Below are 70,881 nucleotides of genomic sequence, written 5' to 3' on the forward strand. Positions count from 1 at the left end.
TTGTTGCGGGTCGTGGAATTGAAGAAAGGAAGAACGGGCATTCGTGACTAACGTCAAATGTTACCCGGTGTGTGAAAGACCACAAGTTTTGTTTTACCTCTTTCATATGTCGCTCGGACCTCCTCAGGGCTGCCAGAGGTCTTTGAACGTCTCGTGTAAACGGATACACCTTGGGGAATCGGTGGCGGTGGCGAGCAAAGGTAATAAAATTGTTTGTCTACTCTCGCCTCAAGGGAGCGTACAGGAGTTTGTGCGTTTGTGAATCTTAAGGCCAAACTGTTGCCCTGGAGCTGACGCGTTTCAGTTTACTGACGGAATGGGGTTTTTTTTTTTTTGGCCCACACACATTAAATCAAATGGGGAATAAAATTAATTATGATCAAACAAAACACGACAGCGTGGAAATTATTTTGATTCGCACGTTTTCTCACACTTCAAAATCTAATAATAGGGGGGTCTCTATTTTTAAATAAACGAATTTATAGGCCATTCGATGCGTGAAGGAAAAAAAAGATCAAACTGGCGCTAGCGAATAATTACACTCCTCACAATCTCGATCCAGGATATATGAGCTAGGAATATCTTAATCTCGCCGCTAATTAAAACAACGTTGTGACGTGAACTTTATTCAGTGATTAATACATTCCGGGTGGGTAAGCGAGAAACGAAAATAAAACATCTTTTTCACTGCCGACACCTTCCAGTAGCAAAAAAGAAAAAAATGGAGGACACCGCGCGTACCACACCATGTGGAAAACACGAACCGCGAGGTGATGAAAACCGTGGCATACGCGTCATGGTACCCCGTAGTTGATGAGCGTATGAATCTTTTTCTTTCCTATGCGATTCCCTACAACTGTAATACAAACAACAAGAAGGGCTCGAATGAAGCGTACGTTAATATTGGCCGACAGTACGGCCAGACAGACCGGCTGAAACCGCCATCGAATCGGCAGATGGTGGAACCGTTTTCGTCGATGCGTTCGGGTCGATCCGGTCACGGGTGTCGGGAAGATCCGTACGGTCGGAAGGTCATCCATTGACTCCAGCTGGGCAGCACAGTTTGTGGGTGAAGCTGCTAACCAAGGCAGGCACAGTGGGAGCCAACCCTGGACGATACGTTCCATGGCTCACCCTCATGGCGTAACGCGGTGTTAAGCTTCACGCCTGTGCGAACTTCAAAGCGGTACGATACAAAAATTTGATACTAAAGTAAACAAATTACCACCACACATGGGCTCTCCAATATTGCTCGGAAAAAACTGTATGGGACACAACAATCGCCAGCTGCCAGGTTCATTAAAGCGGCTCCTTTTCCGTTTTTCCTGAGAGTAATTGCGTAAACAATTGGACCCCTTTTTCGGCAAACCTTTCAACGCCACTAACCCAAAGATCAATCAGAGCAAAACCTGTACGCTTCTCAATTCCACCTTTTTTTATCCCACGGACATTACAAAAATCACATTGAAGAAATTTGCCAGCGGAATCCGAACAAAACCGCAAGTAGGAAGAACGCAAGCTCGCGCTAACGGTGGCGAGGGCTTGACATTTAGATGAAATTAGTTATTTGCTTGCACTTCACCTCGATAGATCATGTGCAGCTGTACTATAACTCAGCCGGCAATGGTCGGGAAACGGCGGCCAAACCAGTGCCCGAACACATGTTGCTACTCGCGGCTGTGAAAATAAACAGAACCAAGTGTGGCAAAGGTAGCACACACGCCCGGCTCCCGTGTGGTGAATGCCACTTCCTGCCGACACGCATCCCTCCCCGGAACGATGCCGATTTTACTAAACCGATGAGTAACTAACTGCAGTAACCGCCGCCAACGATCGCCTTCATGGATTTCACACTAAAGCCAACGGCCCGACCCAGGGATCGAGTTTGGGTTTTGTTTTCCCGCTTCCCACACTTATTGGAATCCAATGGAATGTTGGTTGTGCGTGGATCCCGCATGGAAAGGGGCTGTTTTTATTTTAAACCGATTTTACCGCCATGTTTGAACTAGAGCACGTGTGCAGGGGAGTGAAAAGGAATATTTCTTACTAATGCAAAAGGAATACTACCTTCTGTGTTGGAATTTTCTATTCAATGGAGGAATTAAAAAAAGGTTCAGATCACTTGAAACACCATGAAGCTCTCAGCAGCGTAGTTCCATAGTATTTTCTCTCTGGAAGTAAGTAAATAGAAAACAATACCGCCGCATGAGCAATACGCATGTAAACAAACAAACAATTGAGTAAAACCAATACCGACCGAATCACTCCCGCGCAAGCCGAAATGGAAATCATCCGAAGGTTAAACAATCGAATTGTTTCACCATCCCTTCATGAACATGCCTTCGCACGGAGCAAACGGTAGGAAATTTCGCCCAATTTATGGTAGCTGTTGGTGTTGATTCGATCGGTTATGCAAATTTTTGTTCCTCTCAAATGAACGTCTGGACTGGATAATCATCAATCTTTTCGCTGTGACATTGAAGAATACTAGCTGCAAAGGAAGTAGTTTCATTTCATTTATTTGTTTTGAAGTTTTTTAAGCACTAGTCTAAAGAAGGTTTTGAACTTTAATATGTTAGAGGATGTAGAATACACCGAGTTCACTATAGAATTAGGAAAGTTGTTTCAAAGAGTTTATGTAATGATTAGTAAAACAGTATTTAAGCCTTCTCCTAAGATTGAATTGATTGAATTTCCACTTAATTCTACTTATAGATTGCAATTTTTTACCCAATTCATAAAAATCTATGTTGTTGTTACTCCCATTAAGTTCTTTTACCTCTGTTTCGAATCTTTTGTTTCTAGGATTTAATTTAAACAATTCTCAAATGTTTACATTATTCGTAATATAGATTTTCGGTTTCAACATTTAAAAACCAACGTGTTATTTGAAAATATCCTATCGACTTAACGAATAACTTATCGAGTTGAATCGGTAATTTAAACCCGTCATAACGGGAAATTTAATGAGGCCATATTCTCAGGAGCATATGATTACAGAGAAGTCTAACTTACCAAAAGATATTTGTCTTGAAAAGACCATTCATTTGAGGGGTTAATTATCCAAATCGATTCAGGCAATAAAAAGTTATTAACAAATTGGCCTTTTCGGTCATTATTTGGTATTTTGATCAAGATTGTTGAAGCTTTGTTTCAAATACCTTGGTCATAACGTAAATATTTTGATCTTCAATTCCATCGTCCACCTGTCAGTCTTCGTACGACCCTAAAAAAGGGAGGTTGTTGATAAAGATATTGTGCGTCGACGCGCTGCTCCTGTTGATTTATATCTCGGTCAGCGCGCTTTCGTCCGTCCGTTTTAGTCGTCCGTCTATTTTCTCTATTGAATACGCGACGATTTCGTGCGTGCGTTCGTGCGTCCAAGGGAACCCATTGAATTGTTTGCGCGTGCTACGGTAAGTGAAAGTGTAGAAACGCACGGACTCGTGAACCCTTTTTTCACCTGTGCGCCGTGGCAGGTTGTGGGGTGGTACGATAAAAGTTTTTCCTACCTCAACAAGTGTTCAAAACAAAACGTTCGCCGTCCACCAAACGGTGAGCAGGAGAATGGTTGTTCTTTATATTCTAAAATCGATCCTCTGGACGCCCCTTCCATTTTCGTTTCGCGTCTCGAGAATGTTGTAGTATGACATCATCGGCCTAAAACTTGTTCGCTGAAGTAATGTGTAATTTGAGTCATACTTTATTCCAGTCTGGTCTGTTGTGGCTGTGGAAATATCAGTTATTGCCACCCGTGTCCTTATCGAAAAAGATTGGTGTCTTCAAGACGAGGTACTATCATCGCATTTTTTTCTGCATTTAATTTAGCGCACATTTGGCGGGCGAATTTTCCTTTTATGGACCAGTGATCAAATGCGTGGTAACGCGAAACGAACACATTATCAACCGCCTGCTAAACGGTAGCAAACAAATGGGAGTTGCTTTTTCAAGGCTAAATTTGTGATGCCGTACCGTGCTAGAGGGTCATTGGTTGCGCTCCTTCAAAAGTGATGATTTTGCCATTGCGCGGTTAACGGCGGATGAATGGGCAACGGAGTAATGAGGATGCATTTTTTACTTTCACTTGGCTTATCGATTCGTTGGGGGTGGATTGCTTGGACATTTTTTTTGAGTTGTATTGATTTTTTTTCTTGTTCGAATGGTTTTATGTTTCCGTAGCAACGCCAACCGACGGGCCAACCACGTGCCGGAAGAAGCATCTTGAGCCTATGGGAAAAACCTAAAACAGCGCCAAAAAATGGGAGAATTCACACAAACCGCCACCGTAACGCAGCAAGAAACGGTCGTGCAGCCATACATACGCTATGATCCAGAGTACCTCCGCACCATCCCGGGAATAGTGAAAATTGTGTGCATCGTGCTGAGTCTTATCGGGTTCATCTGCATCGAGTTTTCGTACTTTAGCTACCGCCCGCAAGGGTCCTTCTTCAATACGGTCGCCATGCTTGGGTTCTGGTTCAGTGGCATCATGCTGGTGTTCTATCTGTTCCACGCTTGCGAAAAGTTTCACAAAATCCCCTGGCTAAAAATAGAACTGTATTTCTGTGTCGCGTGGACATTACTGTATATGATAGCGTCCTCCGTTGCGGCCGCCACCAGCATTGGAGCATTTCAAGCTGCTGCGGTAAGTCAAGCGTCATACTGTTTGGCCTCTATCAACCATTCTAATAAATTACTTTTTTTATGTTGCAGTTTTTTGGATACTGTGCCATGGTTGGTTACGGCGTGGACTCATTTCTAAAGTTCCAAGCCGTCCGGGCGGGTGAGATTGCTCAGGGATCCCGAACCGTCCACGTCCAACAGCAACAGACCGTTTCAACTTTAACGGCATAGAAGCACCCTTGTCCGCACCAACTAACTTTTAACGAAACGACTTTAAACGTGTGTACGCATATGTTTTACGTACTACCTGCGAATGTTTGCAATGTTCTTTATAGGGCTTATTTAAGTATTAATGTTTTTATTTTAGACGCCCCCGATCAACCGAATCTATTGATACTTGGAACCCGTTTTTCAATATGTGTGCATGCCTAACCGCGGTATAAAAATAACCCTTTTAATGTTATCAATGCGAGGAACAGTGTTTTTCTGTTTTCTGTTCCTGGCGCATAATTTATTAATGCCGTTTGTTCGTAATCTCTGCTATCGACAATACCATCCAAATTGAACTATCAAACCACAACCACCTATTGCACTCACGAGCCTTTAAAGTAGATTTCAAAGCGCTTGTATTAATCGAATCGATTTTTCAATCTCAAGGAATGGATCCTGTGAATCTCGTTCGAAGTACGATACAGCAATTTTATATACACGAACCATTTTGCAGTAATTTTGATGTGCTTTTGCTATATGTGACGAAGTGTCGTTAAACTTCGCAGTGTTGTTTGTCTGCAAAGGAACCAAACCGATGAATAAATTATACACCACGTATGAACAAATTGATCCCACCAATATGAACTGATGCTTTTGCTTTGCACTATTCCCTGCTGAAAGAAATTTATTGTCACTTGTCGAAGTAAATTTAGTGCAAATTTTTGAATAATATTTGAAAACATGCGTAGTGTGTAATCTTCTAAACTAAACCTATTTTCAAAAATTAATCAACATCTTAAATGGGCATATCCGGCAACATTTTTGTGTCCTGTTTTCCATGGTATGAAATGGTACGTTTCGGTTAAAAACGCAACAGGATATAATAAGGTTTTCCGTTGGCCACTTTTTACATGTATCTGTCCAACATTGTGAAAAACAATCGAGTATCGAAATAATCTGTTTCGCTTCTCTTTTGTTGCTAAAACTATAAAGCACTGCATATACTGGCCCTTGAGTATTGAAATTTTACTAGAAGTATTCCATTGTTTCGAACAATTTAAATTCAAATTCGATTAACTTTGGCCTAAATGCAAAACAGAGTATTAATTAATTACACGAGTGTACAATCCTTCGTTAAGCAACAAATCCTGGGCGCTTTTTAAATTGATTTTCAAATTTCATAGATTGTTTTGAAATTGACCAACGAATGACATACGGGTCGAAAACGGGGAAGTAGCGAACTAGGTGCTATATTCAGTTGTTTTTGTTTGGATACATTTGGATGCTGACGATTGTTGATAAACTTTGGCAGATACTTTCGTAACGTCGCAGAAAGTCGAATAGATTGGGACGGCAAAACGGCATAAGATGTACATTTTCTTCAGAAAGTGGTATATACCGAAACTGGCTGTACTATTTTGTCGAAATTAAATGTTTGTCTCTCCATTCAACCTTTAACCATTCTCCAGTACGAGCCGACATCCGGTCTCGGGGGCCCTCCAGTTTCATCGGATGATCAGTTCGTCGGAGGTGGCAACGGCCTTGCGCCCGTTCTATTTCGCCGTACATCCGGATCTCTTCGGACGCTATCCTCAGCAGCGTCAGGTGAACGAAGACTCTCTAAAGTTACTTAGTGCTCATCTGGAATCGCTACTAAACCAGCAAAGGATTCTTCCAACAACGCCCCGGTCACTGCCATTTTATATCCGAGCATCGAATGCCCCGGAGGACCGAGGCACGTTTAACCTTATCAAAGTTCCCTTGGAACGGACCGTAGACGCTAAGCTGCTGCTGCGGCGAATCCTGGAATCCTGCAATCTCTCGACCGAATATGTCGACAAAATGCCTTCTACTAAAAATAGCACGTCGACGGGAACGTATACCGGTGATTTTCAGCAACAGCAGCAACAAAACTCGTTCTATTATCGCAAACGATCGGAATATAATTTCGGAAAGGAACGAGCTGATGAAGAGGAGGCACCTTTCGAGAAGGAGTTTGATCTGTTTCAATTTAGAATGAAAAAGGTACGGGAAAATGAAACGCTCAAGTAAGTTCCTAAGACAAGGGCTTGTATTTTTAACCAACATTACATAATGACGGTAAAATCCGTTTCGTTTGCTCTCGGGATAGAAAGTGGCTTCGAAAGCATGTCATCACGGCAACGGTCCGCACGAAGGCCCTCCAGGAGCTACAGGAAGAGGTCGAGAAACTGCGCGAAGACGTAACAAAGCGGCTAGGGCTACGGGAAATCATATACGATTGCGGATGGAACGTGGAACACTTTCGTGGCTGCCTGAAGAGTTTGGAGAAGCTTGCCGAACTGCATCCGGGAGCATTGGATGGGCTGAAGGATCGAACGCTGGTATTTGCTGCTTATACGGGCGTTAGTCTCGAAGGTCATGTGATGCTGTTCACGGGAGACGTCCAACGGAACTGGCTGGAGGTGAGTGTATGCTCCTGAACAGAGTCCGAGAACGATTACTAACGTTTGTTGGAGTTGCAGCTTATCAAAACGATCGATAAACATGATAGCTATCTGAAGAAGCTGCCAGCTTACGAGTACGCACTGTCGCAGGTGCTCCGAAACATTCGAATTGGCCGGCGAAAGTTTATGCCCAAGGCACAAGCGATGGCCTATGCGTCGCATCTACGCAAGATAACGACCGCACTGCTGGACTACCTGGGCCGTTCGAAGTTTCCCAAAGCGTGGCCACAAGATTTGTCAAAGTTCGAGCTGGTTGTCGAATCGGAAGCAGGTCCGCTCATGGTAAGCCCGACGGGGCAGCTCATTGTGCCGGCCACCTGCCCGGGATCACTGCTGGTGGACTTCCTTACCAACCATCTCGCCGAAGCCTTGGACAAGCAGAACTCGTACGACAGCCAGAAGCACATCGAACGGGATCTGCACGCACGGTGCGTTGCACAATTTCGGCTGCTAACGCTAACGAAGGATGACTCCGTCACACCGGATCGGATGATTGAATGTCTCGAAAAGCTGCTCTCAGAAGGAGCGACGGGTTTGGAGCTTGCGGACTTGAATCTAACCATCACCACGTACTACTCAGTACTGGCCGATGGGACGGTTTGCATACCGTGGGACTGGAAGCACTAGTCTGCTAGTTTGCACCGCGTGGGTATTTTTCTGTCAATTATGGAAATGTCGGTGCCATGTTATTGCTGTTGAGATTTGTTAGCTTTTAACCAACTAAAAAGGCGGGTTATAGTTTTTAAACACGATAGATAGGGTCGATTATCAATGCAATGCGAGAGGTATAACAATCGTTGTAATCGATGATCAAATAAAAAGTAACAAATGTTAAATTTGTTTATCGAGTTTAATTAATTTTTGGCGTACATTATATTAGTCGCTCGAGTCGTAGTCTCGCTCATACGCCTCGACCAAGCCAGGATGTGGTTGCTCGTACACCGGAGACAGAGCTTTACCGCGATGGTTGAACGTATAGAACGATGGAATATTCGAAAACGTTTCCCAAGACTTAGCTTGCAAATCTACGGCGGCGCGAATCTCTTTAAAGTCTCCCACCACTTGCAGAATGTTGTAGATAATGTACAGCAAGCTTGCGATTGCTTGGAAGATAATCTGCAATAACGGACGGTAGGATGTTTTTTCAAAATAAGGCAATGTTAAAGGCAACATTTAACTTACATCTATCGGGAGCTGGGAAAATTCTTGCTCTGTGATTCGGAGATACGCACGATCTGCAAAAGAAAAAGATTATTTAAAGGCAAAACAGCCCAGACCGCACACTTTCGTGATTGACATACGCTGAGCTGCAGAATAGGCTGCATGCAGCAACGATAAAAACCCTAGAACAATCTGAATTTTATTGAAAACAGCCATGATGAAAATTAGGATCCGCTGAAAATGTTCAATGTTTACTTGCACATGCAGGGCTCGTAGAATTGACAGGTAGGATAGAGATGGCATGGGCATTTGTTGAAAATTATAGCAAAAGATAAATTTATTAATCTCTCGTAAAACTGTACACGCTGCTCAATCAAACACTCAAAAGTTAATCCATCGTTAAAAAGAATCAATTTAATTTTTAAAAGGCATCTTTTAAATCACTTCGCAAAAAGATCCATACACCATAATGTATAGGATACAACCTAGTGTTTATGGATCATTTTATAGTGCTGTCACCATGATTCTTTATGGAATGAACACCATCGGGATGGGTTCAAATTGTTTAACTCCGATCTGAAAGGAACAACCTGAATCATAAGCTCCAAGCTCACAGCAAAAAGGAATTTGACCTACCGTACCTTTTTTAATTAGAAGTGTCGATATCAAACTGAACTATTTAACCGACCCATAAGAACTAGGGCGGTGTCATTCCGTCAGCGAATAGGCGTTATATAGCCATAAGAAAGCCGAATATTTCCTCCAAGTTAAATCAACAATCATCTGTCACGGATTCATTGAATGACATTCGCTCCCCGTTGTACAATGTAACGATTTTTTCAGGATCGGAACTGTAGCTCCAGTTCCAACCTCCCAACACTACCACAAGGTGCTCGTCGAAAGACTCCGACATTTATACGATTGTTGGCATCAAATCGAGAAGCAAAGGAGACAAGATTGCAAGTATTTCAAGCGAAAACTAACCAAGCGAGAATAAGCAGAATCATTAAGGTATTTAAGAATATTATCTAAACGTTCGTAGTTTTGTGTACGGTGTTGGGTAATTGTGGTGCGTGTCGTAAATCCTACCAAAAAGCCGTCCGAAAAAATGCTTGCTAATTTGTGAACACGTTTCAACGAAATGGACGACCCCAAGCTTCCTTTTTGTAAATGGCAGTCGTCATGGCAGTCGAGTGTGCGTTGGATTTCGTGAACCCGTGTGGTTAGCTAAACCGGGAATGCAATTCAAATGACAATTTTCTGCTTTAACATGCCGTGCATGTCTGAAAGCGGCTTAATTGTTGAAAATGGTTTTTCAACATATTTTTACCCGGATCTTGAGAGAAAGTTCCGCTAGCCCTCTACGATCCATCATGGTGGACAATGCTTGAGCAGCAAAAGTTTTTTGCAACTTGTGAAGCGCATTACATGGGATTAATTTTCGAAATTTGTTTTCCCACCAGCACCCCGAGTAGTTCCAGCTACTGTGGAAAACTCAAATTCCTTATAATTTCTAAAAGGAACATTGTAAAATTGACTTATCATCATCATGCTAAAGTATGAGTAGGACGGCTGCTCGCTAGTATAGCAGCGTGCGGTGGGGTAACAGAGATGGCGCATTGAAGAATATATGCTCAGCCAGGCCTGATAAGCTAGCAGCTTTGGTCTGGTAGTTTTCCTTTGCCACAGCGAAGCTTGCGGTAAGAAAAAGGGGTTGTAATTTATGAACACCCGCGGACGTGTTGTTTATGCTTCGGGCATAGCGATTACGTATCAAGGACATGTTTGCTACGCCGTTAGAACATCCATTTTGTCCGATGATTTTGGTGCCAACATAACCTCACTTTTGCAGCGACTTGAAATAGTGATGACGATGTTTCTTTTATTTTGGCTGTATCAAAGCGATTTAATTAGCATTTCTCGTGCTGAAAAGGTTCTTCGCACAATCAAGAACGTCCATTTCATTGACAAAGTCTTGTTGGATCGCTACAGAAGGCGAGAAATCGCTTTGTCCAAATGTGAGGTTGTGTTTGCTGCTCACGGTCGACATGCATCGTCACACTTACCAACTCACCATGCTTGCTCATCGCATTCAGTTAGGGGGTCATCAACTTGTAACCTCCGAGGTGGTACAAAAAACGCCAGCATCTAAGCGAAGGCAAGGATCGTTATCAAATTTGGAGTTTTGATGTAAGCTACGACACGAAAGTTATGCCACCGAAATCGAAGCGTGCGGTGAACAGTTGTACTGAGCTCTTTTAATCGTTCGTGTTTCACCTCACATTTTTAAGGCAGGGAGGCAAAGTTTTTTACGACTTAGCATCGGAAGACGGGCTTTGGAATGCCAAAGAGAAAGCTTTCTATGGAAGAGTGGCAAAAATGGGCAAAATGGGTGCCACATACGTTTCATACCGACGTGTTTGTCGGGGATGTCGGCGTGCAAAAAGGCACTTCATATTTCCGGTTTCAAAATGTCTTCCGGAACGAGGATTTTCGATTTAAACCATAACCTATAGCAACGCGTTTTTTAAACATCTTAACAAAATCGAATTTTACGCTTCTTTCCACTTTTTGATGAATTCTACAAAATGCGTGTTCTCGTTTCTCGTCCATTGCAGCGAAATATATCCCACACGGAGGAAGCAAATTAGGCGTGAAAAATAAGTCCAAAAATTACACGTTCCCCAAGGATACGGAGAAGAGGGTCCAAAGAACTACCCCCGATCCGACCGCTTACAGCGACCGTGTTGTGGCGCGCACGTAAAAGAAGCCGCGAACTATTCGTTCCGTTTATTCGGTCGCTGAGGATTTTACAACAGGCTGCAGGCAGGAGGTGGAGTGATAGTGCATTTTCCCAGCTGGTTTGGATTTTCCGTTTGAAAACGGTTCTTGGAAAAGAAGATATCAAATAATCCCCCTCAATACACTATCCGAGTTGTGCGGTTTATTCACAAAAACATTTATAAAACGCGATCGTGGATGAAAGTGTGGAGCAGAACAAAAATTAGTGGAAACCACAAAACTGAATATAAGCAAAACGAAGGCGGTACGGAAGCAGAGTTGCAGTGTGCTTTGATAACGGCGAGAATACAAGACTTTTAATTTATTTCTTTACGTGAGGAGAAGAAAGCGTAAGCATTAGATGCATCTAAGTACTCCACTGGAGGCTGAACGTTAATCAAGCGGTGGTTTCAGCAGCAGAAGTGAACAGTGCAAGCGAACAATATACTAATAGCTAAAGAAAATACGTACGTAACCGATACGCGCCGCAGGCCGCAAGCAAAACACCCTTCCTCTTAAAGATAACAGTTTCATTATCGCAAAGCCTGCGTTACACGCTCCTGTACGCTGGAATCGGAGAGCATAAAACAAATGATACTTCTGCTCAGATAACGAAGCGCTAGAGTTTCAGTATATAAAAAATAGTACGTCCGTACAGATGCAAAAGTGCACACGGCAGGCGGTAAGCAGTTGATGAACAAAGTCAGCGAAGGGAAATACGTTGGCGAATGGGAAAAAAGAAATCCTACAGCACACAACAGTACACAGTGATTCGAAAATTGTGAATAATAGTTTAGTAGAGTTCTATCTAGAATACAAGCGAAAGTTGTGGTTGAAGTGAGTAATTTTAAGTGCAACCACTCTGATACTCATCACTTAGCGTCAACGTGTGTCTCGGTGTTGCAAAAACCAAGGAGCGCGACGAAGGAGAGGGGTTTGGTTTTGATTATATTTTTTAAATTAATCTAGTGACAGTACGTGTAGCCCCACCCCAAGTAAGGCCACGTGTAGCTACTGCCGTAACACACAGAGTCAGCAAAAAGCAACCACAGAAGTACTGTCCAGAGAAGTTACATTAATACGAAGCGACCTAGCACGCATCCTTTCATCATCATGATGACGGAAACGTTGAATTCGAATAATCATCTCAGCCAGAAAGGGTAATTATTGTAGCCTAGGCTACGAACTAAGCAATCAACGAATGAAAACTGATGTGATTTTGTTTATTTCATTGCAGCGAGAACAACAAAGTTGGTGACATGGGATGGAAGGCCAAACTTAAAATACCGCCCAAAGATACTAGAATTAAGACTAGTGTAAGTATATGGTCATTTCATTTTACAGCCTTTGTAGCAGCGATTAACGTTCATCTATTCCTCCTTGCGTGACAGGATGTTACTGATACCCGAGGAAACGAGTTCGAGGAGTTCTGTCTTAAACGGCCACTGCTGATGGGCATCTTCGAGAAGGGATGGGAGAAGCCATCCCCGATCCAAGAGGCGGCCATTCCGATCGCACTCGTCGGCAAGGACATACTGGCCCGCGCGAAGAACGGTACCGGCAAGACGGGCGCGTACAGCATCCCTGTACTGGAGCAGGTCGACCCGACGCGGGACTACATTCAGGCGCTCATCATTGTGCCGACACGAGAGCTGGCCTTGCAGACGTCACAGATCTGCATCGAGCTGGCGAAGCACATGCACATCCGCGTCATGGTGACGACTGGCGGAACCAACTTGAAGGATGACATTATGAGAATCTACCAGAAAGGTACGTGCGGGATTTAATTTTCCTCCCTTTTCTTTGTTATATTCCTGTGTTTCTCAACTAATAATATGCTACAGAATTTCAACCGCGTCGCAAAATTTGAAGAATTTATGCCAAATGAATTCTTATTAGCTGTTAGCGGTTTCTCGTATTGGAATGGTTGATGTTCGGATTTAGTATTCAACTTTTTGAATGTAGTATTCAACTTTTGATTGTTGCTTCATCTCGAAACGAGAACATATCTACCATTCTTTCTGATGTAGAATTTGAGAAAAGGAAACAACCTTCTTGCTACCTAATGTTATTCGTTGGGTGTTTTGTCTAAAATGATGGTAAATCTTTCGTTCAGCCCATTGGCATATGATGGTGGCATGATGTAATCTTGACAGACGCTCCCGTTTCTATTTAGTGTTTGTGAAACTATAATTTCCACCCTTGTAATGTACGTTTGTTTTGGATTTAATGGTCTTCTCTTCATGAACGATGTTACCTCGATCGACTCGCACAAACAGTTCAAGTGATCATCGCCACGCCCGGTCGCATCCTCGATCTCATGGACAAAGAGGTGGCCAACATGTCGCAGTGTCGCATGCTAGTATTAGACGAAGCGGATAAGCTGCTATCGCAGGACTTTAAGGGCATGCTGGATCATGTCATAATGAGATTGCCAAAGGAGCGCCAGATCCTCCTGTTCTCTGCGACATTCCCCCTGAGCGTGAAGAACTTCATGGAGAAGCATCTGCGCGATCCGTACGAGATCAACCTGATGGAGGAGCTGACGCTGAAGGGCGTCACGCAGTACTACGCGTTCGTGCAGGAGCGCCAGAAGGTGCACTGCCTCAACACGCTCTTCTCGAAGCTGCAGATCAACCAGTCGATCATCTTCTGCAACTCGACGCAGCGTGTTGAGCTGCTGGCGAAAAAGATTACTGAGCTGGGCTACTGCTGCTACTACATTCACGCCCGCATGCAGCAAGCCCACCGGAACCGCGTGTTCCACGACTTCCGATCGGGTCTGTGCCGGAACCTGGTCTGCTCCGATCTGTTCACTCGTGGTATCGACGTACAGGCTGTGAATGTTGTTATTAACTTTGATTTCCCCAAGATGGCGGAGACCTACCTGCACAGAATCGGTAGATCCGGACGTTTCGGACATTTGGGTGAGTGACAGCTTTTTTTCTCTTTCTTTCCTATTGTTAAATTATTGTTTATTTGAGTTTCGTTTCGCCCTTCTATTCGTTTGCACCCTTTTTTTAGTAGACTTTCGTTTTATTGTCGTTGCAAATCTAGCGTTGGTCTTAATGTTTTGCCCCTCTTTGCCCCCTCTACAGGTATCGCCATAAATCTAATCACCTACGAGGATCGTTTCGATCTTCATCGTATTGAGAAGGAGCTGGGTACGGAAATTAAGCCCATCCCGAAGGTGATCGATCCGGCGCTTTACGTTCCACGACCGGATGATCAGAATAGCACACAGGAAGAGCAAAACGTTAGTAAATAAGCCGCGGATGTTAGGGGTTCGAGGATAGAAGGAAGGAGCAAATAGAGGGATTGGGGTTTGTGGGAATAATGAAAGGGTGAGCAATATATTGCAAGTTGAATGAGGGGAAAGGCGAAAGGGGGGAGAGATTTGTGTACTAATGGCGCATCATTGGGGTGTGGAAAAAAAACACACGATATGGAAACGGAGTGCTCTAAACTCTCTTGAGCTTGAATTTTACTTATTAAAACAGCAGCGCAACGTCGATTAAAACACAAGGTTATAGCAAGAGTTTTGCAAGTGAAGTCGAGCAACGTCACGGACTTGAACATTCGACACAGACAACGGTAGGAACTTTGAAACTTCAAGAAATGCGCCGAAATGTTGTCTGCATTTCACGAATGACCTAATGTTTCTGTTCAAAATTGCGAGTTAGTCGCGACGGCGGCGTACGTGCAGGTTGTTGTGTATGCCAGCATGATATGGGAGAAGGAACCAAGCTCTTCTCGTCACCAGTTTGTCCCTATGCAGACAAGAAAAACCATACTTGGAAACCAACCTTTATGTGGTATATTTCTGCTCGACTTTTACCAAAATGTGTTTAGTCAGTTTCACCTAAAACCAAGTGATTTATTTTTACAAATCGACATTTCCCCTTGATCATCATCAAACAAAAAGAGAGCTTTATGTACTCCATAACATGTAAAAGTTAATCCGGAATAATTACCAGTCCCTCGGTGCAAACCTGCAAAGTCGTCTCCCCTTTTGTATATTCCACGATCATCATACAATATCATACTATCAGTTGAAAAGAAGAAGTGATGGAGAAATGGAGAGAGGCAGAGAGAGAGGAATGGTGGCCACATTTGAGAGATGAGTACGACAAAGGAAATTGAAGAAATGTTTGGCAGAGCGCAAAATTTGAATGATCGATTGAACGGATGATACTGAATTAGAAAGTTTATGAAGGAGGAAACAAGAACAAAGCGGAAATCAGATAGAGCTCAAAGAAATGCGGGCTCAGAGCGGGCTGAGTAGGAAGAGGATTTCAGCAAACAAACATACAATCGGTGAAGAGAAATCCAGGAGTCAGAAAATATTTGTTGAAATCAGATTTTTGACGCTTATGTTTTTATTGCAAAAGTAATACAATTAATTTTGTTTTTTCCACTACCGCTATTCCTGCACGGAAAAGTCGGTACACTGAACATATTGTGTATGTGTGTGAGCGTGCGAGTATGTTTGAGTGTGTATGAATGCACGTGTATGTGGTTTTCATTCCGGTTCCGGAAGTGCCCACGTGCGCTAGAAAGCAAGCGCGTAAAAGAAGGTAGGAGAAGTGGAGACTTCCGGTTGAAATGCGTACTACTACGTAGCACGTGCGAATCAAAAGGGGATTCCCGCATCTTCTACCACCCGGGCTTGTGGGTGTTAGTGAGTGTATGGTGTCGCTGGGGACAGTCGTGTTCCCGTCAGACAAGCGTGCATGAGAACACGAATGAAAGCGAACAAAAACAGCATAGGAAATCTGCAGATCCATGATTCAAAGTTCTTTTTCTAACTGGATACTGCTGTAAAAAATTGACCCTAATGGAACATAGCCGATAAAACATGCAGGCAGAGCAGAGACAGAAAGAGAGAGAGAGAGCTAGAGAGCAAAACAAAACACGTAGAAAAAATGGAATCGTTTACAAACAACTGCTAAACACGAGTGCGCTGGCAAGGGCGTAATTTATATATGATGGAAAGGGACACGGAGGAACCCCCCATATGATTGTACATATACCTTAGAGACTTATATAGCAATTACAGACAGCGGAAAAGCAAACTGAAGCGAACGTTCTGCGAACCCTTGCTAGAGCGAGCACGAGCAGAGTGCAACATAGGTAATCACACAGATGGGAAACTCACATACAATTGAATACAAACAATCCATCATTGAACTGATCGTAAACGCGAAGGATAATTAAAGTGGGAGGGAATTAAGCGCAATATAAAATATCTGCATATGGTAGAAAGATGGTGCTGTAAGACGGTTGTAACATTCACCTGACCAGCATACGCTACTTCAACTGCGGTCTCTTACCATTTCCCAGATGCAAAGCATTGTTTCGCTTCTTGGCCTGAAATTTGAGCGAATATAATCGAGCGGGAAGGATTGGGTTGATGTTATATGTGCTGCGTGGCATCTGGCACCAGAAACATCCAATCCAGCGAAAGCAAATCGATAACCTGGTGGAGGTTGCAACGGTCTTATAGCGCTGCTGTAACACAACACAAAACAATAACCATCAATCGTGTCCGGTGCATTTCTCTCAGTTTCTTCACTCCTTACAAAGCGCAGCATATCTAGATGATTCTAGCATAGTGGAAGACGAGAAGAGGCTACCGGGCATGCCGAGGAACTGTTGACACATCATATGCAGTAGAAGTAGGATGGGGAGGGAGGGGAGTATGGGGGATGGGATATATAGATTATTTTGATTTCTTGTTTTGTTGACCGAGGAAAATTCACGTACTCAGTTGTTGACGAACTCTTAAGATTTGACGGGGTTTGATTGAAGTGAATAGTTGGAAATTTTCAACGCACATCCAAGGGTGCAGGGGATGAAGGTCTGCCACATGACACATGTATTTAGGAAAAGGTATTAGAACTAAAAGCAAACATTACCAAAAGCACCCAGCAAAAGAGTCTATGTGTGCTGGTGGAGAAGAAACGCCAATGAGATGAATACGTGGCAGTATCCCATCGACAGAAGACAGACTGTTGGTATGCATGAATGCATTTTTCGAAGATGACGCCACAAGACGGAAAAAGGAAAACACAAAACACTAGAGACTGAAGATTCCAAGTGCAAATCAACGAATATGGACAGTAGTTAATAAACAGGCACATGTTCAACCAAGCGGTGTGCGAAGCATACCACCTTCATTCTTTTCTGACCCCGACGACGATGTGTGTTGGGATAAATATTATACACGATTTCTCGATCAAGCTTCTGCCAAATCTTTCCTTTACGTCAAGGCAGTAGGACTCTACCGAACGGTGGAGTTGAGGGGGAGACTAAACAAAAACAATGTGCCGAAGGGGCAAGATGAAACTGTATATCTCTCCGCAGACGATAAAGGTGGTAAATGATGTGCCGTGTATAATTCTTGTTTTTTTTTTTTGTTTTTGGGAGAGCTCATCATTCATAGGATTTAATACAAATCAAGGGAACACAATCGGCGGGACGTGTGTAAAGCGTGAATCAAGCTGTCATCAGCCACACAGGGAAGAATTCGAGGAGGTAGGAAGGGAGGAGAAAAAAAGGGATTGTTTAAGCGGAATCACAGCAAAAAATTCGCATACACAAATCAGTTTTCAGCGAATGTAAGGGAAATTATTTACGTCACCAATGAAGGGCAATCTTCCTTCCACCACTTCTTGGATACAACTGTTCCCCTCTTTGGATGAACAGATCATGCGATGGAAAGCATCGGAGAGGAAAGGGAGAAACTAGCTTAGGACAATGATGCGTACGATTGTAGCAAACGGGACCCCGGGAATGAATGGTATTTGAATGTGAGCGGGAAAGAGTGGGCGGCCAATTCTGGCTTTATGAACGAGGGGGGAACGGAAGCTTGGGGGGTTGGGTCACGTTTGGTGTGAATGTGGTTTACATATGTATGAATGTAGCCAGGATGAATGTATTGAATGATTTTGTTTTTTTACGAAATTAGAAAAATTTAACAATTAATATGCTGCGAAGAGGCAAGCTCCTTCCGGACGCTATCTTCGATGAAGCGGTACATTTGGTGGTAATTTACTACCGACAATGTATGCAAAAGGGTTAACTAAACTGTTTGGGATCGCAAAGTCTAAACCGAAGGTGTCATTTTCAGTAGGCCCTACAATAACAACGGTTCTTTGCGCCCCTCCAAACTCCTTGTGTTTTGCGATGTGAATTTTGAATGTCCGTCGCATTCTTCAATCCCTTTGCAATATTGGTGAAAATCTTCTGCGGTTTGCAGTACAAGCATATAAAGTAAAATGGTTGTCATTTCTGGTACAACTTTTCGAGCATCAGTTTGAGGCTCTTTATGTTTTGTCAATGTTTTCACCTGGTCGAATCGATCGAGATCGATAGTACGGTTCCCTTTAATAGTGATGGTCGGGAAGATATTATTTTCTTTTAAGCATGTACCAGTGGCGTAACAAACAATATTTGGAGATCTAAAACTTTATTCTAATCTTCAAAAGGGGCGAGAAAAGAATCTATACTTGTGTTATGGATAAACTGTCATAAGAAGAATTTATATTCAAATTTCCCTCCTGTTTGGGAAAGTGTTTGCCTTGTTGAAGCGCCCGCTGGTATGTTGCGAAAGGGAATCTTTGGTTGGGAAAATGTATCTTCCACCATATCACTGGAACAATCTTTTGCGTGTGATTTGCAGCGATCTCAGTGCGAGATTTTCTTGTAGGATTGATCTCGTTGCATCCTTTTGAAAATTCAATATCGAAAATTTATTGATTTACATCAACGGTGGATTTATTGGGTATTATTCTGGTTCAAACATTATGAAGGGGAAAATCGTTATGATTTTGTGAAACGGGATAGCAAAAAATATCTAAAGTAAAGGAAAAAAAAAAACAATTCAACGTACCTGCTATTTACACGAAGACAATTAAGAGGCGAAAGCAAATCGAATGCATAAGGAACAAACACAACCGATCCTGGCTGGAAAATTGCGTACTAGTGGAAAAAAAACCGAGTAAAGCGTGGTACACTTTTTGTCACGTATTTTGTATGATCATCATCACACGAAGCCGGCTAACATTGTTTCTTTTAAGCAAACTGTTCTACCAATTCGACACGGTAAAAGAGATCTTCTCAGTGAAATTGTGATCAATGCTTATTTTGTGCTTTTGTGTTTTGATGAGAATGCAGTCTTATTCCTGTCATGTTCTTCCAACCACTATGAACTAAGGTTATACATTTTCGTTTTGTCTTCGTCAATCGAAAAAATGTGATGTTCAAACTTTTTTTATATCCTTGGTTTATGAACATTAGCAAAAACTTCTTTATGCGTAAGCATACATTGGTCCTTAACTATTAACACGGGAAAGCCCATTCAGACCCTAAGGATAATAATAGGTTTGCTTTTAATCTAATTTTCGAAAAATAGTGCCAGGCAAAAGTACCTCGGGTGCGAGCTTTTTAATAAGCCCGAAGCTAAATCACACGAAGAAAAAAAAAGAATCAAATCATGGAGCAATGTTAGAATTTTTCTACATGCCTCCGGACAGGTTAGAATTTTGCTACAGATAATGCCTAAAAATCGCACCGATTTGAAACCGAAGATTCCTCACAAATCAAAGCTACTTTTTCCACACCAAAGGGAGATCTTCCTTCGGCGGGTATAAGCTCATGAGTGCCGATCATGCGATACTACAATAAAATACCCTGAACAACATTGAGCCCACAGCACCGTGCGTCTCGAGGCGTTCTTCAAACGAACGAATCCAAAAAGATTTCTAACACTTAACGTCTCTAGTCACATGACCACATGATATCCATCTTTTCTAGGCGAATAATTCTAGGTACAGCCTTTTGTCATTAAAATAAGGAAAAAGTATTACTAACACTCTCATGTGACTTCTCTAAAAACGTCTTTTTTAAAAGGTACGTTGTGGTAACGACCGTTTGTAATTTTCAAAACAATAACGTTGAATGATTTTCACTTTGTCATTTTCAACTTCCAACATGATGTTGTAAGATAAACAAAAACTTTCCAGTAATATTCCAGACAAAATCGCACTAGCGAGCAACGCACGGAGGAAGAAATCAACCTTTTAAGATAGCAGTTTTTATATGCTTTGATTTGTGAAAAAAAAAACAATTAGATTCGCAAGCTGACCAAACGCGCTAGACGAACAAATAACATCGAAAAATGATCTCACCAAATTTCCATCTTATTGGTGCTGAGTCGTGAACAATACACAACTAAAGTTGTATTGTGTATGGGATAAATAAATATGCTGGATGAAGGTTTTTTTTAAAACTCTAACACCTATTGAACTGAACGCTGGAAAAGAGGGAAAGGAAATCTTACCCTGAATCTGCTCCTATTGGCGATACAAACTGAAGCATCATTTCGTATACCATCCAAACAACCAATTTTGTCGTACAAACGTGAGTGAGGTGAGCAAAACTCGTTAGAAAACTCTTGTTTTGCACATAAGTGCTGTTGAGGGATGGATCAACGGGGAAAGATGGTGTATTAGCGACCGTAGAATCAATTTTAATGCTACGTTAACAAAAATAAACACAACATACATACTAAAACGAATCAACCATCAGGCAACAATCAACAAAAGAATATCTAATGAGTGAGTGATATATAACTAAGAGCAGGGAATGGATTGCGGGAAGTTGTGTGGTGTGGTATGGGTGTGGGGATGGTGGACACAATAAGCCAAACACCGGAACGCAAAGGTCGTTGCAGGTGAACAACAAACACACATATTAGACAAGCGCAAGACGAACCTTCCAATCAAAACCATTGTGCTAATTGAAGTTAAACCGACCGCACGATTGTGCAAACGGATAAAACAAAACAAAACATTAACAATGCTCCGGAAGGACGACAAACGTGAGACGAACGGTACCTGAAATTTGTAACGTATAGTAGGGCTAGATTTAGGAAACGATTTTAGCAAACAACAACACAAACAGGGGAGACAACCCCCAAACATCAGAAAAAACACTTTGGCGAATAATGACATCAGCCGAACGTTTGTTTTAAAATGCGAACAAAAGACCAGAATGAAAGGTTCAAATACCATCCAGCAAAACAAGCAAGAAGGAAAATAAAACTGCTATCGAATAACATCCAACGAAAAGCGGAAACACTTTTCTTATTCTGATTTCCGTTATCTAAAGTGTAATGTTTCGTTTTCGCCAGAGGGAATATCGATAGAGGAGACAGCTTCCGCAAAGCTTTCCAGGTAAGCGCAAGAAACCAATTTTATGGTGAATGTATCAAAAGCTTTTCCCTTTTGGCAAGCTTTGGTTGGTGGAGGACTTGCGATAAAAAGGATTTCAATTGGTTTGGACGCTTTCATAGACATTTCTGATGGTTTGGAAGATAACATTAAAAAAAACAAACACAGTTGTTGCATGTTACACCAAATTTAAGCTTTATGTTGTATTTGTAATTTTTGTAAGTTTTGCGTTTGATTTGGTTGACTGTAACGTATTTAACTTGAGCCATGGTTGTTGTGCTTTGCTTGGTCTGTATTTTGATTTCAATATTTTGTAGTCAATCTCATAGGAATGGGGTTTCTTTTCAGATGAATAAAATACCGTAGTTTTTAGCAATGCTGTCATCCTCGGTTTGTCGATCCTCTGTTGACTCTCGGTTTGCTGTGAGCTACTGTCTAATGGCACACGGATGGAGCTTTGCGTCGTTCTTCACAGCGGTGCATAATTCAATGATCGCGAGTGAAAGCCGGAGCAGTCGCAGTGCACCCTTCTTTTTTTTAGATGTCACTACACACAATCAAGGATCCGGAAACTCCAGATAAGTTGCTTTTCACCAGCAGCAAGGAAGGATCCGGTTCTGTGTCGCATTTCCATTCGGTCCGGAGTGCGGGTAAAAGGTTCATTATTCAAATCCTCAGTCTCTTCCGAGCGCTCCTAGGAAATGGTTCTGTCGATAAACGAGGGATGGGAGGGGAACACGCATTTCGCTCCAAAACATCATCCTTTCATCGGATACCCGGCAAAAAATAGATTGCACCAGAAGGAGGGACACAACACCGTTCGAGGGATTTATAAGTATTTCCAGCCTGCACTCTTACGCTTGCCACAGTTCAGCACCGACACGTTTGATGTTTTCGATGGAAAAGAACCGCTTCTGGTTCAATGCAAATACGAGATAATGTGGTGAAATCTCTTCGACCAAAAATCGGGTTAGAATTAGGCGTTTGATCCTGCATCCGCAAAGATGCGAGTGCTTTCTTCGGCTCAGGGTTGCGCACTTGAAAAGCTTTCTTCGTAGCTACACCGACGGAAGCTTTTTGAAGTCTGCCTGCTCCATTCAAGATTTCGGATTATTTTGAATAGAATTTGAGAGGAGAATTGAAGTGCGAAGAGCATTTTCATGGAAGCATGAACAATTTTGCCTTCGGGGTCTATTCCGAAGACCCCGTGTGAGTGCAGTGCTACGTTTGAGGCAAATAGTTTGGAATCAGTTTTGATTTATCAAATAATATTGTCCATCTTCTTCGTGCACCTCCAAATAGTGTACGTATTCGTGCCACGTTTTCCGTCTTCACCATCAGGATACAGCGAAAAGCTCTTTGCACGGCCATCCGGAAAGCCGGATCCATTTGAAGGTTCAATCAAGTGAAAAAGGTTGACCGTACCATGCACGACGCATCGGCTAATTGCAATTATCCTTCTTCCTACGGCTTCACGATCGGATCGGGGACAAAAAACTGCACTCTTCATAAATGTCCCGGACCAGCGAAGTGATTTTCACCAATCCCGTGTGCCAGCAACATAGCTTACAAGCACACCCACAAGCACACGTGCATCACTCGAGATAATCAATTTTTATTCGATCCGGTACGGGGCGGAAAAATGGAAGTAATTTGCCTCAATCTCCCACTTCCGGTCTTTACCGTTCGTGTCCCTTTTTTGTTATTATTTCAGCATTGGCCTATCGGTCGGGTGGGTTAGGAGTTTTAAGCGCAGCTTTTCCGAGGTGTTTTTTTCACAGTTGATGGAGTTTTGTGTCTCCTCAGCCACCATCCTCCGGCACGAATGCGGTGTTTATTAACGCCGACTTTTCCCCAACCCCCTCTCCCCCTTGGCGGGCGAACCGATTTCGTGCAAACTTTCCACCTGTCAACGGCAGTGCACTTTAGCTGTGTGCTCAGGAAGGCTTACGCTCGGAAAAGTGGAACTGTTCAATGGAAAGGAATTACAGTTTTGTTTTGCGTTTTTCTTTTACACACATTTGACCGGATCCGGAAAACGGTGGGAAGAAGCATTTTTTTGCAAACTTGTTTGTTACTATACGGAAAACGGCAATTTACCAGTTAATTTCCGGGGGTGGAAAAAAAAAGAGTAGAACACGAAAACATTTCATCCAGATAAAAGTTAAAGTAAATAATTCCAGTTTGACCAGCATATTTTTTTATTGTCTCGCACCCCTCAGGTTACAGGAGAATGAAAACAAAATGAGGTTTCTGATAAAAAGCAATTGGAGCAAAAATCAATCGTTAAATGAGATGACTTTTGCATTAAGAGAAAGCCCAGTCAATTAAGCGTATTCCCGGGCACATCATTATCGTTATCGCGTTCGGGAAAGCTTACGGCCTGTGACGGCCTACGCTTCCCTTCCCTCCAAAAAGCGACAAGCTTAATTGAGATAAACTTCACATTATTTATGAGCTCACGGATGTTTCGCGGTGTCGCAGAGGGCTCGCGGAATATCTTCATTTGCATGCGTTTGTTAGCAACGGAGAGATACAAAAAGGGAGTGATAGAGAGAGAATGAGAAGGACTCGCTTCGAGGGGGGCAACAAATCAAATAATGGCACACCGGAGCTGGAAGGATGACTTATGAGGATATTGGACATCGAATTTGGACACCGAATATCGAACGGAGTGTCTTTGTGTGCCGTGGACTCAAAGCGTCTAATTGATTCGCGGTGTTAATTTTCATTACACTGAGCCGCGGTCCTTGATGCTGATGGAGGTGATGGTGATGTTTAGCCGAGGGATGTTTCGGCTATTGTAGAAATACTAATGGTCGTTGCTTGCCCTCTCGCTAGCTGCAGAGTATCAGAGTGTTTGAATTCATATTGCAAATTAAATATAATTCGAATAGAAGAAAAGAATTGATGAAGCATAAAAGAGGACATGCTCGAATGTCCCCTGCTGAACCGCACTAGGAAATTAAATGCATTTATTCAAAATGGAAAGTGAACAACCATCATTTTAACGGTACGCAACGAACTCACGTCGAATGAAGTTCCAGAACATCGGTACAATATTAAACCGAATTGAAAACTGATATTTCATTACTTAAAACAAACGCGCCAGCAATGTGCGCACCCCAATTTGTTGGCAAAAGTTTGTGGATAGTTTTGCGTAATTATCTACAAAAATGTTGGCTATACCCCTCCATGATATTTTACGCTTTATGCTGTACAAACAGTAAAATTAAAAGCCTAAATATTGCTGATCATCTTTCCTGCTCCTTGGTTGATTTAAAACGGATTGCGCCTACGGCTGAAAAAGAAATAAAAAAAATGATGATGCTGAAATAGAAGCTGCCCGTATTTTTCCTTCCGGGAAAGCACTTGCACAACGCAGAAGGAAAAAAAAAACACCCACACAATAAGTGAACTTTTTGCCTTCTCCATCGAAAAACCTCAGTGGCTTAGTTTATGTGGCAGAAGCCTGATTCCGCAGGCTTGCGCCCGCCTGACGCTGCAGCTGTTCCGTTGAATTAACATTATCTCCCACCGAACGTGATGGTATGGTGGTGTCGGTGCCTTGCCCCGCCCCGCACGAAATGCCTGTCCGGGGTTTCAGGACAACAAATTTGAAAAATAATTAATTCCCTGTTTCACCAGCGAACACATAACTACTCTGTTACTCTCTTCGGGAAGAACAGGATATTCTCTCTAGGATGGTGTGGCGTTGGATTTTGCCGTTGTTTGCAAGCTTTCAAGCTGTACCCCATGTGTGTGCTAGTTTGATAAAGCTTTTCCTCATTTCTGCTCCCACTGGACACCGCCTGGGGGGCGGAGAGGGAAAATGAAAAATTTTCAACAACCTGTGCACCCGGGCGATCCCATCAAACGCTGCTGGCGGGAAGTAAAGGAAATGGTTGAACATGCAAAAGTAAAATAAAAAATATCGATCTCAAACACGATTCGCCACAAGGATTGGGGTGGGGACGCGTGGGGGGGGGGGGGGGGGGGGGATGTGAGGGGTACGGTAAAAATTAAACAAAACAAAACACCGAAGGCTGCCATTAAACTACAGCTGGCGGTTTCTTCCGGCATTGGCTGGCGCCCCGATGCGCTGTGGCCCAGCCAAGTGGGAACTCAGGTTTTCCGTTCCGCTGCGGCAGCTGTGCAGCTCTCCCTCGTTTGTTGCCGTTTGCTTGTGCCAGTGTTTTTGCATGCTCATATCGGAACAAATAACCGTAAATAAGACAAAGTTTGAAATGTTTTTCGTTCCCGTGTCGTGTTGGCCTTCGTTTCGGCTTCCCCGTTCCCGTTTGACGTCCATTTAACAGTTGCTCTGCGCTCGGATGAGCTCTCTCTTGGTGTGTTTTCGTTCCCTTTTTCGCTTACATGGACGGTTGTCCATGGTGGCGCAGGGTTTGTAGGAAAAGAAAAAGGACTACAGATACAAAAATAATCACCACAATCTGGTTTCGTTCATCGAGTAGATGAGTTGATTTTTTTTTTCTGGTAAGAGAGACCCCCTTCCTCTCCCCTGTTTGCCGCTCGAAAAGCACCAGTGTGTGCAGTAAGTTTCCCACTGATAGTCACGGCTGCCGGAACAGCATTGTAAACTGCACAACACTACACGTTATGAGCCCATCAACGGTCGATGAGCCGATTGGGAGCGGCCCGCTTGCCCAAAATGTCTGCTTTACGGGCACCCGGGCTAATGTGAGACGAACAATTTTTACCCACCAATTTGTAACCCTCTGGGAATTTGCCCGCTAAACGTTTCACCGAGCACCGCACACAGTGTTGCAAATCACCCGAAAAAGGCCGAAAGACGTTCCCATGGTATTAGGTTTGGGCAAACTGCACTCTCTTCTGTTGCGATAGAATGTGCAGTTCTGTTTGCAAAATCTACTCTAGCATTCCTTCGTGTGTAAGAATGCATTTTATGTCGGTACTGCATTGCACTACATTTACCCGATCGTCGCGGGAAGTAGAGGATTAATTTTGACATGTTTACTTGTTATTTTTAATTGAGTTCATTCTGTTTAGAAATTCGATTTAAAGTATTGCTTTATTTTGGTAAAACATTGCATTAACTTCGCTTTTTGTTTTAGTTGAGTTATTTGTGAACCTTTTTTTTTTATTAAACATTCGTTATCAGAACTAGTCAACTTTATGATAAGAATGGCAGAATACTTCCCAGTTTTGTTGGTGGTCTTTATTCGTAGAGAAGAGATTTTTAAAGCAAAGAAAATAACAAAATTTGGGCGTTGGTTTCTCTTGTTTAACTACAAATGATTCACTCTGTGTTATGCGAAATTTGGTTGTTGCACTATTTTTATTTCGAAAACACGTTAACGTTTTACCGTTTCGAGAATGAATTTCTCGGAATCAAAGAGATACCTCCTTCACACTCCCTTTTTCTTGTTCCGAATAGCCCAACGAAAGGGGACGGAGAAAAAAAAAACTTATAGCACTAATCCTGCCGGCGGAATCCGACGGCTCTTTGGCGCTGGTTAAACAGTTCCGACACTCACACACACACATTCACCCACACCTTCCGATCCGTTTTCGGGGGGCTAACCGAGGAAATTCAGCGAATGGCTCATTTCGTGCCATATCGTCTCGCCCGCTTCCGATGAGAGGGATATAATTAATTTATTCTCACTGTTCACTTCTGTCGGTTTCTTAACACCAGCTAATTAGTCAATCTCGTTCACTTTCCTGCTTCGGGCTTCCGGCCTGGCCACTTCCGGCCGTCGAAAAACGGTGGCCACTGCGTGGGGTAGGGGAGACGTCAGAAGAAAAAAAACACAGCGAAAGAAATGAAACGAAACGACACCGGACGGACGCGTCTGACTGTGTCGCTTTCCTTTTTTTCTATATCCAAACTTGTCAACATGCTGTTCGTTTGAGTTTGCTTTACTTTTAGCTTCTGCAGAAGAAGAAGAAGAAGTGCGTTTCTTCTCTTTCTTTCCCCTCTCGGGTTTCTGCGGGAAGCGGTGGGACAATCTATTTGGAGTACTATCATAATTTTCCGGAAGCTTCCGGACCTTTCCGGGACGTGAGGATTTTCTCGTGCCATTTCGTGGCGCAGCTGTGTCCCGATTTTGTGGCCTGGTGGATCATATTTTGTCGCTTTTTCTTTCCCACTCTAGCGGCCGCTTGTTTTTTTTCTTCTTCTCTCTTTTCCCGTCTGGCGTTCCGTAAGTTTTTCGGCTTGATGGTAGTGGTTTGGTCGTTTAGTGTGTTCGCCCGGTTACGGACAGAACGAGATCCCCTTTTTCTCCGGTGGGCGGGACGGGTTTCCGCTCCACCGTCCGAGTGTAAATTGTGAAGAAAAACACCTCGACCGAAATGGGCTCTTTTCCTTTTGCCCACCTTCGCCCTCCTCCCCGCCCGGCCCTCGATTGATGCAAGAAAGGATTCCGGAGCTGGGGGGCAGCGCGTGGACTCGCACAGTTTTGCGAAACGATCGGGGACCTCCTTCTGCAGCGAGCGTTGGATGAGATAAATTATGATACTAGGCTAATCCTTCCCCGTTCGGATCCACTCTCGTCGGTGGTCCGGGGGCTTTTTGTTGAAAAATTTGTTCCGACACTTTGGCGCTACTATGTCTGTAGGTTTTTTTTTTGCGCCCTTCCAACAACCGACCGGGCGTACCAGAAAGCTTAGTGTAATAATTATCACACATTAAAATAACACTAGCCACCAGCAGCAGGTGGAGCCATTAATCAAGTCAAGTCCGTTTGCTGGACGGGGGTCTCTAACCGAGCTAATCCAAGCGGATCCGTCGTTCCTGCCAGCTCCACGGAGCTCGGCTCGAATAATCACTCCCGGGCAGGGAATTATCGAATTTGGACATTTATCTGAAATTAATCGTGCATTCGCCTTCAACAATTAAGAAGCTTTATGCTTGCGGCTACGGGGTGATAAAGAATGGGAATAAAAATAGGGAAACAAAATCCTTATAGGTTCTGAAATCAATGAACATCTACCGTGGATGAAAGTAGAGATGGTTAGATTAATTTTTTTGAAGAGAATCTTATTTTAGATTCATCAACCATACTAAATTTTTTTTTAGACAAGTGTTTCATCGTTCTTAAAACAAGATTTCGTTTCTGTTAGGATATTTATCTTCAAATTGCACTTCGTTTTGAATGGTATTTTTATACACCAGTAATTTCCTTTCGCTTTCACCATTGATCTGAAATATTCTTAGATAACCAAAGGAATTGCATTTCGGCTCTCCCCCGCCTTCGCTGAAAACGACTGTTTGGCATGCTTGTTTGCCGATAGATTACCAGCAGTCTGTCAATTTGACGTGCTTAGGAGCTCACCACACACCAAAGGCATGTTTGCGGCCACTCGTCACGAGTGCTACGGCGGACAAGGAGCAGATTTCAGTACGTGCCGTCCGCTTTGTCTACCATATCCACCAGAAGAGATTGAGTCGGAATGATTGGACACCGAGTTGTTGGATTTTATTTGATCGTCAAATTTGTCACTTGTTGACGGAGGTCGGGCAAAATACTGCTCGAAGCCGAGGAGCGGTTGCCTATAATGTTTGTCTATAATGTCTTGATGCAATTGCATCCAATCTGCAAACCGGAATCGAATTAATATTTCACCCCAGATTATTGGGCATCGGAAAACAACCGATCCGTTCAATTATTAGTCCAATTGGAAAAGTTTGTACCATCAACGGTTTCACCTCGGCCCGGGATTGGAGCTGCTGGAGCGTCTGTTAATTCACCAGGATCGATACCGATCGTCCCGTGGTGTATCGTTGGTGAAGACGGAGCGTTCCAACATGGCAGATTTGGATGTTCCTTCTTCGGGACGCCACCGGAACACGTGTTCTGTCTTTACACAATATGGGTCCCCATTTCCGGCACCGCTCGACTGTTATCGAAGTGAAAAGTGCGGCACGACGCCCAGGACGACGCCGATATCGGTCCCTGTAGGCTTTGAGGCAGAATGACCACCATGGGGAGTGGTGTAAGTTAGTAAGCAAAGTTCCTTCCGGTCGTCCTGAAGGTATACAATCATTCCTTCCTTCGCCCCGGGGACGAGCATCAGTTCACTGGCCCGGGCTAACACAAACAGAAACATACCCTGGCTGCTGGTTTTACCCTCTCTCTTCACTCCTTGGGGATATACTTTTCACCCTCCCGCTGGGATCCCTTTCACTTCGCTCGTTTGGTGGAACTGGAACGAAAGCAACATTTTATCCTGTTCACTGCACTACCGGTCCCATCCACCCGGGGTGGGTACGAGAGGAGGGGAGAAAGGGTGGAGCTTTCAAGGAACTGCACCCACGGCAAGTGCACACAGCGCTGGGAAGTTGGACACTACTTCCGAACCCGACCAAGCGTTTCTCGGTTTGCTTGAGAAAAAGACAAGGCTAGAGTTTAGTTTAACATGTGAGTTTGTGTGTGGATGTTTGTGTGCCGGAGGTGGGGAGGGGGGGGGGGGGGGGAAGGGTTACAAAATTGAGTTAACCCATCAAGTTCCGGAGCCACTATCGTAAATTTTCAGCCACTCCGAATGCCACAAAACTTCCCACGTTCCCTCTTCGCTTGCGCGTGTGTGTTTGGATGTAGGAGCTCTTCTTCCAAACTCTGAAGAACAGAAGCTGTGTATCTTGCTTCCGGCGTCCACTTGCTTGTTATCGAAGCCACGAATTTTCCCTTTCTCCCCTTTCGGAAACTTGCCGAACCTTTCCCTCGTCGTCGTCGTCGTCGTCGTCCTTGGGGAAAGGTTTCTTTAACCGCTGCGCTTCAGTCTCTCGATAGCCACTCTTCATCGGTTTCGGTTCGTTTACTGCTTCGCTTCGCATGGTTGATAAAGGAAGGCGCAGGAGGGAACGGAGCGAAGGGAGGGAGGTCCGGGAACGGGGAGCGTGGGAAAAACAGACGCAAAAGCAGCAGGTTGTGAGGGCAGTTGTCACCGATTGGAGTAACATTTTTCCTTTGACAAGCCCCGCACACTCCGATAAATCCTTTCACACGTTACGCTACGGAACGGTCGCCTTCGATTGCGTGTTTGCACAGCTTCCGCTTGCCCCTTATGTTTCTTTTCCGCACCCTGTGGCGTGCATATTTCAGTCTCACACTTTACAAACACTGCAATGAATAGGTTTTCGGTCAAATGTCACCAATAATTACTGATCGAAACAACACTTTCTCCATCGGAGCGCACTCCCCCGGAACGAGGTCGGCCCCGGATGCTCCCCGGTTGGGCGGATGCCACACGCTTTGGGGTGTGTGGAAGCTAATATTTATTGAAGTTCGGGTCAGCAGGCAGCGGGGATCGCACCCGTGGGTAGGGAGAATTTTCCAATCCCCCAAGAGAAGCGAAGGAAAGGAGATGGGTCCATCTTCCCCAGAGGCTGCTTCGCAATATGCTCCCGACACGAACACGACCGGCAGTTTGTAGCAGTTTGTCCAGAGGCAGCCTGGTTGTTGGTGCTTTGGCCCCTCGTTCCCTCCTTTGTTTCCTTCGAGGAACGATCCCCATCATCGTCTCCGTTTTATCGCAAACTACGACCTCTAGGGGTGAACGCAAGTGCATCAAGCGCGCTTCGCTTCGAGGTGTCGCAGATTTATGCTTTTTAGCTTTCGGTTCGCTGGTAACTTGGGTGCTGGAAGCTTGGGTTGCTGCCAAGGTCTTTAAAATCTGGTCCTTCAACCCAGTCAAAAAATGAAACCACAAATTGCGTTCCAAATATAACTCCTCTTTCATATTATTCTCAGTATACCTTTCAATATGTAGTCTTAATTCTAGAACTGTTTCCTTGTATATTGTGAAACTTTTTTGCGCACCTTGTCGCAAGCTTTCCACATGCACGAAAGGGTCTTCAGTTAAGTGTGTCCGCTCGGGAAAGTGTATAAAAAAACAAGAAACTTGTTTTTTGTTCTTTTCCTTTATTTAACACACAATTGAGTATACAGTTCTTACACTTCTAATCAATCACTTATTCTTCTATGAAGATCGGGACCGTGCGACTGATCGGTGTCTTCGTCGATGCTGATGGTCTGCGATGACGGCTGGTGTCGGGGTTGAACTGCAACTGATTTGATTCGTTGCTGCGAAGACCTTTTATACTGTTGATTGCTGCTATCAGTTATGCTCATGAGGTAATCATGTATTCGGTGCACGCTGCGACTGCATGGACGTCATAAGCGATTAGCTCCTCGGGGCACGCTGCGACTGCATGGACGTCATAAGCGATTAGCTCCAAATTTGGGGTGCGCGTTTCTGTCATTAGTTTTGTTTACTTCATCGAGGGTTGCATGATCGTTTAATTGTTTTCGTGCTCAAAAAATATAATCGAGGGTCGCGGCCTGGATTTTAATTAAATTTATTCGTTATCACATCGTGGTGTGCTAACTCTTCCAATTGGACTTTTTCTCCAAATACGAGAACTAGGTTCTATTGTACCTGCTCTCATACCTCTGCTGCATTTTGGGCTGGTCTTGTTTGCACAATCAGCCATAATATGATGCTGCGAATAGGAGGCACATTTTTGCCTCATATGACAGTGACGAGCTCCGTGCCCACAGGCTTGGCATCTGAGACACTGGGTGAGACGACGCCGTCCCCGATTCTGGTACACCTCCCAGCGTAAGCGGACGTAGTTTATGAGGTGCAAGGTTTTTAGAGCCGCCATGGTACTCGATCCTTTTTTGAAGCGGACCAGGTACAGACACGATCCAGGTGTGTTGCGCCCGGTCCTTCGGGTTTCCTCTTTGATGCGGAAGATTTCCGTGGGAAACAGGCCGTATGTGTCACGTAGTTCGGTTAGAATTTCCCCATGATCCATAAGCGGTAGACCGCGGAGGGCAGCTTTGAACGGCCGGTCATGTGCGGGTTGTCGTGCGTATAGAATTCTACGTTTCGCGCTTGTAAGTGTCTTAGCAGCGAATCGAAGTTTTTGGGTGATTTGACCCAACGTTTTGTAGTGTCAAATCAGCCAGTATAAGCCACTTCTCTAAGCATCTCACCACATGAAAAAAAACTATCCCTGTTGGAGTCTCTTTTTTGGAGAGATGTTTTCACATATTTCAAAAGCCTTTAGTATCTATAGAATGATCCATGGCAATATGTTATCCGTAGTTGAGACCTGATGAAAACATGTTATTTCAACTGTTGGAGCATTTGCTGCGTTGATTGTTTTATAGTTAACATCAATAAGATGTATGTACCTCACGAATCGTGTTGAAAACTATTCTAAAGTATAATTTACTCTTGTGTTACCATCGTCATGATCGAGCGTGCTCTATCTCATGGAATTATACTGCTGTTCCCGAGTGTTTTGGCGCGTGTTCGCGCGACGGAAGCCCTTGTGTAGTAACGGATTGCAGAATTTATTATTAATTTATTATTATTAATTTTAGAAATCTCTGCCTGGACTAATTGCCAAAGTCTCTGGCTCGCTATTACCTTCAAGCTAGTTGCTTTATGCGTACGACGGTCCCACTTATGGTCCCACTCTACATGCGACGTGACTCCGTTGATACCTTCTTTAAATTGTACATCTCGGATTCGCTTCCAATTTCAAATTCGCTGTACTTAGCGTGAGTGCCTTAGGACTTCGTTAGTTTCCTTAAAAATCTTTAATTTCCACCATAAGCTCATTGTAGTCGATATTTAGTCATTTGATGGACATACTCCAGCCCTAGCCAGAATTCGTCATCAAAATTCCCGAGCCTCATTGCGGTATTCGGTCCAGTTACGATAAAAATCTACTGAACCGTCAAACCTACGCTGGATCACAGTCCAGCCACCATCGAACTCGGTATCCTACAACACGCCCCTTGGGCGTGGTCAATAGGTTTCTCTTTCGTATGTAATTAGTATCGACCGGATATTTTTCGAACGTGTCGACACGAACGGACAGGAAATATGAGATGTGACCTACAAGCATCTCGCAGGGTTACACGTTGAATAGCGTAACGTTAAACCTGTTGCGGTGTAACGTTCAACTTATGCGAACGTTACATTTCTTGTGGCATACTCATTTTTAAATCCTGCTCTTCCTATCTATTCCAGTTTGTTCTGCAAGTAATCCATTTTACTCATGAGTGTTTGCAACTCAAAACTATTGACAGCCAAAACCTCTTCAAATGCAGCACGAGATACTCACGAGATACTCGCGAATATTTGTGGCTTTCAAAATAGCTTTTTTGCTTTTAAACACACAATCGGATCGAATGATGAAAGACAAGTGAAAGTTAGTCAAGCGACACGTTTTTAATAGCTAGATTTTTAAAAAGCGAACAGTCGTTGGAGTTAAGTCCAAATCCAAAACCCGCTCCAAGTTGGAGGGCACCAGCAGACAGGATGATCTTGCTCCATGCTTCATAAGCCTTCATGAGTACCAGCAATCGGAGAGATCGTGCCTTTGCCAGAGACAAGATCTATGTCCGGTGATAGCATGTAACATCTTCGTCATGACACGCTGAAGTAGATTGGCGTAGTTGCGGTTCATGGCTGAGCTCTAGTTTGATCAGACCTGTTTCTCGTTTGCTATCGTACCTAACGGACCTGGCGCTTGGCTTTTAAATCCTCAAGCGGTTGTCCGGGTACAGGGAAGATTTGCTTAATTTGCTTTGTTTTCATGGATTTCATTATTTCTGGCCTAACAAGCCTCTTTCTTTATCTATTGTTTTTTGTGCGGTGAACAGGATACCAGTTACTTCTTAATTTTATTTACATTGCGTATGAATTGGGTTGTAACTTCGGAATCCTGGAAAGTGTTTAAAAATTTGAAATTCAATTCAACAAAACTTCAAAGACACGCTTATTGGGAACGCTACCACGAGAGACTTAAAATTTTATTCAACTCGTTTCGTTTCGAAAGAAACTCGTCATCATTTGCTAGAATGATGGAATCGAATGATCTATGTTTCGCATTTGATGATCGCTGTCATGCGTGTGAATTTTCCTCAGTTCTTTTCATAACCATCACACTGGAGATGATATTCGCCGAAGAAAAGCATTTTCGCTGCGCTTGATTGAAGCAGCAAGTTTATGAAATATCTTCCATTAAAATTCATTTCCCGGTAACGCTACATTATTAGGCTCCAAGTGAGACCACCGGCCTTCGATTTCCGCTAATGGAACGACTTTCTCCGCCAACCACAAGCTCCTCGGACATTCTTCCTCCCCCCCTGCCTGGGCGGATCCACTTCCGGCTCTCTGGAGCCGGTGTGCTTAGAAGGCGAGCGAGGGGCTAAAATAAATGGTATCTGTCAATGAAGCCAATCAGTAGATGGATCGCTTCTCGCATTGGCCAAAGCACCGCCCCGCTTTTCCTCCCGCCGACCCGGTCCCGGTGTCGACACCGGAATGAATCGGTGCGATTCGCTCCGCATCTCTCAGCTTTTGCGTCCGTAAAAATTGCAATCGAAACACACATTTTTCTTACCCTTCCCCCGCCTCACTGCTTTGCTGCACATCGCCACGTACCTTCCCCGTACCGTCCCCAGCAGCAGTGGCCAAGGGCGGGATCAATATTTTATTTTATTTATACCTCACCGAGCTCTGGCGAACAAAACAATTTTCCTTTCGAAAAAAGCCATTTTAGAGAACGGTTTCGCTTGGCCGGTTCGTGGTTTTGAGGCGAGGATCTTAACTATTCATCAAATCTTCTTCCCCTTCCGTCGCCGCCGGCCTAAGGGGGGGCGCCACCTTCCATCAATCAAGCAGCGACGTGCTGGTCACTTTCGCGTGAAGTGTTGCAAAGTTTGGATTAGAAAACTTTTTCCAACCACGACCACCAAGGTGTGCGGTTAGGAAAGGTGGCTAAGGAGGCTCTCTCTCTCTCTCCGGTCGGTGTGTTTACCCTGACAATACTGCTTCTGGTGGGCTTAACTTAAGTGTTCGGTTGAGGAAATTTCTTCTCGGGAACTTTTGGCTTTCGAAACTCCTAGGCAAACATAACAAACAATCGTTCTACTTTGGTGCAAAATCTCTCAATAACTCGGGGATTCCTTTTTTTCCCATCCGCCTCCTTTCCCATCTCTCTCTCTCTTTTGTCACTTTCTGTGGATATTGATTTCAATATCCATTCCATCACTTTGCTAACATTTCATTTCCCATCACCTGAGGTGAAAGCTTCCTTTCCTTCGGCAAACTCATCATCCCAGGTGTGCTTGGAGATGGTTGGAAAACTTTCGCTCCATTCCAACTCACCGGTACGCGATTCCGACGACGATTTTGCGTTTGATGTATTACTTCGCCCGCGCCCTTGGTTGGTTCTTTGAAGCGTTGGTATTTTGCTGAACCATATCGGCACGTCTAAACACTCCCCCTCGCCCGATCACCGTTCTTGGTCGGATTAGATTTCACTGTTTTCCCCACGCCGACCGGGAATCCGGCAAAACTATGTACCCGGTGACATCTAACCTCAAAGCGATCAGATAGCGATTTAAATCCGATAACAGTTCCCCGCGCATCCCTGTTGTCTGTCTGCTACCTTGACGCGTTCGAATGGCAAGGCGAATGTTTGTGTTAATGGAAACCGGCGGAGTCACTTTTCAATCAACCCGGGTGGCGGGGGGAGGGGGAGGTGGCTACCATCGCCGTTCTGAAGCACCGGAAGTTGCGCTCCTAAGTGCGCATTTGTGTTCGTAGTCAAGCGACGCGCCTGGCGTTCGGAGCTATAATTTAATGGTGTGCCAATCGATTTAATTCCTCGCTGTGTGTACATAAGATGCCGCCACCGCTTGGGAGGTGGGGTAAACTGTACGAAACAAATTGATTAAATCGATCGAAGCGAGGCGAAGTGGTTCGGTGTCGTGTTCGGACGCCATTTTGAAGGACAAATGGTTTGTTTGAGGGAAGTCGTCTGATGCTGTGATTGGAGGATGGTTAAAAATAGTACCTTTTCTTGTCTTTTCTGAAGGCAGTGGGTATAGATGGGCAAGTTTCGTTGGTTATTGGGAAGGTTATTGATTTCTTTCGAAGCGTAAAACGTCTGACGTGAATAGGAAAATGTTCTAAGGAAAAATGTAGATTTTGAATCAATGTAATTAATTATGTGAAATGCAGGATCAAAGATTGTATGAATGTACGAAAATAAATTGGCCTAAAATCTAGGCCATTGTGAATAATTAAACACCGAAACACCCCTTTTGTTAATCATTTACAAAGGAAAGCATTTCGACACTGCTCCTGCAGGTGAATGTTTCCCAATCAAACCATCCGAAAGTTCGCCGAACGGCAAAGGGTGTAGGGTGCCGGGAGGTATGGGGGGGGGGGGGGGCCTTTTACCATCGCTCGAAATTCAATCCGATCCAATCTTTCGAACGATTTACGATTTCGCCTATAGCACGTAAATGATGCGACACATTTACCGAACGCGCCAGCCAGCGCCGCATCGGATTTTTAGGTCTATTCGGTTTCCGGTTGATTCGGTTGAGCGCAAGGAAATGTGTGCTCAGACACGAAAGAAAAGTGGACAGTAGTTGCAATAAATAATCGTAAATCAACGGTTGGGAAAATTTACAGCTACCGTGGCGGGAATGGGGAAGAGAGAGAGAGAGAGAAGAAGAAATACTTCCTCCCACCCGTGCCTCGTTCCATAAGCGCTGAAAAGTTCGCTGATTTCCAAGAGTGTTCGAAAGGATTTCAGGGGTTCCACGCGATCGTCAGGGTTGGGAGAGGGAACCGGAATCGGAATCTTTACCCGTTTTGTACGATTCAAAGTTGTAAGTTTTCACTTCTGCCTCCGGGAGAGAGGATGGGCGTGGAGTTGTGGAAAGATTAATTGTACCGGAAACTGGGGTGGAATCGGGAGGACTCTGGTTTTTGTTTGCTGTTTTCTTTCGTAATTTTCCACCCCCCTCAACCCACCCCCCTCAATGTTGAAAAGATCCTTTTATCGAGAGCCAGCCAGAAGGTGGGATAAAAGGGACCCCGCAGGTTCAGGCTTCGCCAGGCAAGCTCGAGATAATGCCGAGAAGTCTGCTGAAGTGACCTTTTTTTTCGCTCTTCATTCTTTATTTCACTCCAGGCACCCGGGGATCCATCCATTCTGGCGTCGTTTTCGATGGGGTTTTTGGGGCCCTCTCGAAAACCGTTTTACGCCGTTTAGGCAAATTGCTGCGCCAGCTTGGGCACTGGGAGGTGGAAAATATGAATCGATTAGGCAAATCCATTATGTTGATATTCGCGTTTGAAGTGCCACTAGACGTTTCTCACTCGCACAAGGGAGGAGGGGGAAAAAAAAGAATCCATCTCCACTACGCACGGTCGTGTGGTGGTGGGTCGTGGAAAAGAAAAGTCTCTCGAATGTTTCCCTCGGGGAAAGCTTAAGGTACTGAGGTGAAGGAGCAAAGCGGCTAGGGGAAGGTTTCACCGGAGGCCGGAAAGTGGGAGGACGAATTATCAAACCGAGCCGATTTGTTGCCGATATGGATTCGATGGATCTAGGGATCAGCGTGATGGACGGTGGCTGCGTATCCGTGTAACCATCCTAGAGTATCATCGGTTTAGGCTGAAAACACCACTCACCATGCAAAAAGAAAAAGAAAAAATAGAAAATCCTTTTATCTAGCGCTCTCTCAAATTTCAACTCCAAATGGAGACGCCTGGTCGTTCATGGAAATTCGAATGGAGACGCCCGGTGGCGCACGGTTGTGTGGATGCTACCAAATCTCTGCCCCTCGCCGTTGTTGTTGCTAGGTAAAGGATGAAAGTTGGCGTGGCCGTGCGTCGTGGCGAAAGTAAAGTGAAAGTGGAAAGTGTAATTGATTTTGATAAGAGAAAATATTTGCTGATACATTTTCCCGCGCGGCCCCGTTGTTCCACTCGATCCCACCACGAGGCAGCCGAGGTGGTGGAGTTATTTTTCCGCGCCCCGCTTCGAGCGACTCTTCGAACGGAATGCCCTTCCGCACGCTTTTTTTTCCCAGGCTGTTCGATGGATTATTGGAATCGTGCAAACATCCGCTGAAAGTCTAACAGAGAGCCGAGCCTCTCACGCGGCTCCCAAGGAGGGCTTCCTCTTGTTCGGGGCAGTTCGGGTAAAAAGTGGTTTGATTTCCTCTCGAAAGCCGCCACCGCCTCCACCAAAGTACCGACCCTTCAGGTTCGTCCGTTCCACAGGGCTCGTTCCTTCGATCGTTCGTGGTGCAGACAAATTTTCTGTCCGCTTCACGAAACCACCCGGCCAGCAGGACAGGCGCCCCTTTTCGAGCGAAACCCATCAAGGGGTTTAACGGCATTAGCATTTATTTTATTGGAAATAAATTCCTCATCCCAGCGTCATCCAGTCCCGTCGTTGATCGACCTTCTCAGTTTCCGGAACGTTGGGAAGAGCCTTTGAACGGATTGAGCACCGGAAGAAAGTGGGAAAGCCCATCTCACTCTAGCCAATCGGTGTGTATGTGTGTTTGTGTGCTGCGGACGTGCCAAACGTCATTAGTCAAATGCTGTGCTTGATTTTCCTTCGTTTTTCTTTTGTGTGTGCCATCCTTCCGAAACGCCTTTTCGGGGGGAAGATTTTTCAGCAGCGTGAATACTGCTACTCCGCTGGGTGGGGTCTTTTCTCTCGAGATTTCCCGCTTTTACTTGGGTGCCTTCGGTTGTGAAAAGTTTATCGCCCCGGGGCGAACCTTTTGTTTTCCAATTTTCAGAGGGCCTTTTTTCCTCTTACGAGCGGCCTTAGGGAGACGCCTTTCCAGGTGTAGGGTAAACGAGGTGAAAGTGTATAAGCACTGCCCCCGTTATAGGTTAATCACACTTTAATGTTCCTACTATAAAATAAATCAACGACTGAGCGGGCATCATCCGATGTAAGCAGACACACATCCGGCAGCTGGCAATGGTATAGATTCGATGGTTGAAAAATGGCCCGTTTTCCGGACACTCCTCCCTTTCGGAGGTACTCCATGGTCGGAGCATCATCAAATTGGTTTCTTTTTGTAGGAAAACGGTGGTTAAGCAGGTAGTACCCAGGGGTGAATAAAAATATCATAAACTACATTAGCTGCGTTGTCTGATATTTTAAATGGGATGAATAGTGCATGGAACTGAACGTCTATAAACTGAAGTTTATTATTTCCCTGTCAAAGAGCCCTAATGTGCCGTTAAGTTTGATTTTATTCGTAACAGAAACAGGACTGAGATATACAGGATGAGGGGTATAAACCTTGAAGTGCTACGTATATACAAACGAGTTGCCCAGAAGAACGTTTTTTTAAAACCAATATTCGGTTATCAAAATTAAAGAATGGAATTATAAATAAAGAATGATTATACAGAAATATCGCAGAGTCGAAAGATAAATATGTTTTATTCACTAGCGGAGCACAAATTTTTGTGCAAACTGACAAAATCGACGATCTAACGGTGAGTAACTACCTATATTGACGTGAACAACTTGTATACCTTGTCTGTAATTTTCTATTGACATGTTTTGATAAACAATAAATTCAAATGCCAAAGTAAACTGGCAACTAACTGTGTTTCAGTGAATAGGATCGACATGGTGAAAAATAAATATAGTTGGGTATTCTCAATAAACCGAGTGAAGTTATAGAATTATTTGAATGCCAAAATGCCGATCAAACAATTTTCATGTTTACAATACGTTTCGTTCGTACTAAAAAAAACTGCTTCATTTTAGTATTCAAACAAGCGCCGCTATCAAAACAGTAGATTTATTTAAGTAAAGTTTATTGAAAATTCTCCATCACACATGACATACTTGCTTCACTTCAAATACAAAGGTATCCTTGTCATCGTAAAGCTGCATCGCTGTTCCTTCCATTACGGAACCGGATTGGGTTTTATTTCCTTCTTTAGATTATACGTCGTAAACAATCTCATCATGCATGCATGCATGGATGTAAAAGAAAGCGCACTGCAGTGCATCCATCATCGTACTCGCGGCGTACCGTAGAGCATCGAACACTAACGCGACTAACCATTTACAGTTCATTTCCCTCACGGGGATTCTGTCGGATTTTGCTTCCGTCGAGCGACGGCATGTTGGTGCACTTGCAACGAAACGCACCGTTAAACGGATGTATCTCCGTCGTGTAGGGTATTTATTTTTTAAGCATGCGCTTCGAAGATGGCAACATGATTATATCTCTGATGCCTGCAAACCCAACTCGAGTGTATCGCCTCGTTAAAACAAACGCAACAATGTTAAGCATTTCATCCCTTGGAAGAACGGTTCCCAGGCGGACGGCCTCGCAAGATTAAAAGCCGTTTGCATTGCAATGTGGCACAGTGTTTGTTAGATTTATAGTTTTCCAACTCTTGCCGAGAAGCACACGTGACGGTAACAACAACATCAAGCATCTTACGGATTTACCGTTTGAATGGTTCGACAGCTGGCATCTAGGGGCGGGCCTCGTGATGCTATTATTTTGCCCTAGTTCCAGCCTTGTTACCGAGCGCTGTACGCTTCGGGCCATGTGTTGTGTAATTGACTTGCGTAATCGGGAAAAGCTGGGTGAATGCTGGGGTTCGCTTCTTACCGGTTTCGAGAATGGTAAATCTTTGCTTAGATCTTGTTCTGTTCTGCGTGCCTTAGTCAAGCATCAAAGGATAGTTGATCAAAGCGGTGATTGGTGTAATCGGGGTTGAAAAGTGTGTGTGTGTGTGCGCGTTTGTGTGAACCATGGTGGTAGAAAAAGCCGACACGTCAGTGGCAGGAATCAATCAGCACGGAGCGAGAAGGGGCTGGAAAAATAGTTGCCAGCACAAGAACATCTCCCTGTTAGTAGATAGTTTTGCTGGAAATCGGTTGGTTATAATGTAATTGACTTGTGTAATGATAATTTTATGTTTAAGAGCCAACAACCAATGGTTTCAAATTATCGAATTTTTACACTGAAGATGATTTTTCAATTTTTGAAAAATAGAGCTCAACAGCACAATGTTTCGGTGAATTTTCACGGCGAAAAAGCAAAAAATCATATGTCGATCGAAATTCATATTGATTGAGATACGTTCGACTCAACTGTGTAATTTAACCCCCCCCACACCGAACATTCTTTATGCGGCCAGTCGTAATAATCATCCGATTGCTGGCATTGGAGTGAAAATATATGAATATGTAATATTTTTTGCGGGTTATCCATTCCCGGAGTTGGCCAACGAGATGGGGGGAGGAATGCCGGAGGGGGGGGGGAGGAATGGGGATGAAAAATGAGATGGCACATTAATGGAAAAATTGGGTAAAAATTCTCATTACCCTTGCGAAAAACCGGGCGCGCCGCGAACGTTATGCGTATCATGTTATCGTGTCATCATCCACATTATCATCATGCCTGGACGCCGTGTGTGACGGTTGGCTTTGCGTTTGCGAACGAACTTGCCACTTGTGCTCGTGCTGGTGCTGGTGTGCTACAAAAATGTACCGTCAACAAGAATAAGCACAGCTTTTCCGGAGAACGAGCAATATCTGTTGCGGCTTCGCGAGTTTCGCCGATAAAAATCATTCCTGCACGAGATTCGAGCAGTTCCGCTTGACGAAACGCACGGAAATTTAAATTCAATTTTCAATCTAATCTAAACGGTACCGACCGCATGGCACGGCTGTGTGTGTGTGTGTGTGGGTGCATGCCTGAACGCCAGCGGTGGAAACGTGGGAGGGGTGATTTTATTTCCATTCTTTTCATTTCCGACGGAACCTTTTGCCGTTTGGCGTTCCATTTCGCTCTGCTGGGGCAAGTTTTCGGTAAACCGCGCAAAAATTTAAATTCATTCGATTCGCATATTCGGATTTTAGATATTTCACGGTGGCTGAGCAACGAGTTCGCCATTGCCGGCGTCACACTCCAGCGGGGTTTGTTCTTTCCTCCTTCCTTCCTGCGTAACACTCGCCCCAAACGTTTCGATTGGGTTACATGTTGCGAAAACGTTAGAACGGTTTGCACTTGCGAGGCCGCGGGAACGAGGGCTTTCGCTGTGACTGTACGCACCAGCGTATCGGTTAAATATTTTACAACATCAAATATTATTTATGGATGGTGTTCCGCTTTATTCTGCTGCCGAAGAAAAGCTGGTATTTTGTGACTGCGGATGGTATGGGATTTGACTGCTTCTTTCCTCTTTCGCTGCGGTGCGTTATTATTTTTGCGACTAATCCAGGCATTCTCCGTACGATTTGCAGTGGACGCGTTTGGAGCGAATACATGTTTTGTTTCTTGTAGCAGTTGTTTTGATTTTTATAAAATTGCTTGCAAATGTTTTCAAAAACTGCACAACGTAGCACAAGTGAAAGTTAATGCAAATTCATTCATTGACCATTAATTCTTGATTTTTTATGAATGTATTTTGAAGTGTTGGCGGTAAGACAAAAACATAAAATAATGTAAAATTCACTACCAAATTGTGTGAATTATATGTTCTTTAGAAACATCTTTCCGTTGTTTTTATGAGCATATTTTTGTGAATATTAGTTTCCCAAAATAATTTTCCTGGAATAAAGTCATCAAGTCGAGCGTAAATAATAAAATTTGATCTGCGGGTAGAAGGTTGCTGGAACGTCCCCTTTCCCAATTCCTCAGAATCCCGTCCCCGAAAAAATGCAACAAAAAAAAAAACGTGATGTGCTACTTTTCTGTCACAAAACCGCTATCTGACATACTTGAAGCTGTATCCAATAAACAACGATATGAATTTTTTAATCTTCCTCCGTGGCGTACGATGGCTTGGTTGTGGAACCGCGTAACAAGGATTAAGGTGCTTCGCATAGCACTCGTGACGGCGTAGTAAATTTGGCGGTTGCTCAAGACAGGCCACATTTCGCGCAGGTGATGAAACCGTGATTACGCGGCAGAGGTGGAAAGTGAAAGTGGGCGAAAATCTCGTAATTTTTAAGATAAAACAAAATAACAACAACCATTCAACCAGTTCCACCCGTTTGGCACCGAATGGCGTGCCGAGAGTGTCTTGAATGCAAAGCGCAGACTAGCGAACGGCCAAATCGTGAGTACCGTTGGCGGTGGGAAAAATGAATGAATTATTTATGATTCACTTTTCGAAACGCTTCTTTTGAAGCGCTTCAGGTACGTTCGGGTGGAGTTTAAGCGATTTAAAAGGTGAGGTTCGGTAAATTCGACCCATGAAGGTGTTTGAAACTATGTTGTGGCATTCGAAAAGAGATTATTTTCTTCCACTTATCTATGAGCTTTGTTGCTTTCGAAAACGGAAAAGCTAGGGTAAAAATTTATTTTGTGTCACAGTAAAAAATACCGAGCGCCCCAGGAAGAGTGTTCAACCGAAATGTAAAACTGGAAAGCGCTCGAGTGGGAAGCAGCACCACAATCTAGGGCGTACCGTGCCGGCACCGAAGCATAATTCAATTTTAATGAAAAAGAGCCCGGAACTCCTCCGAGTCCGGCCGGATCCGTTCGGAGTTTCCAGTGCTTCCCGCGTAGGAGAAACCTTCGCTTAATGGCACGAACCGACAACGGACCCACGAAACGCACACGCGTTGGCAATAAATAAATTTTTCAACAACTCAGCTGATGAAAAATTAGCTACACATACCTTCCTGCAACAAAAAAAAATAAAAAACGGTTAGAAATTCCACCCACTTCATGCCACCGGGTACGGGACGAGTCTTCTCCGAGACTCGAGAAGTTGAAGTTCGTTCGAGGTTCGCTCGGTTTTAAATCGGATTTCGGACTTCGATGAAGGCGAACCAGCTGCTGCAAGTGATGAAGAGCAAGGGCGAGAGTTTCCACTCCACTCGGAGTACGTGAAAAACTCCCTAGCCCCAACGCGGGTCGATCCAAACGGTTTTCCGAACGGACCGTTTGGAAGTGCATTGGCTGGAAAAATGGACAGAAAACGGGTCCCGGTAGGGGAGGTAGCGGAAAAGTTTTGTTATTAACTTTCTTAACCCCTCGGCCGTGCTTCCGGAAGCACTAGGATCCCGAAGTTTCTTCGCTGTCGGTTCCAACCAATCATTCGTCTTGCGCTCGGTGGTCCAGCCTTTTCCACGATCGGGGTCCCCGGCCTGGGGATACTTGGTTTGGTTAGTGGCTAGTTGAAGTATGCTTTCGACCTATTCACACACATACACATGAGTGAACGGGACATTTACTTTGCTGAGCGTCGATCGCATTTGTAGTGCCGTCAGCTCATTTTCATTCCACTTTCATTGGATACTTATCCGACCACAAACGGATGGATGTCACGGACTCGGGCGGGACGAGATGTTGGACGATTCATTAAACATAAACAGAAAATTGTTTATAAGCCAAAACGCCCGATTCGCCATTACTCACCGAGTGACCAAGCGGGCCCGTAACCCACTCGGAACCGGACGCGGAACCGTTCGGGTCGAGCAGCTCGGGATTTGCTAAAATAAACAGCACCAAACTTTTGGAGATAATTTATTAGGGCAATTTGGAATTCCGGTGCGCCGCCGGGGAACTTTCCCAATATTCGGACCCTTCTCAAAAAGTGGTCTCAAGAAGGCGACCGATGCAGTTCCTCTTCCCGCACGGTGCGGCAAGGAGAACCACATCAAGGCACACTTTCGATACCTTCTAAAAGACCCAGCGAGAAGGGGAGAGTGGAAGGGAAGGACTGGCGCTAGTAAAGCGCAAAGTTGTTGAGCGGCTATCCCTCGGCTTCGAACGCACCGGATCACGTCCAGGAAGGACCGCATGCTTTCTATTTACAGCCTATCGGAAAACACAAATCTATTGTGTCGCAGCTGTTCCTATTCCGATGCGGCAAGCCGGTGAAACAAAGCACCGTTGGCTGGACCCTTTGCTGAACAATGACCACCGATGAACGGTCACGACCTGGAGGTGGGACAAACTTGTAGATTCGAATGTAGTAGGTGAAGAATAAACAAAACCGAAAGGATTGTAGCGTCAAAATGCTTACGGATTGTTTGGAATCGCAAACGATGACTTCGAAATGGAAAATGTTTTCCGCGAAGAGAATCAACTTTCGAAGGTGTAAAGGACTAAAACGAACAACCAAGTCTCAGCCGGTCCTTGCCCGTCGTTGGGCAGCTACAAAAATATAACAGAGTAAAAAGAAAAACAAACCCAAAGCCTTTCAATTTATTGCCTCACCACAAACGCTCCGGTTGCGCAGCTTGGCGAACGAACGAACTAAGAAGCAGCGTCCGGCAACGTTTGGAGAAGTCATCGTTTTCCCATCAGAAACGATCACAAAGTTGAAATGAGATTTGCCCGCTTGCCCGCGTGGGACGAGGGATGGGAAGAGTGGCTCGTTGGAGACGTGTATCTGTTTTTTTTTGGTTCGCTTCTATGGAAAACTCATACCACCGCGAAGATGTCCTGCCTGAGTGATGACGGCAGCAACTGTGTGATTTTCCCGAACATTTCGTTCCCCCGCAAAGCTCCATTTGGACTTTGTCCGGTGCTCGTGACGTATGGAGACGGTGGTTGTGGTTTGTGTGATTGTGTGTGTCATCCCTTCCACCCACTGAGGGTGGCATATTTCCCCCGAATCCCGTAGCTGCTCCGTCGCATGGCGCCAACATCAAACCAAATCGGACGCAGCCGACCACCTTCGGTGATTGAACGGAAATCAGAACCAGAGGTTGGAAAGTAAAGCGCGACCAAACGCTGTTGTGTAAAACCGTTCGGAAACCCAGCGGAAGTGACTCACTTTATCGGGGTGGAAAATTGAAAACCAACTTTCCTCATTTCGCTGGTCAAACTTCGGCGAAAAGCAAAACACAGCGATACAAAAATGAGTACGCATCGTACAATCATGAGCTAGTTGTAGTACAAACATGTTGTTTCGAAAGTAATGTAATTTTGTAAATAAATTGTTGTTAAAAACTGAAAATCAGCACGAAGAAAGTAAGTCCGATATTTCAATGCAAATAAACATTTACCATACACTTTGAGAAGAACTATTTTAGGTGCAACTGAAATCTGTGCCGTAAGTATAATCGATGGTTTTTTTTAAGTTAATATTCAAAATTATTTCAAATCTGTAAACTTCCGTACGTTTTCAACTTTGTACTGGTTCTTTGGACAGCCTAGACATGTAATGTGGTTAAAAAACAATTCCTTTTGCTACCACCATGACCATGAGGACATGTTTTCCCTTCTTTTCAGTTGGTGGCTAATTTATGAAGTTACGAATCTGCAGGGTATTGATTTATTTTTCGCTCAAGGAGATCACTATGGGTTTAAAAAATATGGTTTGCTCCAGGAAAAGATAATTTCCGTTCCAAAATGGTTTAAAAGAATTAGTTGAATTTGATTAGCGTTGATCGTGGCATTTCAACATGATCATTTAAATGTTTAACTTTTCATTTCCACTATTTACCAGACATAGAGACTACGTAGACTCAATCGAAATCGAAGTGGAAATCATAATAAAGAATAGATAAGTATCTCTAGTTTAAAAGACCGGGCCATATGGTTTTTCTCGTTACAAAGCTTGATTTTAACATATGGTTTAAATAAACTAAGTTCTCCTTGCCACTTTAGTTTCACTTGATTTTGTTTTATTACAGACAAAACTTTAACTGTTCAGCACAAATCGGTCAGAAATAGCATCAACTTAAGCATACGGTATTTAATTTTAAGCTCTGCACGTGTTATCGAATGGAACCTGACTTCAGGGTTGCATTTTTTTTTTGCTCACGCTGCATGCGGCAAACTAGTACAAAATGTAAGGTCTTGTGCACTTTAGGGATTTTTTTTTTTCGGAACACCCCAAACGAAATGTGATGACGACGGCAAAGAAAGACATGACCATCCTCGGTCGGGAACATCGTTGTCTTGTTGAATCCATTCGCTGGACGGAACGGTGGACTGAACACAAGGAGGGTACAAGGTACGTACTTTTCTTTGAACAATTCTCAATTACATTCCCGTTCACCTTCTAAGCTCTGGTCCACCCGTCCCCCCCTTTCCGGCAGGTGATTCCAGTAGATGTCTTAGTTCTCCGAAGGAAAAGTTCTACACTGCCTCCACGGTGTGTGCAGACGGTGTCCGTGTGTGTAGGTGTGGGAAAAGGTTACACGACCGTCCGACTCTGATCGACCGGTGCCATGCTGGCGGTACCGGACAAGACCCCATGGGAGGTGGGGGGGAGGGGGGAGAGGAAGGAGTCAGAGTGGTCAAAGAATTGCAGTGGTTCCACCGAATACCGACCAGCAGGATCCGCGCTTCCAATCCGCCCCCCCTTCCCCCGCGGGATGGGGAAAATGAAAATGGACATAAAGCTAGCTGCAGAGTTCATTTCGAATGAGCTATAAAGTGATTGTCCTCGGTTGGTCGGTTGGTGCCCGGGAGTTTCAGAGTTGGGTGCGGTCGAACAAGTCGCTGTCGTAAGAAGTGCAACTCGGGGAAAAGCAAGGGGGGAACACGGACTGGCGATGGTGGCGGCACGGAACTAAGTATGGACTGATGACACGATAATATCAGGACGATTCCCCTTCCCCGGTCCCGGTTTCCCTTGGAGCTGCATTGTCTTCCGGGCTCTAGCGTGGAAGAAACGGCGAGCCGGTCGGTGTCAGGATTTATCTACATTTTATCAACCAACAGTTTTAAAAGAAGATTTTCCATTGCTCCGGCGGAAAGCATTTCCGTTCCAGGTCGCGGACGAACGGGGACGTAGGGTACCACCGGCATGTTCTGATATCAACCCGGCCCCACCCGTTTGTGTCGGAAGCCGTAACCGTACGGAAGATCTTAGATGAAGACTATTTTCGGGAACCGGGTCAACGACGGAAGTTCGAACATCGCGTACCGCCATCGGATGCGGGCCGGAATGAACTAACTTTTGGCACGGGAGAAGGCAGCAGCAGCAAGAAGCGAACAAGATGCATGAGCTACCGGGCTTTACTATTGTCGCTGTGGCCGCCCTCGAGTATCGCGTGGCCTCTGGAACCCTGCCAGCATCCCAAATCAGTGAAAAGGGCTGTAAAAGTAACGGAAGACACTTTCTTTCGGTCTGGTCTACGGGGGTTTTTTCTCCTAGTTCCAGTGTTCCCCCGGTTCGATCCGGTTGATAACATCGCACAACGTCGTGCAGTGCAGACCAACCAACTCTGGGTTACTCACATATCCCGGGTCATCAGGTGGTGGCAGGACCTCTTCGCTTGTCGATGGGACACAAGAAAAGCCCCGCAGACGACGACGACGGCGACGACAACGAGGACGATGGTGGGGTGAAGCTGTCAACATAGAAATTCAATTTTACCCGGAACACAACATTTCTTTCGCTTCGTACGAACCTGGGCCAATCCGAGTACCGGATAGGTTAGGTCCCAGTCTTTTGGTACCAGGAATCTCGTTCTCAAGAACATCCCAAAAAAAGCTCCTACATGGTTCACACCGAGCAGTCGAATGACCTTTTCTTTTACTTGTGTTTCTGTTGCCTATGGATGGAAAGGTAATCCAACTGATCGGTGGTAGATTGTAAGAAGATTTTGGCATGTCCTGCTTCCCGGCGCCGGCTGATTGAATTAGAGGGACAGGATAAATTTATAGATTGTATGTAGAGCTGATTAAGCAGTCATCGGCAACGATGATAAACTACCATAGTTTCGCATATATGCTCGAGAAGCGGGCCAGCTGACTAACCATACATTATTCTTTGTTGTACAAAGTTGTATTTTTATTCATTTGGATATGCTTTGCATTTTTTTATGTTGAAGTAGTTTCTACTCCAAGTAGTAGTACTTGGAGTTTGCCTATCTAGTGTTACAATATACTGTCAAACATTAAGTAACCTGTTTTTACGTCCATTTTCCCTAGCGACATTAATTTTCAAAGCTAAGCTATAGCTTCTTGACCACAATTTTCACATTTGAATCTTGGGAGAACTCCCTTTAGATCTTCTCCAAATTCTTTTCTTGAGGCAGTACAAGATGTTCTACCCGAGCTGTCCGTTAAGACTCTCTGAAAGAAAAAAATGAAACTGAAGCTCTGAAACTTGAAAATGTTACCATTCATACGTTAAGTTATTTATCATTTTCTAAAGGTTTTCGTTTAAATTAATCAACACCTCTCCCTTTACAAACCATCCGCAGAAAACAGCCTGGAACAGTTTCCTTTGGACGAGTTTTCCTCCCCTTGAATCAAATCGTCATTTTCCACGGTCTCAGCTGTTTTATTATATAAACATCTTCACAACTATCTCCACCGCCGCTTCGCAACTGTGTTGGGTGGAAAGTGGCTTCTCTCCACCCCCCCCCCACCCCCTCCCCCCTCTCGCGTTCCACACTCGCTCGCCGGGGTCCGGAAAGCGGTTGGCGAAAGATTGTGCACCATTTTTCAACCCGACGTTTCTTCATAACTTAGTCAGCACTTTCGAATGCTTGAATTTCTTGATTTTCCTCCTTCGTCGGGTTGTGTTGTGTATTGAATGGGCCCAGAGGAGGGGACGGTTCGGTGGGCGGAGAACGGTAATGAGTGTTAAGATTTAACCGCTCCCGTTACGCGCTGGGAGAGAAACGAGAATGGGCGAAACATATGTACGCGTCGGAAAGAAAACCGAAACGAATGAAAACGTGCAGTTTTCAGCTCATTACTTGTTCGCTTCAGAATCGAACCGGGACTGGGAACCCCGGTACGTTGGCGGGTTGCGGTGGCGGTGTTGGATGCGCTCATTTTTCACATCCTCAATACACATCGTCAGCAACTCGGGGCAAACTCGCACCTCGTGCCCCTCGCGCGTCCGCGTCGAGTGGAGGTTCACTTGAAGTTTTAATTATGAGAAATAAGTTTCAGCACGTAATTCAATCCGGGAGTGAAATTGTTTAGCGAAAGTTTCATCAAATTACGAAGCTAGTTGAAAATCGGTATTGTAGCGCGCTTGGGGTGGGGAAGGAAGGGTAGGGCTCGAAGCAGGAGCGCTTGAAAAATACGAACTGGATTCACGTGGTTTTTCACGACCGTTCCTTTCGGCAGATGCGAGTGGATGATAATGATGATGAGGATGCTATTGCACGCGTTTTGTGTCTCGTTGTTTGTAGCAATCAAAGTTGGCATTGCCAGCACGACGAGCAACCCGTGCTCGAGAAACCGCCGATGTGAATAATTTGTTTCAAGGACGATTCCGGCTCAGTGCCACTCACTCGGAGGTTATAGTTTTCAATTTTCCACCGTACCCAAATGCTCCCAAGATGCTTAAACGATCTTTTAATTAATTTTACAAAATCAAACATTCAACTTTCAAGCCTCCCAAACCGAGTGGCGTTCGAGCGTCTAATTTAAAGCTGCACACAAGTACTGCCGGTGCGCGCCGGTAAACACAAATGAAAACTCTTCGGTGAGTGAAGGGAACGCTTGTGTTTACATTTTGCGTGAAGCACTTTTTCTCAAGGCTTGTGGCTGAGGGTTTGATTAAAGCCCGGCCGGCAAATCCGGTTGCTCTGCGGTCTGTCAACGGGAATTGGAAAACGTTGGGCGAAGAAATGAAGCTGCGTCGGATAAAACCCACCCCGGCAGCCTAACAGAACTTCCAATAAACATTCCTGTGCGGATTATCATAAATTATGCTTCGGAAAGATTATTGATAAATAGAAACTTGCGCCGGCCGCCACTTTGCGGGAGAGGGGATGTTTCCGAGCACGACGACACCGTTGTCCATTTTCATTTCGAACGGTGCGACCGGAAACCGGCGACCATTCTTAAACGCCGAAACGCACGAAGATGATGATGATGAGTTTGGTGATGATCATTACGGGGGATGTGCGCATGATGGAGGATTTTTGATACGCTACAGAGCGACAGGTTTATGCTGGTACCCTTTTCGGAAATGGTACGGCCGGCCCGATAAGGGACTCCCCGAATGGATGGACCAAGACCCTGAAAGGATGCGTTGTGCGTGAGGAATTCGCAAATAAACACAAAATATTGCCACACTCCGAAAACGGGTGGACCGACGGTGGGGGTCCGGGGGGTTTCGGGGCGCGCGTCGCCGGTGGGTTCATAAGGGTTAGTAGCCAGTTTATTCACCCCGTACCCTTACGCGTTTGTTAGATCTTCCGATGGGGGGGATGTATTTTACTTCTTCCTTTTTTGTCGGTCGCTCAAACACACTTCCGTGTCCGATAGGAGGCCGCCTCTCGAATAAGGGACCCTTTAATAAGCGGGTCCCGGGGAGGGGAGTTTCCGGGGTTCGGTTTCAAAGTGATAGGAAAACTTTTCCCTATTCATCCACTTTAGGAAATTCCCCTACCGTACGCGCCCGCCTCGCGCCTCCTTCTGACCGTGGCCGCACCCGCGGAGGGAGAAGAAAATTAATTCATGATCATGTCCCGGTCCGTGTTTACTTCGGCTTACAGTTTCGAGCGCTTTCGGAGTGCTCGGGAATTTTCTTGAGAGTGTTGAATTCATTCACTTCCCTCCACTGAGCCCCACCGTGAGTAGGCCTCTGCGAGTTGAGGCACGAGATGCAACGATGATGATGATGATGATGATGTTAACGTTGAAGTTGATGACGACGTCACGAGCCGGCCGCTGCCGGCGAGCTGAGTTTGATGGGTTCCTGATTGGCTCTAGGGGTTGGGCCCTGGGGAGTAGTTTTCGTCCCGTTTCTCCCGTTTTTTTTTGTCCTGCCGCTTTCTTTCATGCGTGCTTCGGGAGTTTCTGGATTTTATGGAAGTCATTCTCAACCGACGGGATGTGTCTATTTTCGCATAAATCACAACCGATGGTTGGGATCGGTAGGGTGTCGGTTTTTTTCTTCCATCCTATTTTCGAAAATTGATAGCTCCCATGAAGTGGCGTCGAACTGCGTCTAGACAAGCACACATCACCCGATGAGGTTGTAATACTGTCTCCTCACAATTTACGTGCGATGTTTCCCTCTGCCCTTAAACTGCCTTCCACTCTAAATGGCAATAAATTTTAACCTACTTTAAACGAAACCGAACAACTTGAGGAGGACGTTACTACATTCTTCCAACGTCGAATGAAACCCGGTGAGGTTGCACAAAACACACCCGGTCGGGCATCGTTCGTGTCCTAGCGTTGGGTTAATTATTTTGCATCGTCACGAAGATACACTTAATCTCCGGATTGAATTTATCTCCGTATCACAGTAGGCACAGTCGAGGTTCGAAAGGTCGAGTTTATTATTTGATTATTCAATATTTTTTAATTAACTGTTCGGTAGATTGATTCAGTTGTGCGAATGAATGTGGGCTGTAATGCCATGCACCTGACCGTACTGCGAAATCCCTCGGCGCCACGGGTGGTTAACGGGGGCCTGACCGTGACAGGCGCATATCCTGTCAAAGGCAAAATATTTGCATGCATTAATGAACATACCGATTCCGTTTCATAATTCAATGCAGTTTAACAGTAAATTTCTTTCCGTGGAAAATGCCCCATTTTAAATTGCAATTTGATACGCTGTCAATCTTCATCATCCACCGTGCGGTGCAGGTCGCGGCGAGTATATGATTGAGCACATTGTTTGAGCATCGATCTGGATTATAAACAAGTCGATACTACCGGGAAAGCAGGGGTTGTAAGCGATTACGGTAAAGTCAAGTGTTTCATTAGTAATGAATCAAAAGCGTATCAATAATCTGCTGGTAGTGATGCGGTTTGCCGACGGTTATAAAAATGGTGATTTTGGGAAAACATGTTTGGGGTAAACGTAAAGCTAGTGAATTTTACACATTGCAGAACATCGTTAAACAATTCTACACCGTCGTGTTGGTATTGAGCTTAATCGTGTTGGCTTTCAATCATTTCATAGTAATTGGATATCAAATATGTACCATTAACATTTACCGTTGCGAATCCTTTTCATGTTCCTTTGATTTAACTATGATCATTTTACGCCAATCCACAAAATAATTTGTAGGTTCATAAAATAGGGAAAAAAGAAACAGATCAAGAGACCTGATAACTGTTAGTAGTAGAATGAGAAAGAGAACGCCTATTATTTGTTGGCGCAGAAAAACGATGGTGACCATTAGAGTGGTCTACAATTCAATAATAGTTGTCTCTTTAATTAATTTAAGATCAATAGAATTGATAACACAAAGTATGTTTCTGATGTGATTAACAAGTGTGATGGTTTTTGCTTGATTTAAGTACTTGCACTCGGCACTTTAAGTGTCGTTCACGTCTAACGCAAGCCCCCGTTCAAAGGACAACTAAACTCCCACCAAGGAGTTGCCACTCCGCCGACAACACAGTGTTCGTCACACTAAAGTCAATTGTGCAAAATGGGGGAACTCGGGTACTTCTGCGTGACATTCTGCTTTCGGCAGAGCGTGCGACCGTGGGTTCATCTTTCATCGTTTGAAAAACAATTTAGTACCGCCTGAAATAGTTTCCGTTTCTTCCGTTCCCTCCTTACCGCGCCGTAAAGACCGGGGAAGCAGAGAAACTCGTTCCGCAAATCCGCTCGCCGGCGCTTCTTTCATTCGGCGCCGGGAAAACCGGCTTTTCCCTTCTCCCGTGGGTGGCCAGCGGGACGGGACGAACGTCCCCCGAGAGCGTCCGGTTAACCAACGCGGGTGTTTCGGCATTTCAGTGTGGGCGAAAAGGCGCGTGAAAAACCCGGAACTCCGTCCGTTCGTCCCCGTGTCACCCACTATGACCGCTGCGTACAATCGTTTCCCGGTGTCGTTTTCATTCTGGTTTGACTCACTTTATGTGTCCCTTCTCGGTGTCGGTGGTTTTTTTCTTCTTCACTTCAGCATTTGTTTTGTTTGTTCGTTTCCATCTCCGTCCGTCCTTTGGCGTTCCTTTGCTGTGTGTTATTGTATGGCGCGCTCGATGTTTGTCCTTGCACTCGGACGCCACCTTTTGCGAGTCCGGTTCGGCGCGCTCGGTCGATGCGGTTCAACCGGTTGCCGCTGGCATGCGGCAGGGCTATTCGATGGTGTCCTTTCACCTCACTAGGACGCACTCTCAACATGCGTCTTCGGGATCGGTCGGGAGAAGTTCTTTGGTAGGGTTCCCCGCACGCGCGTCTGCCTTCCTTCGCTCGAAGGAGCACGGACAAGAGACCCCGGGATAGAATAAAGGACCAGACCACTGTTTGAAGTGAAAATATTGTGTCTATCGCAGAACCAGAATGAATGTTTCTCCTGTACCGAGTGGACAACTCCGAGAGAATGAGAGAGGGGTCGTATCTTAGGGGGAAAAGAATCCTTTTTTTTGGCACTTGCACAAGAAAGAGATAGAAAAGACGCACAGCTAATGTAGGATTTATGGTGGAAAGTAGTTGAAGTCTTTAGTATTTTGTTTCGCCAGTCTCTCATGATGGGCTGCAATAGGCTGAAGGTTCTCTGTCAGCTCGGACCGTTAGTGAGATCGGAAGGAACGAGGGGGAAAGAAATGAATGTCCTCCGGTGGGTGGGAAAGGACGGATGTGTGCGATCGGTGGTGTGAAAAATAAGTAATTTATCATCTGCTCCTGAGGTCACCATCGTCATGGCGCTTTCGTTCGCTCACACACGCACACACGTTTGTTTGGAGTCCCCGGACGATTCACACGGCTTCCGGAGAGAGCAAAAGAACGAAAATGTATGGAGTGAAAGAGGATGGAAGGTGATTTTTTCCAGTTTGGTTTTTCGAAACCACCTCCAAGAAAGGAAGATGCGCGCCACTCGGGAGGGGGTCCGCTAAACGAACCGTTTCGGATGGAGCTGGAATTTTGCGGGACAATAATGCCAACGTTCGTTGATGACTGGTGACGCACTTCGAAAGCGGGAGTCGTGAAGCAGATTTCAACGGAGACTAGCGAAACCTCCCACTCGTTCTCGAGAAAGCTGGCCAGGGGATTGAAGTTGGTTCTGTGTTTTTTCTCTCTCTTATTTTAGTGTGTGTTTCGAAACAGTTTCCAGCAGCAATTTCTGTCAGCATTTGTTATCTGGCCGCTTCTGATCACATTCCCGTACGCATCGCAAACTCGTTTTTCTAGGCACGAGCAGCCTGTTCCGGCAGCTTGAAAGCGCTCGTTATCACGTGGCCGGCCTACATCGGCATCGCCGTACGATGTCCGTTGTGGGCGCATTTTATTACGCCGAACAGGGAAACACGTCTGGCGACGGAGGGGGCCAAGATAACGAACCGAACAACGGACGGTACGAGCTTTGCAAACGTGCGCTGATGATGATGATGATGATGATGTGGATGGCGATCGAACGCAGCTTCGATATGGCTCCCGCCTGCTTTTTGCGACAACGATACGACGTGTCCATTTGCTTATGATTTTAAAGCTTTATCTAGTAGAAGTGTGGGGTGCCTATTTGTCATGTGAAATGAACAGTGCCATTTTTTTCTTTCTTTCGTTGCTTCGTGTGGAAACCGTACGGCTCGTTCGCAAATGGGATGATCCGACGATGGAACGTCCGATGTACTTGTGTTAAGGACTGGCGCGTGTTTGTGTTCGTTCGTTGTTTGAACGCTGGTTCGGGGAAGCGTGATATGAGGTTTCCAGAAACAATATGATGTTGTGTCCGGTAGTCTGGAGATTCTTCGTGCATGATATTGATCATTGTCTGAGTACATATTTTCTTTTGTAATCGCTCAAGAAATAAATCTACATGCCCTTGTGGGCGGAGGGTATTTAAAGTGATGATGATAAGTTATGAAGTGGTTAAATTTATACCGATCCCAATTACAGGGGCATGTTTTTAACTCAACGTTTAGCAATGTTTCGTAACGCCTGGAACGAACGAACGAACCAAGAACGAGTCATTGATGTAAAATGTTTGCAAATCGTAAATATGTACACCAACACCCACGCACAATACTTTCCTGCTTCCTGCTTTCTCCGGAACAATCCTTAAACTTTGTTATTGATTTTAATTGTGAGCACATTCACATCATTCTGGATGTAGTGAGAAATTGTAATCCGGGTGTAATTGATGCCTCAAACCGAGCACAGACAACCTAGTGGTTTGCATCACTTTTCATCAGAGAGATAATCGTGTTACCATGACTACAACGTTGTCCAGATAATTGAATTTTGGGAAGCATAATGGTTTACGGATGTGCCGAGCACTGCATGAATGAACACTTTGGCGGTAGAAAATACATCGCCATTCTAAAGCAGAGGTCGGCATACATTTCCTGAAAAGGCCCAAATGATTAAAAAGATACCGAAAGTGTGGGCCGGATACCTTAAATGATAATTTAATGTTTTCAAAGTAATACTCAACATCAACTTTTTAAATAGTAAAGTTGCATGCAAAAGTAGTAGTAAGTGTAAGTAATAAAAAGCAACAAAATCCATCATTGAACTTTTTTAAACATTGTTATACTTCTTTTTTTTTGGATTTTGGATCTATTGTAACAAATACATTTTGGTTTGTTGTATTGTTAATTAATGTCCTTGAATGTACTTGAAATTAATTCTCTACACAAATTATATTAAAGAATTTTGGTTTAACCCTGGGCAGTGCAAAAACTTAGCTACGAGAAATTTTCAATGTTGCGAGTTTTATTTTATATCGTAATGAATGTAAAAATTGTCTTTGCCGACCCCTGTTCTAAAGCATAAGCTTGTTTGCTTTCCTTGATAATTCTTCTGTTTGCATCGAGTTGACTGCGTCCCTACCGATTACTCTAAATTCGTTTCCGTGCTAATTGGTGAATAACACACGTCACTGCATGTGGTATCTTTACCATGTCAATTATTTGCACGTCGATTTTAATAAACCATTCGGTTCGAGCTGAATATTAAAGCCATCCGAAGCATATGCAAGAGCGGCTGTCAATTATCGAAGTGGGTAATATTTGATACTTCGGTTTTTCCTGTTTTTCCCCTCTCCTCTGAACCTCACGTCAAACACACCTCACCTGTGGTTCGAAACATTTTTGTGTTGTATGGTTTTAAATGGATATTCGTGATAAGTTCTGGAGAGTTCGAATTTTGTAAATTTGTAAAAGATAAAGGGAACATCGAATAAAATATGCTAATTAATCTACTTATCTGTTCTTGATTAGTTCAGATTGTCTGTTTTTGTTAATATTCTGAAATCAATGGATCAATGTGGTTTTTCGTTGCGAAAGCGTTTTGTACCATGTTGTAGTACGAATTATTCATATGACTTATGGACGCCACAGAATGTGATACATGTACGATTACCAATAACAGCATGTCGTTTTCACCATTTCATTTGAATGGAAGTGGACTCTTCAACGACCCGAAATGTATCAGCATGTAACTGTTAGTTATCGTGAGAATGATTTCGTAATCCTTCTAAATGTTCTGAAAACAAGATCGTATTTGTTAGTTTAAAGTTACTCTCAAGTAACTATTGTAAACCATAACCTCACGTTCTTCCCAGGGGGAGGTGTGGAATGACGTCGCTTCGAGGATGATTTCTCTGGTCATCACAAGTAACGCACTTCAGGTGAAGTCGACGGTGCTTGTCGGCATGGAACTGTCGTTGGCAGTCCCGTTCGCCGACAAGCATTTGTTTGACAAAGGACCTCGGTCCCAAAAGCGTTTACCTGCTAGCGGTAAGGAGGGTCCTTATCGAACGAACGGGGAAAATGTTGTCGCCAGTCGCAAGGTGACGCAATTGCAGCACAATACGGTCAGCTGTGAGCTCATAAACACTTGAGCCTCGGGTGCCGGCTGTGGAACGTGTTGGTCGATGTCCGATTGCCATAAGCCTTCCGCAGCAAGTTTGCCCTCGGTTTCGTGAAACTAATTCGACGAGTGGCCGACCGGGGAAAACGTAAAACATTCTAACTGTGGAAATGGACGTCCCGTTCGAAGTGATGGTGGCCGGACGGGATGGGATTTTACTTGCAGAACGGCTCGGCATATCCATTCATCAAACCCGGCTGAACGACGATCAATTGATGCTGGGCGAGTTGATGGGCTCGGTGTTTGGCAAGGGGGGAGGCACACAGCGTCGGCAATATGCCAAAAACAATCAAACTACTTGACGCCACTCCCGGTCCACTTCACGCACGCCTGTCCTACGCGAGTGCGCTTCGGTCAGTGGTGAAAGGTTGCCAGAGTAAGCTGTGTGTGTGTGTGTGTGTGTGTGTGTGTGTGGGCGTGCATAGTGGGCCTTGGTTGGTTCCTCCACTCGAGGGAACGGAGTACGGTGGGTGGACAGTCGAGCGAGGCACAACATTCGATTATTGTTTTGTCAATTGATTTGCTAGTGGTTTCATGGATGATTAAACAGCGGACGCAATCATGCGTTTCTACCGCAACCGCGTTTTCCTCGCAAACTTTTCCATGCCATCACTGACGACGTGTGGGTGGAGGACGCAGCAGGGCGCAGGTGTTATAAATTCACCGAATAGCATCCCACCCAACATGGCCCGACGACAATCGGGAAACCATTCGCCGGTTCGCATTGGAATCGGTCGTAGTTTTAAATGATTTTCTAGTTCAAGCCCAACACCTCTTTCACCCTCTGGTGGATCACTCACGCTTTAGCATTCTTGTGTCGTGATTCAATCAAATAAAATCAACACAATTAAATGGTATAGTTTATGATGGTTTTCTCCCAAGAAAGCAATGGTTGGCTGTTGGACGAGCACTTTTGGTAGGATGGTAGACCTCTTTGTGGGTGGAAAGAATGGTTTGAGTACACGAAAGTCAGGGTTTGAGTACACGACAAGTATTTTTTCGGTCCATACTTGCAGCGGTAAATATTTGCAAAAAGGCAAGAATACACAATGAAGTTTGAAGGCATATTAGATGGAACATGAAGTGTAGACCAGCTGTTGTAAAATAATTCTTTCGTCATAGTATAATATCTATGTATTATGTGACCTAGAGCGTATAAGCATCACACTCAAAAAAAAATTGAATTTAGTTTGAGGCAAGCAAAATAATTTGTGTTAGTTAACGTACTTGTAGAGAGTACAATGATAAATTTTTAGAAAATTGTTATTTTAAATCAATTGGCTACATTTTCGAAGTAAATCATTATCAAAATTTATTTCTGGAAGAGGTATCAAAAAACAGTTTTTGGTTTAATAAATTGTTAAACTCTATTGAACGGTACGTTTTATTAACATTTTATTTTCTTACGGCATAGTGGATAGGACCAACCCATTCCGGTAGGTGCCATCGCGCATTGTCCGAATCGATAGAGCCTACCAGCGCCGGTGCAATGTCCTGTTAGGCAAACAATTTGCTCTAGCGAGAGAGAACCATTCCCGTTCGAGTGCTAATTCAATTGATCGAATAATGTGAATCCCCACGCCCCTTCCCCCGAACGGTGGGCAACACTTTCCGCACCCGACACTAAAGTGCAATCAAACATCAAGCGTCGGCCAACCCAGCCGCCCCAACTTCCTCCCAGCGTACCGATTTGGGGCTTTTCGGCATGGCATAAAATGGAAGTGGTACCAAATAATGCGCCGCTCGGCCTCTCACTCGGTCGGTTTTGTTGAAGCTGATGATTTCTGTGCACAAACTTGAAACCCACCGGTTGTCGTCACCCCGGGCATGCTGTGGGAAGGGTGAGGAGCGAAATTTTTCGCCCAACATGAACCAGGTGAAACGCGGGAAGGCAAGCGGTGTCGCAATGTTGGGGCCTTTTTTGTGCCACCGGCGCACGGCATCCGTCGATGCAGACGAGTGTAACAACCCGGATGCACTTAAAGCTGCCTGTTCCGGTGATCTCGTCGGGTGTTAGAGTTTTCGGGTGAATGTATTGATTATCACCGAACCGGTATATTGGCTCGTCCACGGGAGGGTAAACTCTGTCACCTAATTGGAAATTCTGGTCCCCCCACAGCTCGTTCACGTTCGTCAATGCACTCGCGAGCCACCGACCACCGATGCATTGCGAGAGAAGGGTGCGGGTGAGGGGAGGGGGGGGGGGAGGAAGCTTTTTCACAGCAGGCCAGTACCATTGCGTCGGTGGTTGGACGACGATCGAATGAAGCCGTTACCAGCACCGGGAACCAGAGGGCCTCCCAATCGCCGGTAGAGGGCGAAGGTTGATTGGTTTTATTGTTTAAATTAAATTTTAATTAAATTTTAAGCACACAGACCAACACAATGGAGGGGAATTTATCGACCATAAATAGAACACCGGTATCATGTCCGGCTTCCGGCCTCCGGTTGCACCGCGGGACCGGTCCAGTTTCACCGATGGTGCGTCGTGCGCCGTGTGGGTCGCTTGTGTAGGCCTCGGATCGAAGCCACCGGCCAAGGATGAATTTTGATTCTGTGGGCGAACACGCCACCGTGCCGAGTACGTTGGGAGTGAAAATCGGATGGGATAAGCAAATAATACTAACAACGACCGGAAAAAAAAATTGGGGCTCCCCTTATGAAGCTCCGAATTTTACGGACCTCCGAAAAATCATCGTCCTGCTCGTCGTGGCCGGAAAACGGATGCGCTAACCCTCGCAGACAGTGTAGTCAGCATTTGTCGATCGACACGGCAGCCCGATGCTGGAGAGACAAGTGACCGTGGCTGGATGGCTCTTGCGTGTCCGGCGCAGTCGGTGGATATTTCGGCAGACCCCGGCTGGTCCGGAAAGCTGGGGGATTTATTTAGTCCATGAATAGAAATTACACCCAGCCGAGATTGAGTGGCACCGCCGAGCCTGGCCACTCGTTTGTCGTTTGTTGGCGATGGAAGGCATGGCACGATTGCCTTCCCACGGCCCAGCAGCGAAACGAATTGACCACCGGGGTGAACGATTGTGACGGAAATTATGGTCGCTGCTGGAGCTGACATAAATTTTCATCGCCGATTACAGCGCAAAAGGAGATCCGCAGACTTCGATCCGGTTTGGCACCGGTTCAATTGGAAATTTTGGAACCGATGCTGCGACCGGTTGGGTGCAGGTGGGTGGAGGGGGTGGATTGTGATTGCGTTTCAAATCCACCATCGAAGCGAAGAAGCACCCCTGGACTCGGTGGGCCGTGATTGCTGGTGAGCTAATAAGTTTGCCAGAAACGAATCCTGGGTGTCCTGGTTTGTGGCGTTTTTTGTCATGATCGAATGTCTCGGCAGGGTTGGGGATCCGCGGATCGAGAGGTGACTAGCGGAATTATTAAGCTATTTATTTAACGACTTTCCGACTGATGATGGTTTGCTTTCGATGTTTGCTTCAACAGTGCACCGGTAAGTGTTTTAACATAAACGGAAGAGTGCACAAGCACAAACTTTTCCATTTTTCTCTATTTTTCCTCCATCGATGAAAGACTTTTTATGCGAATGCGATGTGTATTTGTTCACTTATTTAATATATATTGATTGTATTAATCACGACTTGGTCTACAGCTTTTGTCCAGCAAAAATAAAGTGTGTTTGAAATCCTCAACAACGACAAAACATTCGAGCCTCTAATTATTTTATTTTACTTGCAGACTCTGTTTAGCATGTTTTGAACGACATACAAGTGTTGAAAATATTTGGTTTTTAACTGCATATTTTGAATGTTCATTCTATAGGTGCCATGATCTGTAAAAATCAATGAGTTCAAAAACTCTGTCGGTCTCCTGACAGCTTCGTGGGAGCTGCAAACTGAATCGATGAAAATATATGATATTAAATATAGCCTAAGTTTTGTATTTTAATATTTATCTCTCGCCGTTTGCATGTTTTTGCTTCGACGTTTGCATTCACCCATCTGCCATGCTGCTAGGTATGCTGCTGTAACCGTTTATAATTGCGAGTTTACATTAAACTTCATATGTCAGTTTCGAATGTAAACAAACAAACTAATATATGATATAATATAGCTAAAACCTATTCTCACGCCTAAGCAACGTGTATACAAAGCTTGATTAAAAATGGTTCAGCCGTTTAGGAGGAGATTGTTAACTAACACCGTGCCACAAGAATTTTATATGTATAGATGTTCAATGTTCCGTTTTCCCTTTGACCAGTTTAGATGGACGCACTTAGTGTTTTGTATTTTACATTTGATTTTCGTAAATTCATCACTTAGGAAGCCGTATTCCAGCTACATAAAATATTTATTTTAGAATGTTTTCCTGCTAACTCCTGCCCACCGTTTCCAGTGAATGGAGTACCAAATGTTTCATTCTACCCACGTAGTTCAAAACTTTCAACTGACCGACAATATTGGAAGACAATTTTAACCGTTTCCTAAATATATGATTAAAACGATAGCTTCGCATCGCCCGAATCCTTCTTCTCCATCATCGCATCCGCACAAAAGGGAAACCCGTTTGGGATTGCCTTGTAGTTTAAAACAATCTGTTACATGTTAGTAGTTAATTGGATGGAAACAACTCACACATACACGAAACCACCGGCTTTCGGAGGCAACTCCCGGGGTTGATGCTTTGGGGATTTTCAGCGAAGAAGATAACCGTTTCCGGATGGCGACGAGTGAGAAAGGACAAGGGAGAGGGAGAGAGAGTGAAAGCGAGCCAGAAAAAAAACGCCGTGTCCTTTACCGGACATGTTGGCAACATTTTGCCCCATTTGCAGACCCGTTGCCGCCGCTGCGTTTGCCGCAACGGACGCAACTCTCCGAGGAGTAAACGAAGCGGAATGGAGCGGATTTTATCTATTTAATTTGGCAAACTTTTTATGCTGTAATCAAAGCTTCTGCTGCCGGGTGGTTTTCGGGTGAGACTGATGGTTTCGGCGTCGTTCGGTGGCCTGATGCTGACCGCCGGACGCGGCAGCAAACGAGAAGAAGACAAACGGTTGCCGTCCGAGCGTTCGGGGACCGGGACGGCCTGTTGAGTTCGGGCCCGAGGACCCGTTCGAAAACTTTTCCGACCAACTTTCGGCGCCCGGATGAGGAGTAGGGGGGGTTGCCGGGTGTGCGGAGTGTTTCCATCGAACCGCCCCGAGCCGAAGGAGCAGGATAAAAGGAAGTTGAACAACGCTTCGGCAAAACAATTACTAGCGGACAGTCGAACACACGGTGGTTGAAGACGAACGGGTTGCCCGTGTCATGTCGGGTGTGTTCGCCTTCCCGTATTTGTTGATGGTCAAGTTTTTCGGGACAATCTTGCCAACGACCCGCTCCTGCCGATCCGGCAGAAGTTTCCATCGAAAAAGGGACCCCAACTTGGTCTCCGAATGGAGATTCACGATGTTTCAAGATTTCCGGTCGGGACACGCGAGTGGTCAAAAGTTTTTACCCAACATTTTATCGCCCTCCCGGCGCAGGGGAACCGGAACCGGGTGGTTGCCGGATATCGTTGCACCAAACGAAACGGGGGACATTTTGTGTACGCACCGGGAGGGTAAAACGATCCCATACGCACCGTTTCCGCACGGGCTGTTGATATGTAAAATTGAAAAGAAGCCCTTCCCTCAAGGGAGACTAATCAGGCCGGAAAGATGGGTCCGGTGGTTGCCCGAGGGAGCTTTTTGTATGGAAGTGGCAATTATAATGTTATTCTGTTCATTTGCGTGTGAGGACACAGTTCCATTCGTCGTCCTTTTCACCAACGTAGCGCTTGCTGTTGCGAGGTGCGATAAGATCTGGAAAAGATTCATCGGGTGAATTTCCCGGAAAAGTGCATCGGTTCGGCTTCAGGCGGAGATCAGCTGCAAGGCAATGGATCTTTTCCGCCAACAAAAAAAGAAGGGAAACCAAGGCAGCATATTGAATCTTTCCCACGCCACGCCGTACCATGGAATCGTCATCTTCCGACACCATCATGCATAGCTAATGTGTGCAGCCTCTCGGGAGCTCGTGCGAATTGATTGATTTTCAAGCCCCATCCCCGGCGATGGCAGAATGTCACAGTGTCGTGTTTTGTCGAGCACGGTGCCACCGTGGCAAAATATGACTATCATCCTCGGCTCCACGGCTGGTACGGTGATATTGAAGATTGGCTGCTCGGGTGAAGTAGTGGCACATCACATGTATGATATGATGTTCGCTACCGACCGGTGACAACCTTGCTGCTTCTCGCAGCGAAGTCTTTTCCAGCCAGAGCGTGCTGGATGGATCTTGTTGTAGAAGTTGCAGTTTTTCTTCTTTTTCCCGCAGGATGTAGGGGAGTGTGTTGTAATATGAACCATCCAAGTAAAAGGTAGACATGATTACTCGATGACTCGCGTTAGTCTATTTGAATATTTTTCTTATATTAGAACTCTGCATTAAAAACATTTTTTCTTATATCATACACGCCATCATGTCCCAGCAGAATGGCATTAATTTATTGTTATTTATTTCATTCGAATTAAACATTTTTGTAGTGTTTACACCCAGATTGTATTTTCGCTTCTTTATGGTTTGGCACATCAGTCTGAAAACAAAACAGTTTGACCAGTATTACTACTCCACATACCACTATTTGGTTTAAGTCAAGTGGCGTCTGTTACTCTATCGGTGTATTTCGCCACACCTTTCCCTACACGCAAACTCTAATACCGTCAGGATTGTGCATATCCTTCTTTCAGTCCTCTGCGTTTCCTGCGAAGCACACGATACATGCGGATTTTTTCCCGTTTACACCTCTCCTCACTCCATGCTGTCAGGTTTATCTTTTTCCTTATACATCTCACGCCACGACTAGTAAGCCGTGGAAAAGGCTCCGTCATACCGGAGTCTTGTGTGTGTGTGTGCGTGTGTGTGAGTGCTAGCGCGCCACGACTTGATAATCACATGTAGAATCGAGAAAATTGTTTCGCGTTTAGCTGATAAATATTTGAATAAAATATTCAAATCATTTTCAATTTCACTTCCACGTAACGCCCCGCGGGCGGCGGAGGACGGGGGAGGGAAGGCTTATGCTTGGCGTACTTTTTCACTTCACCACTGACACGAGTACGCAAAAGAATTTCTGGTTTCTGGCGTGAAGAAGGTTTCCGGGTGCTGCTATTCTCGTCTTCTTCGAAACCTCCCTCGAGTTTGCTGCAGTTCTTACTGTTTCATTTCGTTCGTCCCACCGCCGAGTCTTCTTGTGGGGGTGGGGTTTCTTTCTGCCGTTGTGATTCTGCTCCCCTTTATGCAGTAAACTGATTTGCGGATGATTGTGATGAGATGAGGTTTTGCGCAGTTGGCTCATTTCTGGCGACCCATCGCCATGCTGCAGATGTCGGAGGCTTTCGTTCCAATTGCCTTTGAAGTAATTTCCGTGCTCACCTACAAGTGGGCCAAAAATTGGGTTTATCGCATTTTCTTTTCCACTGTTGCAAGGGCAATATTTTTCTCCTACGCTTGTAGCACTCCTTAAAACAAATTCTCCTTTTTAATTTGTTTTTGTTTCAGCTGGGTTTTTCGTATTCGCTGTTTCAAGTAATCGTTTATTCCACTTTCTCGAGTAGTGTGAGCAATCAAAAACCATACACACATTTAATCCATGCCGGAGTTTGGTGATGTGGCGTTTTGATTTCAAACTGCGTTTCTCTATGGTGCTGCAAAAATCAACGACCACGCTGTACGGTTGCATTTTTGCTTCAAAATATGTCCTTTTCCGAAGCAGGTCCTCTCGTGCCGGTTGTTTAACTGACGGGCGCGGCTGGTTCTGATCGCAAAATTGAATTTCTACGCTACTTCAAAGCGATCACTGATCCGGAAGACAATTTTATTGCATCCATCAAACGATCTCACCGACGTCATATCGGAAATGTGGAAATAAAATGTGCGCAAAGTTGTACATCTTTGCGAGCGACTGCAGCAATGAGGAGAAATACAGTGGTACAGGTGCGCCATCGTTGTTGTGGAGGCACTTCAATTGTACCTCCATTTAATAGCGTCAAACATTTCGGTTGGATGTATTTTCCACCATGCAAATGAAGGGTTAATGGTACCATCGGAGAAGGCTTTGCTTTGCATGCATCGGTTCCAATCAAAGTAAACTGGAAAAAAAATCTAAATCCGTGAAGAAAGGAAACGTACAGCACTACCGGATTTATTCTTTTATTCCATCCAGTAGTCCATCCAGTTTGTGATGAAAAAGGAGTTGGTAACAATCTTATCGCTGGAGCGGATCGAGGCGACTGATTTGGCGTTTAGAAAACTGCTTGATTGAAAACCGAATCGAATTCCTCTCGATGGCCGATTTCTCAATACCGTGTCCGAGACGATAGGGACGGTGGTACGGATGGGAAACCCTTTTCACGCGTCGAACGGAGAAGAAAATCAAAACTTTTGATAGCGGATCGGGGTGAGTTGAAAATGGACAGGAATATAGGATCTTTACTTGTACTTGTACAGGTGCTCGCAAACGTTATCGTGCAACAAAGAATTGTGAGTTTTGGGGTCGTTTTGGGAGAGGGTAAATTTGATTAATTTTGAGTACCTAAACAACATAAGTTAAGTACCATATATGGGTATTAACATTTTATCGTGAAATTCAACACTGTACCTAGACTTCCGAGGGTAGCTTTATGTGTGGTATATTTTGTTAAACCCTCTTGACACCTTTCAAGAACCATGTGCCAGGGGTCATGTTCCGGTTTTCTTTCGCTGGAAATCGAACAAAACCAAAACTCGGGCAAACAAAATGAAAGAAAGAACGTGAAGGAAAACATCATCTCCGCTGCCAAGACACGGACGCCTTGGGGCCGCCTAGTGACCGACGAAGATCGTCCCGTACGGTTGGTTGATGGTAGTGCTTCGGCACGTTACAGTGAGTGAGTGCGTTTTCCTTCATCCAACGAGCACCCTAAAGATCATATTACAGTGCGATGGAGCGGTTGTGAAGTGGCGGAACGGTTTCGTGTAACGGCACTCTTTTCCGTTGCTCAAAGTTGGTCCGTTGCAAGTGCTTGGAGATGTTTAGCCGTGCGGTTCTTCTTGTGTCTGCTGCGCCATGTTGTGCTCTTGGCTCTGGTGCTATCTGCCCTGGTCAACGCAGTGGTGAACGACGGATAGTGAACATGTTTGTTGTTTGCCGCTACTCCAACTGCTCGAGTACCGGCGGCAAGCAAGTGCATTGCTTCGTTTGTATGTTTACTGCTTCCATTATTCGAATATTGCTCGTGTTTTGGTGTGTGGAGGGGACGGTTGGTATGTCAGTGCTGCCGTCTGCTGAAGAGCGCAGCGATAAGATGCTCGAGAAGATAGTTATTGGAGCTTATGATGCGAATCAATGCCGGGGAAAAGGAAAGTCGATCGAGAGTGACTTCGGCAAAGCGTAGAAAAGCATTTATCCCTTTTCCAGGAAGGGAAGTTAAACGGCGAGGAAAATAAAACAACGATTAAAATCTGGCGTCAAGCCCAATGAACATGTTGATGTTGGTTTGAGATTTATCTTTACCGATGCTAAGGTATTGAGAACTTATCGGTATACTTTGAAATAATTCAATCACAGGAATAATTTCTTTTATTCAATTTGTTTTTCTGTTTCCAAGCAAAACAGAGTAACACGCAGTGCAAGTATGATCGAAGCCATCGATTTGCATAGAATCTGATTTGAATATTTTCTCTACTGACATAGTTTCATCAAATCCAGTGAAACTGAAATGGAGTCACAGCCCAGCTTTGCGGTAATCGAAAAGCAACCGATTTTTCTGTAGATTGTTAGTCAATACAATCAACAGTTTCCACCATTTGGATGCGCCAACAAACTGCAAACCACTTTTCCTCAATGGGCAGGCTCTTGATCGAGTGAAATCCGCTGTAAAAACATGTTTCAAGTAATATTTAGAAAAGAACCCTTGTGTCTCTTCTCTCCCATTCGGCGGATTGTAGCGAGAAAGACTGATTCTACTGATCGAGTTCACCCGGTGCCACATCATCACAAAACAGTTGGATGTGCTTTCGGGTTGCCCTCTCGGGCAGGGTGATGTTTATGAAGGCGTTTAGTTTTGTTTTCCCCCCTCGCATGGCGTGTTTTTTTCACTCCATTCACTGCGATGTCCTGGCTTTTGCGGAGCTTGGCTTGTTGATTGTTTAGCTACACCGGGAGGGTGGGGAAAGAGTATGGGCCGCGCACCGGAATGAGCCTTAGGAATTTTATCCCTCACCGTAAATTCGCCAGTGTAAGCCAGGAACCAGTTGATGGGGTGGGGAGGGTTGTGATGGCTTGGGTTATTTGCTCAATCTCGAACTCGGTCGCGCTTGCGACCGGCGCTCACAAACGAACGAGGGCTGTGGCACGACGCGGAGTGCGGAGCATGTTATTTTCGTAAAGTTAAATTGAATTTTTCCATAAGAAGTTTTAACATAATTTCGCCAGGATTCAATCTTGCCATGAGCGCCAAACCCCGGGATGGGGCCGGGAAAATGGCAACGCTGCAGTTGAAGCTTAACCGCATTTATTTCGAGAGGAAGAACTCGCTCGTTGAGCTTAAGGAGATAGCAGGGAGTGTGGTTGTTTTTTTCCCGATTTTCTCGCCTCTTCATTCCCACAAAATGATTGGCGAGGCGACAGAGAGAGAGAGAGAGAGAGAGAGAGAGAGAGAGAGAGAGAGAGAGAGAGAGAGAGAGAGGGACCAGGCAGGGAAGAAGACGCAGTGGAAAATGGATGGATACATGGAATAAAGTCGTGGAAGCTGAGAGGTGATTGCTAAATGCAGAACGTATCGAACAAAATCAGATCACTTCTTGATGCGGGGGTACGGAGAGAACGAAGTCAATGGCGAAAAAATCTCGCCGTATCAGTTTAGGCGGATCAAGAAAGTCGAACGATTGAATTCTTAGATTCGATGTAGCGTTTAAGATGATTTGATTTTTTTCTCTCCATTCCTTCTCCACCATCGACCATTGGATTAAGCGACAAAACTTGTTGAACTTACTTCACACCCTCGCGACCTCAAGCACGCCCTGGCAGAGCTTTGCGGGGTGGAAAAATGGGTTACAGAACAGGGGGTGGGATTTACGGAAAACCCTATTCCACTTGAACGGTGGCCGGCCGGAGTTTTACGCCCAGCGAAAAGTTTGGTCCAAATTAACGTTGTAGCGGTTCGGAACAATAGCTCCCGAGCTCCAGGTCGCGCCATGTTCCGCGGCAAATCCATGGATTGTGGCATTAACGAGTTTGAGCCGGGTTGATGCACTTAACGCGATAGTCGACGGCACCCGGACGTTGCGATCCAAGCTTATAACACATGCTCTCCACCGTTTTGGGCATAAACCTTTCCCACTTTCCCCGGTAGCAAAGGGGGGCCCGAGGAAACGGGTGGAAAGTTAGGCACATTTCATATTTTGAAAACAATAATCTTAACTTTCGCGCACTTCACCCCGGCGGATGGCGGCACAGCTGGTGCAACCGCATTAGACGTGGGACGGGTTGGGGTTCGGTTGCCATTTCGCGTCGCAAGTCGATACGGTGCAGCTTTGCATGTATGATGGAGCTACCGGGGACCACTTTGTACACCGGCACTTTTCTTTTTCGCCCTTTTGCGTCACCCGCCACCCCGCGGGAAACTTTGCACTTTTTGCCCCCTTTTCCCGACCCACCGCGTCCCGGAAGGCGCGGAACAAACCCTTCGGCCCGATAATGCATCCCGGCGGCTGTTTCTCCCTGTACGCGGGTTTGTGTGGTTTTCCCGCAAGAAAGCGAAAAGTTTCAATCCACCCTTCGACTAAGAGGAAGAGGGGGGGGGGGGGGGGGGGGTGCGATGCAGTTTCAGCGTATTGCTGCAGCAGCTGAGTCGCGCGCGTAACTTTTCCGACGCAAAGACTTGGGCCACATTATTGTTAACCCAGCAGCGTTTTGCAAGCGGTCGCGTTTCGTCGGCGAAACCCATCCCTTCACGGGGAGAATATGTTTTTCGAAAATTGAACCTTTCCGTTTTTTTTTTTTCATTTGGTGCGCTTCCCAATTTCGGGTAACAAAGGGGGGTGGGGGGGCAGCAGAAGCGGAGTTTGGGAGATAAGTTTCCCTTTGGAGCGCCAGGAGATCATATGTGATACTTTTCGGTCCGGGTGTGCCCGCCGACTGTACGACGTTTATGTTCACCCAGAAACACACACACACAAAAAGGAAGAAAGCATCCCGACGGATTCTTACTCGCATCCTAATTCCCTTCGTACGTATAGCGCGTCGCGAAAAACGAAACTTCTCCGCGAGCGTGGCAGAAGGTGAAAACTCTTCAGCTCGCGAGGGGAGGAAAGTCGCGAAAAACATATTCGCATGGTGTGCATGTGTGTGTGTGTCTATGTGTGCAATACACACCCTTGGCAATCATCAACTTTGTAGCGTCTTGGAATCGGCCTCGTTCGCCACTCCGCCGCGGGGCGAACCTTCCGGTGAATGGAGAAAGTTTGATAACCTTAAAAAGTTAAAAGTAATCAACGGGATCAGTAAGTCGCGGTGTACAGCCACCCCGCGGGGTTGTGTCTTAGTTTTCAAAGGGGTTCTTTGGGTAAAGTTTTTTTGGTGGGTCGGTTGGTTGTTGCGTAAATTGTCAATATTTTTGATGAATACACTTGCTTTGCGGCGAAGCGCGGAACTACTATATTCTTATCTTTTCCGCGGTGGAACGTGAATTGATGTCGAGTGGTACAATACTTTTTGTTCCGGTGTTTATTATGTGCTTATTTTCAGACAAATGTTTCATAGAGCAAAAATTCACAGAGATGTAATAATTGTAAGCGCGGGGGGAC

The 70,881-nt window shown here is 44.9% G+C and overlaps 4 protein-coding genes across 4 annotated transcripts; 3 read left to right on the plus strand and 1 right to left on the minus strand.

Moving 5' to 3' along the window:
- The first annotated feature begins 3,262 nt into the window (after window positions 1-3,262).
- Window positions 3,263-5,465, plus strand: LOC131263550 (CKLF-like MARVEL transmembrane domain-containing protein 4). Its single transcript, XM_058265763.1, has 3 exons — window positions 3,263-3,416; window positions 4,180-4,645; window positions 4,714-5,465. The coding sequence occupies exons 2-3, from the start codon at window positions 4,259-4,261 to the stop codon at window positions 4,852-4,854; spliced, it is 528 nt and encodes a 175-aa protein (XP_058121746.1). The 5' UTR covers window positions 3,263-3,416; window positions 4,180-4,258; the 3' UTR covers window positions 4,855-5,465.
- Window positions 5,466-6,162: 697 nt separating this feature from the next.
- On the plus strand, window positions 6,163-8,028 carry LOC131262660 (T-cell activation inhibitor, mitochondrial). The gene is made up of 4 exons (XM_058264713.1): window positions 6,163-6,224; window positions 6,303-6,881; window positions 6,965-7,277; window positions 7,338-8,028. The coding sequence occupies exons 1-4, from the start codon at window positions 6,202-6,204 to the stop codon at window positions 7,944-7,946; spliced, it is 1,524 nt and encodes a 507-aa protein (XP_058120696.1). The 5' UTR covers window positions 6,163-6,201; the 3' UTR covers window positions 7,947-8,028.
- A 128-nt stretch (window positions 8,029-8,156) lies between these two features.
- On the minus strand, window positions 8,157-8,736 carry LOC131262661 (ER membrane protein complex subunit 5). The gene is made up of 3 exons (XM_058264714.1): window positions 8,621-8,736; window positions 8,502-8,554; window positions 8,157-8,435 (listed from the first exon to the last, which is right to left on the minus strand). Exons 1-3 carry the CDS (start codon window positions 8,694-8,696, stop codon window positions 8,196-8,198), a joined length of 369 nt encoding a protein of 122 aa, XP_058120697.1. The 5' UTR covers window positions 8,697-8,736; the 3' UTR covers window positions 8,157-8,195.
- A 656-nt stretch (window positions 8,737-9,392) lies between these two features.
- On the plus strand, window positions 9,393-16,456 carry LOC131266420 (ATP-dependent RNA helicase me31b). Its single transcript, XM_058268935.1, has 6 exons — window positions 9,393-9,491; window positions 11,099-12,421; window positions 12,499-12,577; window positions 12,653-13,031; window positions 13,541-14,188; window positions 14,360-16,456. Exons 2-6 carry the CDS (start codon window positions 12,375-12,377, stop codon window positions 14,527-14,529), a joined length of 1,323 nt encoding a protein of 440 aa, XP_058124918.1. The 5' UTR covers window positions 9,393-9,491; window positions 11,099-12,374; the 3' UTR covers window positions 14,530-16,456.
- The last annotated feature ends 54,425 nt before the right edge of the window (window positions 16,457-70,881 follow it).

The sequence above is a fragment of the Anopheles coustani genome, chromosome 2 (assembly GCF_943734705.1).
Source record: "Anopheles coustani chromosome 2, idAnoCousDA_361_x.2, whole genome shotgun sequence".
Lineage (NCBI taxonomy): Eukaryota > Metazoa > Arthropoda > Insecta > Diptera > Culicidae > Anopheles > Anopheles coustani.

What these genes read in the sequence shown, in the direction of transcription:
- LOC131266420 (XM_058268935.1), top strand. Translation starts at nt 12,375, where the DNA reads ATGATGACGGAAACGTTGAATTCGAATAATCATCTCAGCCAGAAAGG. An exon ending in TATGAGAATCTACCAGAAAG is followed by an intron (nt 13,032 to 13,540) that starts GTACGTGCGGGA and finishes TCGCACAAACAG; the next exon opens with TTCAAGTGATCATCGCCACG. An exon ending in CGGACGTTTCGGACATTTGG is followed by an intron (nt 14,189 to 14,359) that starts GTGAGTGACAGC and finishes CCCCCTCTACAG; the next exon opens with GTATCGCCATAAATCTAATC.
- LOC131262661 (XM_058264714.1), bottom strand. Translation starts at nt 8,696, where the DNA reads ATGGCTGTTTTCAATAAAATTCAGATTGTTCTAGGGTTTTTATCGTTG. An exon ending in AGCCTATTCTGCAGCTCAGC is followed by an intron (nt 8,555 to 8,620) that starts GTATGTCAATCA and finishes TTTCTTTTGCAG; the next exon opens with ATCGTGCGTATCTCCGAATC. An exon ending in TTTCCCAGCTCCCGATAGAT is followed by an intron (nt 8,436 to 8,501) that starts GTAAGTTAAATG and finishes CCGTTATTGCAG; the next exon opens with ATTATCTTCCAAGCAATCGC.
- LOC131262660 (XM_058264713.1), top strand. Translation starts at nt 6,202, where the DNA reads ATGTACATTTTCTTCAGAAAGTG. An exon ending in CGGGAAAATGAAACGCTCAA is followed by an intron (nt 6,882 to 6,964) that starts GTAAGTTCCTAA and finishes CTCTCGGGATAG; the next exon opens with AAAGTGGCTTCGAAAGCATG. An exon ending in TCCAACGGAACTGGCTGGAG is followed by an intron (nt 7,278 to 7,337) that starts GTGAGTGTATGC and finishes TTGGAGTTGCAG; the next exon opens with CTTATCAAAACGATCGATAA.
- LOC131263550 (XM_058265763.1), top strand. Translation starts at nt 4,259, where the DNA reads ATGGGAGAATTCACACAAACCGCCACCGTAACGCAGCAAGAAACGGTC. An exon ending in GAGCATTTCAAGCTGCTGCG is followed by an intron (nt 4,646 to 4,713) that starts GTAAGTCAAGCG and finishes TTTATGTTGCAG; the next exon opens with TTTTTTGGATACTGTGCCAT.